Source organism: Haemaphysalis longicornis, unplaced genomic scaffold (genome assembly GCF_048455015.1).
Source record: "Haemaphysalis longicornis isolate Haplotype H1 unplaced genomic scaffold, Haemaphysalis longicornis Haplotype H1 scaffold_1, whole genome shotgun sequence".
Taxonomy (NCBI): Eukaryota; Metazoa; Arthropoda; class Arachnida; order Ixodida; family Ixodidae; genus Haemaphysalis; species Haemaphysalis longicornis.
In genome coordinates, this window is record NW_027526203.1 from 460,374,312 (window position 1) to 460,446,219 (window position 71,908).

General features: G+C 49.8%; 1 protein-coding gene across 1 annotated transcript; it reads left to right on the forward strand.

Annotated features, from left to right (window-relative positions):
• Positions 1 to 622: 622 nt before the first annotated feature.
• LOC144156135 (DNA topoisomerase 2-alpha-like) lies at positions 623 to 42,989 on the forward strand. The gene is made up of 11 exons (XM_077687966.1): positions 623 to 1,203; positions 9,481 to 9,738; positions 10,461 to 10,649; positions 21,661 to 21,909; positions 27,683 to 27,877; positions 29,983 to 30,330; positions 33,120 to 34,271; positions 35,353 to 35,735; positions 36,480 to 37,020; positions 39,191 to 39,505; positions 42,422 to 42,989. The coding sequence occupies exons 1-11, from the start codon at positions 886 to 888 to the stop codon at positions 42,767 to 42,769; spliced, it is 4,296 nt and encodes a 1,431-aa protein (XP_077544092.1). The 5' UTR covers positions 623 to 885; the 3' UTR covers positions 42,770 to 42,989.
• The last annotated feature ends 28,919 nt before the right edge of the window (positions 42,990 to 71,908 follow it).

Below are 71,908 nucleotides of genomic sequence, written 5' to 3' on the forward strand. Positions count from 1 at the left end.
TCTGCAGAATTGCATTGTGTACAGCAAATGAACGTTGTGACCTCTGTGACCTCTGCAGCAATTTTCGGTATACGATGAATTGTACGAAGATGTCTCTTATGTTTGTGTAACCGACACAGCATGCGGACATTTGTACTTACTATACGAGATACACAGCTCTGTGCTATTTAGGCATGTATTGAACTTCCTTTGCAATACGTTGCTAATAAAATCAGTGAATAAACCACATTTCCCGCCTACTACTTTTTCTGCCCCAAACAAAATTGTCACGCTTCAGGGCGTGCTGGCTCGCGCGTATTCAACTAAGAAAGATATCCAAACAAATGTTTTGTGCACGTGCTGAAAGTCCAAGAAATTAGCAACTGAAAGTTGTGCAGCAGCAACACAATCTGAAAAGCAAAATGCAAGCGGTGTTTGTACACGCTTGCGGCACACAAAGACAGTCGCGCTAGCCCACAGCAGACGATAAGCGGCACGGCGTTTCCTCCTCGCGCATCAACGAAAGCGTTGCATCAGTGATTTTTTTTTTGTTTTTTTGTTTGACAATTTGGCCTACCAAACACCAGGGGACAAATTGGCGCTAGTGGCGCAATTATCGGTTACCTGGGGGGTATACCAGCTGACCTAGCCGTGTGGATACCGCCCACCCAGGTCACGCGTGTTTCCTCGCCGATTCGCATACATCCGCCCCGACACGCATTCGACGCCATGAACTGGTCGGTGGTGGTGCCGCAGCTTACCAACAGTGCGCATACTGAAGGCCGCTTCGCTGTCGTCGGCGCCCAAACGAGGCGCTGGTAACGTCATCCCCGCTTCCACCTGCAGCACCGTGTTCGTAAATCGGTCTCATCGCGCCGGCTCCTCGGTTACTGGCCTCACCTGGACATGGGCGACGACGGACCCCCTCCCACCGCGGCCGGCCAACATGACGATGCCGGGGGCGGCACGGCGGCCAACAAGAGGCTTTCTGTGGAACGCATCTACCAGAAGATGAGCCAGCTGGAGCACATTTTGCTGCGACCAGACACGTATGTGGGCTCTGTGGAACCGGTCACCCAGACGATGTGGGTCGTTGAGGGCGACAGCGGAGGCATGAAGCAGCGCAGCGTCACGTTCGTGCCAGGCCTCTACAAGATCTTCGACGAGATTCTGGTCAACGCGGCCGACAACAAGCAGCGAGACGCCAGCATGGACTGCATCAAGGTGAGCGTCAAGCGGGGCTCCATACATGCGCACTAAGACCGTCTGTCTATGTTCAATGCAGTACTGCTAGAACACGAAATCTGTGGGTACCGGAGTGCCATACGAAGTAACTAAAAGACCAGGCATATCAGCACCTAAAATCCGTATACCTCACAACCCATTTTTGTTAACACGGCTCCAAGCGTTATTTGTAGCATTTGGAACGGTATGCTGGTGGCAGCGATGTCGTTGGTAGCACACACATTTTTGACAATCTCCCACGCGCTTCCAGCGTACGCGAACAGCTGAAAAGGCTGCGTAAGAGTGGTACTTACTGGAAGTGAGGCCATTATTTACTTTGGTTCTTCTATTCTACAATATAGGGCGACCATTGGTGTAAGCAATGTGATTATGTAATTGTACACCAGCCCCAATCTTTATCAATATCACGGGCGCACCATTCTATTAATCCGCGCCGCATAACGGTGCGATGCCGCAAACTCGGCGAGAGTTGCGCATGCGCACTAAGGACTGGCAGCTTTGGCCGTCGTCTGCTAGGCTGTTCCAACAGCAGAACGCCGCCCCAGATTATTTCCTTCGCTTATCAGACTGCCTACGTAACAGCCGCTAACGGTGCAAAGAGGGCAAATGAAAGTGACTAATAGCAGCAGCCTAAGCATTCCACGAGCAAATCTCAAAATGTGCGTTAATTAGCGATTTTGTGAAGTATTGGCGCAACGGGCTTTCTCGTGAACAAAGACGGGGATCTGTGTGATAATCGAAGGAAACGATTCGGGGTTGCACTCAGCTTTCAGAAGAACCTTGCAGACGACGACCGTCACAGCCAGTGTTTAGTGCGCATGCGGCAACTCTCGTCGTGTTTTCCGTGTTACTCCGTCATACGGCGCTGATCAACCAAATGGTCGACGCTCCTGTGATATTGACAAAAAAATGGGCGGGTGTACAGTCGGCGAAAGGCTTGTCTATAACGCTCGAGCAGCGTGCTCCGGACTGCGTGGGAGACACCTAGTGATAACGCCTGGTTTGAGATAGGTAGAATATGAGCATGCGCGGCCCGTATCAGCGCAATGGCTGTGTCCTTCCTCGCTGTGCCGGTCGCCTTGGCTTCCACACCTTCTTTGACCGTAATAAGCGCTGCATGCCTGCGCTGCCGGGCCGGGAAACAAAAGCGTATATTACCCGCCTTAGCGCACGCTGTGAGAGTTTTTCGTCTGCATTAGCTTTAGTGCGCAGCTGTTCGTTGCGTCATCGCTCTGCGAATACGCTGCGTTAGTACCGCGTGCACCACTATCCGGTTTCTGCGCTCGGCTTTGTGCGTCACTGCTGACGGGCTAACGGCACAATACTTAATGCCCTGTGCAAGCGATCACGGACCGATATCGAGTCACTCTAGAACACAGGACAGTGATGCGTTTTCATCGATTGTTCGTTTTCTCGCACACACAAAGAAAACTCCGGTTTAAATTGCGTAGGGCGCCACGAAAATTAAGCGTTGCACGTAATTAAACACAGCCAACGTTGTACCAACAATCTCTAATCTCCGCTTTTGTTTCCCGTCCCGGCAGCGCTTCTCACGGCGAAAGAAGGTACGGAAGCCAAGGCGACGGGCACAGCGACAAGGGGATCAGACATCGCGCTGGTGCGGGTCGCGCATGCTCACATTCTACCGGTCTCAAACCAGGCGTTATCACTAGATGTCTCCCGCGCAGTCCGGCGCACGCCGCTCGCACGTTATAGACAAGCCTTTTGCCGACTGTACGTACCCCCACTCATGCCGATAAAGCGTGTGAATTAGCTCTAATGCATTGCGACCAACCATTTATTCTTCTAGCAGAAATGCGAACCGTTACTATCCCTTCACGAACTGATATTCAGTCTCGACTTGTCATCGAATTCGCTATTACGCAGTTTTTTTTTTGTAGAATTTTTTCTTTGGAATCCACAAGCAGCAAGGAAGGAGACATAAATGTGCGTCTACTTTCAAAATTTGCCCATCTACCCTCTCTGTTGATTTGGGCTTGTAATTATTTGCAGGTCCTTCTGATTAATGGGTGGCGCAGAAATTGGCCCGTCGGATACTGCCTAAAAATGAGTCTCAGCCGCCTGCATCTCGTGATCACCAGCTTACCTTCCAGAATAGCAACGAAAATTGTTCTGGTCTACAGGGCCAAGTATTGCGATAACTAGCAGAAGGGGCCTCGCGACCCGAGAGAGAGAGAGAGAGAGAATGCTCTTTAATGTGAACTGGTGAGGTCAGCCCTGCTAGGGACAAGGCTTGCTACACCAGATGGGGGGTGACTACGTTGATGAGTGGTGCATATCAGACATCAGGGTTACAGTAGGAAGAAGACAAACATGAAGCGTTAAAAAAAATGAAAAAAAAAAAGGACAAGAAAAACAAGAGATTGCTGCTAACAGAGTCCGGACAAAAAAAATACAATTGAAAAGAAAATCGTTAATGGAAACGCTCAAACAAAATGAAAAGTAAACGACGGGAAAAAAAGTAACAACACCAACCCAAGAAAAATAAATAGATGAACGCCACAGTGCGAAAGAGAAGATATCGTGACACACTTGCTCTGTCTCTGATCTAGAGAGATTTGTCCAGTTCAGTCTCTCGTAGGAACTGGAGCAGTACTTTTGTACCTAAGGTACTGTCAGCACTATTGGCCCAAGGCCCAAGAAAAGGAAAAAGTTTGAGGCTGCCTCCATGACGTACACGAGAGAGGGAGCTCGCTGCAGTTTTTCGCGCAGCAGCGTATCGAGGGCAGACGCAGAGCAAGTGATTTACAGTCTCGCGCACACCGCAAGTCCGGCACAGGGGGGAATCTTCCCAACCAATCTTAAACTTAAAACTCCGAGTAAACGCCACATTCAGGCGCAGTCGGTGCAGAACTCCTTCACACCGCTTGTTGAGGCCGCGTGGAAATCGGAAGTCACAATGCGGGTCAATAGCGTGCAGTGGCAGATACCTGCGGTGAGGGTCCTGCCACTCCGACCTTTGTGCAGCCCATCCACTTGCGAGGATAAGGGCGTTGCTGTCCTCTCGGGAGAAAGGAAGCTGGGTTGTGTTGCTCAGCAAGTGGCCTGCGCTGGCGGCTGCGTCGGATCTAATGTTGCCTTGTATGTCCGAGTGACCAGGTGCCCACTGAAGAGTGATTTCATGGCCTTCGCGCACTGCCATTGTGTGAATTTCGATCACATTCCTATGGGACTTGCGAATTCTCGACCCACGTATCAGAAGCATCGTGTACCGATACAAGTTTACGAACCCATATAAATCATCCTAATGGCCTAGTTTGCTATTTTTTTAAGTTGTATCCCTTTTTAAATAAAACAAAAAAACAATAATGTACACATTTGTTTATCTAGCATTCACAAGATGGCGCTAGCTGTCTAGCAAGCGAGAGTTTCGTCTTTATTTCAGTACAGTAGGGTCACATTTCTCAAATAAGCAAACTAGGCCGTTGTGGACATTTCTATGTATTTGCAAAACTTTTCTGATTAGTGGCCGATTATTAAGCCAGTGGGTCATGTAGTAAGTCCATAGAAATGTTGACATGTGAGTCCCCCTTAATCTGCCCGGGAGTCGCCCATATGGTCAGCATATACAGTCGAACCTCGGTATAGCGAACACTGATATAGCGAATTATCGGATATAGCGAACTAAATACGAAGTTTGTCTGGTCATGCTTAATTTCAATGACACCCTATTCCTTTTATAACGAAACCGAAACATCGAGAGCCGCGCGGTATCTGCTATAACGAAGAAATATTTGGTTACCTCGGGGCTGAAAGCTCGGCAGCTAGAATATTATAAGCACAATTTTTAAAAAGTGACACAAAACGACCGTTTTTTAGTAGCTCAAGGCCCTTTATTGCGTGGACACTGAAAAACTTCATTCCGCTCAGACACTGAGAAGCCACCAGGCGAAGGCCACATTCTCCATCAAGTTAATAAGATGGACGGCCTGTTCTGCCGAACGAACTTTATTCTGTTGTAATTTCACGTTCTCACGTTCTGGCCTGTTTAGTTTGAAATTCCGCAAGGAGACCGATAAGGCTTACCTCGTTTATAGTGGGTTCGAAGCCTAGAACAATGCGTTCTTTATGTAGGATTGTTGCGCGAGCCGGGTTGCCGATTTATTAAAGCCGATTTTTACCTCTATGGCTGTATCGAATATCGAATATAACGAACTAATTTAGTGCCCCGATACTTCCTCGTTATTACGAGATTCGAGTCTATGGGCAAGGAAGCGCGAAACTAAACTGTATAACAAAAAAAGAAAGCAATTTAACACTCGCTGCGGCGATGGAATGTGATGGGTCCAATTGAACTGCTTATCGCACATGCTAGATGGAGCCACTACAGCACGGGAGCACATTTCTTACAGCATTATTGAACGATCCCTCTATATCGTTGACATAACGTTTTTAGAATCCCTGAGCCTAGCTTTTTAAAGGGTTCCTGAAATACCTTCCGCCGATGCGTGGATGTACATGTAAACAAATAAAGCAATGTATTAGCAATCTCCTCCCGCAAGAATTTTGTTGAAGCGATCAGTATTAGCTTAAAAATCGTAAATAAAAAACCGCGCATTATCGTCGCGCCGCGTTTCCTCCTTCTTTCAATTTACTCTCCGCTGTATACGGCGAGCGAGCCTTCCCTCCCATGATGCTGCGCTCCTCGGCGGTGACGTACTTCCGCTATTGCGCTGCTCACGCAGCCGTCTGCTACGGGCAAGCTTTGTTGACACCATCCGCACTCCGCTCAAGGCTGGAAAAGCGAACGAAAAATCTGGCCCCATGTGTGCGGCGGCCTGGCCTTGCCCTTTCGCGGTGTACGTTGCTGCAGAACTTTGCTATCGGCGGCACGCGACTTTTTATCGGCGGCGAACTCTCAGCCGCACGGGGAGGATCCTGCGCTCGCTCCCTTGGATGCACAGCGCACTGTTTATCCAAAAAGCACCGTATCAGATGTAGCCCCGCTGGTGCCGGGTCTTATTTTGTGGCGGTGGTAATTCCTGCCGGCGGCATGTGAAAAAGACATTTAAACCGATACAGAACCCGAGCACAAAACGCCAGTTCAGCTTGGGGCGACGCGTGGTGGAGAGCGGCAACGTTCGCAAAACATGCTCCGGCGCGGCTCTGAGCTTTCTAGCGCTGGAGCGAGCGCCATTTCTTTGACAATCTCAAACATCGGTTGCCTTGGCAACAAGGCACAAACCGCCCTAGAAGTCAGTTACGGTTGCGTGATCCCGGTTCAGCTCGGGGTCCCACCTCGCGACATGTGGGCACTGCAGGCGTACCACTCACTCCCATTGGGAAGTGTGAGATGGGTTTGGCATTACAGGAGGCGATGGTGTGTGTGTTGTGGACGCCTTTGTTTCGCGATGAAATGCGACGTTGTGCTTCTGCGGGTGGATAGTGCTTCCCATGGTCTGGATTATCTTTCTCGAGCGACGTACGACTCAACCTCAAATGGGGTATGTGCAGTGTGCGTGGCTAAAAGCCATCTCGGCTTGCGCGTTAGAGTTAAGTGACTTGCTGTTCGTCCCCGCAACAGCGCGCGAGGTGAGTGCCGAATTTACGACGGGCAGGAGGAGGCAACCCATCGTCTGTCAATCGCGGTTCAGACTTGCAACGCATGTTGTGACGTTGTGTTCGTTCGAAACGCATCTCTGGATTGTTTTGAAGTGGAATAAAATGTATCCGTCAAACCCGGGCATTCGGCTCAGGGCGTTCTATGCGATTGCACGAAAGAAGTGCCACGGACTTCAACGCTTTCTTTACGGAACGTACTCAGGTAAGAGAATATCCATGTCGTGTTATGGCCGTGTTGCATTCAATACGAACGGTTAAGCGTTTGTTTACACTTGTTTCGTTTGTCGTAAAATGCCCAAGCACTCCGGCACTCCGCTGGCAGATCAGCCGGCGAGCCGACGCTGAGCAGACGACTCATCTCTTTGCCGGAAGTGCGTGAAAAAGCCGCCCAATAGCAGGATGTCTAGCTCATGACGAACATCTGGGAATCGATGATGTAGACATGTGAAGATGGCGGCGTCCGAAAACACGAAGGAAAGGGTGAGAAAAAAAGCGACAAACTTTGCAACAAAAGTGTGAGCTTTCCGCTGCGCGCAAAAGAGTAATACTTGGCACAGGTGATGTTGACGACCCAATCTAACGATTGCGCTAGTCAATTTAGTGTGCTCAAAACGCCTTTCAGGGCCCCTTTAAGGTTTGAAGTGGTGCGCTGGAGGCGTGTTTGCGTCAGTGATTGTGTTGTAAACGGGCCTCTGGTATACACTAAAATTTTTTACACCCGGATCACCTAAAAAAGGTGTACAGGTGTAGTAAGAGTGGTAGGTCATTACCCCCTTCTGGGGTTCCAACACCCTGGTTCGTAGTTTTACACCCATTTTGTGTGGCAAAAAGGGTGGTGACCGACAGCAACACCCTCGGTTTTCTGTAGGATATTGAAAGGCTGTGGAATTAGTGTTTTTTTATTACAGCGATGATTATTAAGGCTGTATACCTAGTTCTAAACACTCCCGCCTCCCCGATCCTGGAATATGTTCATATCCATCGCCGTAGCTTCTCGTTTCGAAGCAGTAGTATCCGCAGTAGTAAACTTGTATACGCGCTGGGTCCCTGTGATCGGGCTTTCCAGGCAGAGACCCCCCCTCTGCTCGCAAGAGGGGAAAGTGAGTGAGTGTGGGAGTTGTCTACAAACGGGCGAGGGTTGGAAGGTCAGTCTGGGGTTTCTTGGCGCTCCCATACCTGATGGTATGCGGTGCCGGGTAGAGTGCAGAAGGCGGATAGAAGGGCGGCGCGATGGGTGTGAGTTGGTTTGCAATCTTTGAAGGCAGTAGCCTTTTGTCTCGATCACTGCGGACGTGGCGTCTGCAGTACACCTCTGCCTTGGCAGTAGTGAGACACGATGTCTCAACAGCGGTTCCGTCTTGGGGGCGGAAGGCGTTGGTTGTCCCTTGTAAAGAATGGACAGCGGCGTCAACCGCCTCATTGCCGGCGGGGAATGTGTGTCCGGGCACCCAGGCGATCCGCATGTCGGGCAGCTTGGCTATGGTTTTTAGGATGTGGAGGGCTGTTTTGAAGATGTGTCCCCGTAGGTAACTGCAGCATGGGGCTTGCGAATCGAAAATGCATCCCCTTGCACGAATATAGGACATCGAAGCACGACCACCACATTTCTTCGGCGGCACTCCATGGAAGGATCAGGCGCACGGTACAAGTTTTTCTACGCGACTGAGGTTATGTATGGGGCGAGGGAAGGAATATACGGCAGCAGGAAACAGGCCCATGTGTGCATACACGTACTGCTTTCATGGTGTTATAATTAAGAAAAACTAAATAATGCTGCAAATAACTCGTATGCAAGAGGAATTTATGCACTCAATCTAAATATTTTTACCGGAGCTGTTTTCAAAGAAACTTCTATTTTTCGGATGGGCTCGTATCAGAGGATGAGGGGGATAGTTGCACTGCGACCATGCGCAACCTTCTGGAACAAAAATAAGTAATCTGTCGTTTCTCGCACTGCATTCAGTGTTCTTGGACAAGACGCTGTCCATTATTGGCCTGCCGTGCATGATATATTTATACGCATGTGTTAGTGCACGTCAAATCTGTTTCTAGCCAGCGAAAAATCTGCCTGTGTCAGTTATTCGCGGTTTGTTTCCTATAGAACGGCAGACTTGCGTGAACGGAGCTAAAGGGGGAGACAGCTGACAAAGGCCGATTCTTCCTCTGAAACACGCTGTCGGCATCTAATCGGAAACAGAAAAAAACGTCTAGCGGATAGAACGTGTAAATGCAGCCCCGACTCCAGGGCTGCACTTTGCGTTATAGGTTTGTGCTGTCTGCCTCAAACGTCACTTCATCGTGTCATTTCCTCAAGCATTACTTCGCGTATATATGGGCTGCGAAACTTGCAGGCATGTTTCAGAGAGGTGAATGAAAAAAAGAAACACAGGACGGAGCTACCAAAATAAATGAACCTTGGCGTTGTTTTCGCCCACTATTAGGTCGTCTCTAAAAGCCATTCGCGCATGTCCATTATCGCAGTCTTCGTCCGGATGTACGAAAGCGCCACTGCAGTGTTGTGGGTTCCGTCCCCTGGTGGCACTGCACATCGCGCTGGAGGGACACTATAGACTTACCTACCCTATGATGTGTTTTCCAGCTTTCCGCTTGAGCACGCACGATTTTTGTTCTTTCAGACCACCATATTTGGGTCACTTTCAATCTCCTTTCCAGATCGACATCGTGCCTGAGGAGAACCGAATCTCGGTATGGAACAACGGCCAGGGAATTCCCGTGGTCGAGCACCGCGTGGAAAAGATGTTTGTGCCGACGCTTATCTTCGGCCACCTGCTCACTTCTTCGAACTACAATGACGAAGAGAAGAAAGTCACTGGCGGTCGCAACGGTTACGGCGCCAAGCTTGCAAACATCTTCAGCACCCGCTTTGTCGTCGAGACCTACTCGCGCACAGAGAAAAAACATTTCACACAGGTGCGTACCTCCGATACCGCCACGCAGATGTCGTGCATCCGGTTGGATGGGCGCGAAGAGGGCTTAATCAAACTTGGCAAGGAATTGGCACCCTACGAGTGCTTGTAATGTGTCTGGTTGACTGATAACGTCGGCTCCGAAAATTTTTTTAGACTACAAGATCCTCGCCGTTGTTTGAACTTATCGAATGGCTTCAGGCACGTAGTCGGTATAGTATTGCACTATCAAATAGATATACACGCGAAATATAAGGTTTGAACAGGAAATCGGGAGATTAGCGAGCGGTGCTTACACGGCCTTATGGGTTAACACGTCCTTTTGCAACACGGTTTAAAGCTAGGAACGGAAATAAAATGGCGAAGTGCTATGTGAATACTCCGGTCAATTTCTATGTCTCACTGATGGCGTTCGAGGTCGCGCTAAAACTCACTGCAGGAAAGACAACGTTACACAGTGGATTTCACAAAACGATAAGCGAAGGCACATCAAGCGCCTCAAAAGGAAAAAAAGAACGCTTCCTGCGGTCGAAATTGATTTTGGGTCCTTCGAAATATGAAGCCGATGTCTATCTGAATGCGCCATTCCGATACGGTCTAAGTAGCTTCTCGTTTTAACCATCTTTTTCTTAAGAAAGGGGCATTGATTTTTCGTGAGCTTTATGGAATGATACAGTTCAGTGCAAGGAATATGTGGCCACTGGTCTCTTCCATGTTATGCTGCAGGTCTGGGAGGACAACATGAGGAAGACAACGCCGCCCAAGATTCGCACAGAATCCAAAAGTGAAGATTTCACGAAGATAACATTCCACCCGGACTTGTCCAAGTTCATGATGGAGAGGCTTGACGACGACACGGTGGCATTGCTCTCTCGTAGGGCTTACGACGTTGCCGGATGCGCACGTGGCGTCAAGGTGAGCTTACGTACCGCGGCATGCACTTGAAGCAGGCCTCAGTTCACTAGCTTTCACCGTACCTTACTTCCCTACATTTCCTACTGTCCTTCAAACTCGCCCTCATCTCCACCTCACAGTTGGGGTTTGAAGAGAGAATAAACTTTATTTGAACACTAGTTGGACTAACGACGAGTGGTTGCCAGCGCTTGGAGGGTGCCGGTGACCTGAGCTGCTTATTCAGCAAGCCCTCGCTGGACTTGAGGATCCGAGCTGCCTAACGCCGCCTCCCAGTGCTCCTCAGAAGAGAGGAGGGAATGAGTTGGGGGGGCATTGCCAATGATATGAGACTTTTTCGGGGGTTCAGCAGTCGGGGCACTGGGGAGAAGGAAATATTAAAGGATGAATTGCGTGTAGTCTGGCGCGATCAGGGAGGGTATTGGTTTGGAGAAGTCGCCAGTATCGTTCCTGTGATAGACAGCGACCAGTGGGGTGGAGGGTACCACTGGCGAGAGAGGCGGTGGTGGCAGGTAATTTCCTGGAAAGTTAAAAGGCTGTCGCGGGTTGGTTGGGCTCCATGGGAAGCGGTGCGACTTGACCCAGCTCGGACGGCTAGCTCTCGAGTTGCAAGGTTAGCCGCTTCCTTTCATTCCAGCCCCGCATGGGCTGGAGTCCAAATCATCCCCGCGTGAGAGGTGGGAGGATTTCGAAGAATTGTGAGAGCCTGCGGGGAAATGTTACCCCGGGCAAAATTTCGAATGGCCGTTTTCGTATCAGACATAACAATTGTTGGGGTTGTGGGGTTCTACATTTCACACACTAGTGATTTCCCACCCCGCAGCCATCCGCGCTCGGCAAACATGCCTTGCGAGCGCCGGCTGCGGACGGGTCCGTTGTTTGCGGAGACAGACAAAGGCAGGAGGCGGCGAGGGCAAAACATCAATGGCAGCATTTATTGCAAAGTGCAAATCAAACAGAACATTACGACGGCCACGCGAGGCTCGAGAACGTCGATATGGTTCGCATATGCCACATTAGGTGAAAGAGTTTCTATTGTTTGACAAACTGTTATTTTAGCATCGCGTCGATACATTGCTAGGGGAGGGGAGGTAATGTCACGTTTATACCTATACCTTTGTTGCTATACTTCGTGATTTGTTTTGTTTATTAGCAACGCGTGAATGTGGCCAGTTACCTTACCCGATGATTCAAACAGATCTCCTCCCGCTTGCTCCAACTCGCATTCACGTTGTCATTTCGTGCTCCGCGAGGACCGGCAAGTCACACAGATTACGAGGACACCAACATCGTGGCCGTGGATCATCGCAACGGTCAGTTACAGCCATTTGTGAATTTGCCACGCTACCAGCTCCGCTAGGCCTTACAGGCCTAGTGAAGCCGCTGTCGTCGCCGGCGCAACATCTGCAAGCGGCCGCGCCAGCTCCGGCGCATCGCCGCTCAGCGTAATACCCGTCATGGAAAACATCGTGGAAGGAGACGACATCGACCCCGAAGAACTCGAGCAGCACGGGTGGGCTACGATCCGCCACCGGCAACACGCCTTACGAGACCAAGCACGTGCGTCTACTGCAGCCATGAACACCTCGAGCGCCGCGCGTGCACCCAAGCAAGACAAAAAATCAAAACATCCCCCTCGCGAGGGGCACGATCAAATGCAGAGCATTTCCGCGGGGGGCGTGCCTGCCAGTCTTATGGATTACGTATTGGTTGTTGTTGTTGTAATTGTTGTCTTCCAGCGTAGATATTGTCGATGAAGTGGATGGTGAAACGTGAAACGTGCCGTGAACCCCCTGCCGCGGCTATTACGCAACGTGGAGAGGCTACGACGCAACGTGGCGCGGCTATGACGCAACACAATCCAAGCCAAGCCAAGCCAAGCCAAGCCAAGCCAAGCCAAGCCAATCCAATCGAATCCAATCCAATGCCCTTCGCGAGAGAGTGTTATAGCGCCGAAATCGCGCCACCACATGAACGCGAACCGAACGCGGCGAGAGAGGGTGTTGCGAGCGGAGAGAAGGCGAGGAGGACGCGGGGGAGCGGGCGCACCTGTGGCCGACGGTTGAATGAGTCAAGGATATAAGGCGCGTGCGTAACCTCCCATTCTGTGTCGGCTCCGTGGAGCAGTCGGTAAAGCGGGATTCACACGACGGAGGAACCCTCTCACGGAGGCGGACGGATATGTGACGTCAACAGCACGTGACCGGATTATCCGGCCTGGCGGCGCATCCACACGTGCGGAGCTACGCGGAGTGAGTAGCAGACGACAGCGCCGAGGAACAGGTTTTATTCCCCGCCGAGGGCCACCGCCGTCGAGCGAAAACACGCGGAGGCATTTTCTTTCGCGGAGCCACCGCGTGCTATCCCCACCGAGGGGCGGAGCCTAAAACCGGTCACGTGAGCGGGTCCCGCGGGCCAAAAAGAGAGGGTTTCTCCGTCGTGTGAATCCCGCTTAAAGTGCCGTGTACCTTGCGTTCCGCCCGCAGAGTCGTGGGATCGAAACCTGGCGCCGGAAGGCATTATTTCTTTATATAGTGTAGGGTGCGGACTACGTAGTGATGCGGACTACGGACGCCAACGCGGGTGACATCGTGAGTTACTAAAATGCTCTGCATTTAATACACTGCATACAGACTAATCGTAGGCCATAACGGTAACACTGGGAGCGAGGCATTAAACAACGCTAGAGATCGAGATGGTTCGACTCACCCATGGCATACCGGAGGAGCGGAGCGCTACGCAGTGCGAGCGCGGTTGCAGTCTCCCAGCTCGCCGGACGCGTCCCATTGTGGCGCGTTCCCCAGGTCAGGACCAGCGCGCCGAAACGTCCGCGTGCTAGCGCGTCCCCAAGACAAGAGAGCGTCCCCTCGTCATGCTACGTCCCACTAGACTTCGCCTTACGGTGGCGCTAGTATCGAGGAAGAACTGGTTCTCGGGTAAGGCAGAGGGGAAAAGGGTCAACGCCTCCACCTGGGCGACAACAAACCGTCCGGTCGCTGGCGCCCTCCCGTATGGTTCCCGTCGCGTGTGCACGCCGGCCGCAATGGGAAGCTAGCCAGAAAAGGGGTTCGCGTGAAAGTCGCGATCCCCACAGGGTAGGCCGGTGAGTGAGCGCAAGTGCAATGGGCGCCGCCTCTTGCGCAGTGGCAGGGAAGCGCGTTAGGATAGTTAGTGATTGGCAAGGGAATACTTCAGGGTCGAAGAGTGCGGTGACTGCATATGTGCTGTGGTGGCAATACCTAGCGGCGTCCACGTACGTGGTGGTCGGGCCCGTGGGGCGTTTGCGGTTTGAAGTGCACTTAGCCAAGCACGGCTCCTCTTAGCCAGGTTGAATACTATTTGCAGCACCTCAAGCTGCGAAAGTTAACACATACTTCAAACAAAAGAGCACTGGGCAAGGGAGAAGCATATGGTCAACAGCGCTGTTTGCCATTTTAGACAGTCTGTGCTGCCGAGCCCAAGGACACGGGTTAGATCCTTGTCACGGGGGCCATTTTCCTTGTAGAGTCGAAAATCGAAAGCGCTCGTGTTTATATTTCGACGCACGTTGAAGATCCCCAGTTCTAAATTATATGGCCCTACAATACAGCGCACCGGATTGATTGCGGGGTTTAACGCGCCGAAGCAATGCAGGCGATAAGGCGCGCCGTAGTGGAGGGCTCCGCATTAATTTTGACAATCTGGTGATCTTTACCGTGCTTTAACGATCTTTAACGCCCCGCACGGGGCACCTTGAGCAATCTTGGTGACGGTACTGGCGATACCGCGGACCCCGAGCCCCCAAACATAAGCTGGATCCAACCGTGGCGATGTGTTTATAGGTGGAGGGTTAAAAACCACGAACGGTGGCCGTCGGAGCCCAGGTCAAGCTCCGGCGGATGGGCTCCCTGTCTGTTTATCAGGCAGGGAGCTCCGGGACCTCCTCAGCTATCAGGGTAAGGTTGTGGAAGAAAGTACCCCCGTCCCCTGCTTCTATACATACTGTATGGCATTTTCAAAACACCCCCCCAAACGTGATCGGTCCCTGAAAAGGGGCCGCACCGAAGTATCTTTTCCTTCATTGCCATCTTTGACATTTCCTGAACCAGATCATTACTCTCGATTTCTTGTCATGGAGTCCCTCAATCCAACCCACCCTCTTGCATCTCAGTCAGTCTTCTTGATCGCAAAATATCTTGAAGCCATAATAGGAAAATCATATAAGTGCAAGAAACAAAGGTCTGGTGAACTACTAATCGAGGTAAATGACAAGCAGCAGTCCACGAAGCTTCTAGCTCAGACTAGACTGGCTGATCTAGACATCAGGGTCACACCCCATCGGAGCCTCAACAGCTAGCAAGGTGTGATATCCGCGACGGATCTCTTGAACGAAACGGATGCGGATCTCCTTGCCGGCTTGAAGGATCAGGGCGTCACTGCCGTGAGACGCATCACCATCCGCAGAGACAAGGAGATTCCCACCAAACACCTTATCGTGACTTTCGACCGCGCAGTTCTTCCACAATACATAAATGCAGGTTTTATCCGTTGCTCCATCCGTCCTTACATCCCGAACCCGCGGCGCTGTTTTAAGTGCCAGCGGTTCGGGCATGGTACGAACTCTTGCCGTGGCCGAACGACGTGCGCAAAGTGCGCGGCGCACGATCATCCGAGCGAGAACTGCTCAGCCGAAACTCTCACTTGTGTAAACTGCGGGGGGCCGCATGCGGCATACTCCCGCAAGTGCGAAAAATCTCAACTAGAAAAAAAGATCATAAACATTAAGGTAACCGAGAACATCACCTTTCCAGAGGCGCGGAAGAGGTTCGCCTCTTTCCCCCTGGGGAGGTACGCCGACGCAGCTCGCCGGGGGGCGGAGCGGCGTCTCGTTTCCACAGGGACCCAGTTCAGCGAGTATGACCTGGTCCCTCGCCCGCCCCCCCCCCCCCCCCTGGGTTGCCTCTGGCAGCCCAACCCGCCACCACGCCGCTTGCTGAGGCAGCAGCGGTTGTGTGGCAACCTCTTCCGTCGGGACCGGTGCCGCTCCCGCCTCTGTCTCCCCGCCCTCCAGTGCGTTGGAGGGTACAGAAGTGATGGACACCACGGGCCCCGCACCGGTTCCCACCGCCACCGCACCGCCCGTGCCACCTCTGGCGCCCCGGACGCCCTCGGCGGCGGCGGCTCAAACGAAGGGCTCCCGAGGGGGGGCCAAGTCCAGGGGGCCCGGTCCGTCGGGCACCCCTCGGACATCCGACGACGAGATGGATGTTGGGCCGTTCCTGCCTGCAACGCAGCGCAAGGAACGCGTCCCGACGCCAAAGCCTCCCGACAAGCCAAAAAAGGCGAAAGTCACAGCCCCGAAAGACGACACATAAACAAACACACACACTCCAGTAGCTCTCACACTAAATAATGGGAAGAGAAAACATAATTCAATGGAACTGTAGAGGCCTTAAAAATCTTGACGATGTATACGAAATACTGCATGCTAATCAGCCAAGTGTGATGTGACTTCAGGAGACGCATTTGAATTCCAAGCACACAAATTTCTTAAATAGGTACATGGTCTTCAGAAAGGACAGGGATGGCTGCACACACTCTTCGGGCGGTGTAGCCATAATAGCCCGGAAATCCCTAGCATGCCACCCTGTCGCTCTCAACACCGTCCTTGAGGCTGTAGCAATATGCACAATAATTTTTAATAGGTTGATAACGGTATGCTCCATTTACATTCGTCCTGATTATGCACTTCTGAGCTCTGACTTCGAGGCGCTGGTCGACCAGCTGCCCGAGCCATACATCATAACAGGCGACCTTAATGCACACAACTCTCTTTGGGGCTCCTCTAGAACGGATGCCCGAGGTCGCCTGATAGAGAAGTTTCTTACATCTTCAGGAGCATGCCTTTTCAACAAAAAACAGCCTACATACCATAACTTAGGACACAATACATACTCGCATCTTGACTTGGCTATTGGTTCCGCAGTTCTCTTTCCATGTCTTGAGTGGGGTGTGGGCACGGACCCATATGGTAGTGACCACTTCCCCACTTCATTAACGTATATAGGTATAGGCCCGAGCAGTCCATCTTCCCATAAAAGGTTTAATGAATCAAAAGCAAACTGGAGCACATTCACACAAACATCTCAACTACACCACACATCCATAAAACACCTACACGTGGAGGAAGCCGCCCAACTCGTCACGGCGCACATCCTCGACGCTGCCGAAAAGTCCATTCCCCGGGCCTCCAGTGGGTCCCGCACCCCAAGGAGGCCCTGGTGGAACGAGGACTGCAGGCGGGCGCGAGAGGCCCAGAACAAGGCGTGGGGTGTCCTTCGCCGGTTCCCCACGTCACATAACCTCATTTCTTTTAAACGGGCAAAGGCTTTTGGGAAGCGAGTGCGTCGTGAGGCGAAAAGGGAGAGTTGGCGCACCTTCCTCACTTCCATCAACTCATACACTGACCCGCGAAAAGTCTGGACACGAATACGAAAACTAAAAGGACAAGACACACAGCCTGCCCCTGGTTAGTACAACAGGGGACACACTGGAAGACCAGGCTAACACACTTGCACAACACTTCGAACACGTGTCCAGTTCAGCACACTACACCAACACTTTCATTAAACACAAAGCATCATGTGAGAAGAAGTCCTTGCGAGACACTAATAAGTCGAACTCATCCTATAACACCCCCTTTTCACTTCATGAGCTGAAGGTCGCACTCGGTACTTGTAAACCTTCAGCTCCAGGTGCAGACAGGATTTCATACACAATGATACAACACTTACATGCAGACACACTTGAAACACTTCTTCACCTCTACAATAAAATATTTCCTTCGGGGCACTTCCCACGCTCTTGGAGGGAGGCCATAGTAGTGGCTTTCCTAAAGGAAGGGAAGGACCCTTCCTCTCCCGCCAGTTATCGCCCCATTGCCCTGACAAGCTGCCTGTGCAAGCTCTTCGAGAAGATGATAAACAGGAGACTCGTGTACTTAGAGTACAACGGTCTTCTCGAGAGCTGTCAGGCAGGCTTTAGGGCGGGGCGATCTACGAACGATCAACTCGTTGCGTTAGAGTCATATATTAAAGATGCTTACCTCCAGAAGCAGTACTGTATGACAGTATTCTTTGATCTTGAAAAGGCGTACGACACTGCTTGGCGGTACGGCATCCTCAGCGATTTGAAGTCCTTTGGTATGTCGGGTAACATGTGGAACACGCTTGCCAGTTACTTCTCTGAAAGAACGTTTCGCGTGCGAGTTGGAACTGCACTCTCTAGAGTTAATGTGCAGGAAAACGGTGTTCCGCAAGGTGGAGTTTTGAGTTGCACGTTGTTTATTGTAAAAATGAACTCTCTTCGGAAGGCTCTGCCACCAACCATTTCCTGCTCAATCTATGTAGACGACGTGCAATTATCCTTTAAGTCTTGTAACCTGTCTATCTGCGAGCGCCAAGTCCAGCTTGGTGTTAACAAGCTAGCTGGCTGGGCAGATAGCAACGGTTTTAAATTTAATCCAGTGAAGTGTACTTGTGTTTTGTTTTCGAAAAGGCGCGGCATTCGGCCGGATCCAGACATCAAACTCAATGGTGTCTCAATTCCAGTCAGAAATGAACACAAGTTTTTAGGTGTAGTCCTTGACGAAAAGCTCTCGCTCATTCCACACATTAAACAACTTAAACATAAATGCTTAAAGGCCATGAATATACTCAAGGTTCTCTCCCACTCTTCATATGGGGCTGACAAACAACTTCTTTTACGTGTTTTTACCAGCCTGATAGGTTCACGATTAGACTATGGAAGCGTTGTTTATGGGTCAGCAAGTAAGACATCCCTGAAAATGCTGGACCCAGTGCTTCATCTGGGGCTGCGGTTGGCATGTGGCGCCTTCCGGACTAGCCCGGTCGAAAGCCTCTATGTGGAGTGTAATAAGTGGAACCTACAACGTCAGCGAGCATACGCAGATCTTCTTTTTGCTTTTAAAATTTCATCTATGCCACACCATCCTTTTAAATCGGCTTTTTATGATACGTCTCAGACTGTACTACTCCTAAACCGACCATCGTTCTCTGCGCCCTTACAGAGTTAGAGAGGAAGCGTCAGAGCTTTCTGTCTCCTTTTTAGACACCATACAAAGTTCTCAAACAGATTTTATAGCACCATGGCATCTCCGCCCTGTATCATGCGACACATCCTTCACACATGTAGATAAAAACCGAGCTCCCACATGTGCAATTCTGCAGCACTTCTTGTATTTGCAGCAGAAGTATCAATTTTCTGAATTTTATACGGACGCCTCTAAAACTGCCACCTCTGTGTCCTGTGCGGCGCATGGGCCCGGCCTTAATGTCACAAAAATTCTTAACAGTAATACGAGTATCTTTACGGCAGAGGCTCATGGTGTACTTCTTGTTGTTAATCATATCCTTCAAAGTCACATCCCACAATCCATTATATATACAGACTCCCTCAGTGTCGTGCGGGCGTTGGCGTCAACAAAGTCTTCAAAAAATCACGTTGTAAATCTAATAGTCAAGGGTATTATGTCGGTGTATGTACGCAAATTTGAACTGGTTCTTTGCTGGGTCCCTGGCCACAGTGGTATAGCCGGGAACGAAGCAGCGGACCGAATGGCTGCTGCTGCTACACTCTCGAATACAGTAGACATAACCACATTACCCTACACCGACGTGAAACCACACATCAGACAACAACTTCGCAAAACATGGCAAACACACTGGAGTGAACAAACAGACAACAAGTTACACGTAATAAAACCACACTTGGGACCATACACCACCGACACACGTAATAGATACACTGAAGTCGCCTTGGCTAGATTACGGATAGGGCACACTCATGCAACGCACTCGCACCTTCTCACGGGGTCTCCAAGACCTCTGTGCAGCAGGTGCGGAGAGGCCCTATCCGTGATCCACATCCTCATACAATGTAAGGCACTCGACATTACACGACGAAAACACTTCCCACAACTACACACACGACATATTCCACCACACCCGTCATACTTCTTAGGAGATGAAGCCATGTTCTCTGTTCAGCGAACCTTAAGGTTCCTATCTGAAGTTCATTTCTTACAACTCATCTCCTATCACCCATAGTTTTACCCCTGGTCCTATACACCAGCCACCGTATTTATGTTTTAACCACTCACGTTCTTCACCCTGGCCCTTTACACCAGACGTGCTATAGTATTTAACTGACTTTATCCGATTTCCCTCCTTATCTAATAACTTTGTATTTGGCGCTCTTTGCCCATGTCGGCCTTGCGCCATTAAACTTAAACCATCATCATCAACGATCTTTAACGATCTGGTGATCAGAAAAGCGACCGCCGCGGCCGGGAATAGAACCCGCGTCCTCGTGCTCAGCAGCAGAACGCTTTAGCCACTGAGCCACCGCGGCGGGTCAATACAACGCACCTTAGCCCAGGTGTAGGGCCGATGCGTAAAATTGCAATTCGAATTCATTCATTTTTTTGTCCGTTGCTACTGTCTCTTGTGCGCCACAATAGTTGAGGCTCAAGTTTATGGTTTTCGGGGATGAGGCGCGCAGTTTAAACGCAAGTGTTAAGACTGTCTACTCCTAGCGGGCCGTCCGACGGTACTGTAAGCACTCCACTACATCGGTGTACACCAGCGTGTCTTAACAAAATGCCGCGCCTGGCACTACACAGCTCTACCTAACGTAGTCAAGTAATCCAACCTAACCTAACATAACATGACGTAACGATCACAAAATAATTAAAAACACCAGAAACTAACTTAGCCATAAAAATTATAATTCAATGTAAAGGTGAAAAAATAATTGAGGCAACAGCCGGTCTCAAACCACCGTCTTTGGCATATGGCTATGACCAAACCCCTACACCGCAAGACTCATCTGGCGATGCTATAGCCTAGTCCTAAACATTCGAATGACGCCGGACGGCACTCTAGACACTGCGAAAGGTTAATTAAAAATATTGTGATTGAAGAAATTCCCCACTAAATTTGTGAACCTTCAAACGTTGGCCAAAATTAGAGGGAATTCGCTTTGTCTGCCGGATCGCTGATCCGCCTGATAAGTCGTCCCGTTCGTGTAACAATGTGTGATGTCATTAGGTGCCATAAAAGTCGCCAGAGGAAAACGTTCTGAACGAGAGTGCGAAGCTGAGCGAGTCGGTAGGAATCCCTTAATAAAAACAGCGCAAAGGACGGGACACGAGTGAAAACAGACAGGGACGAAGTTTAATGAAAGAAAAAGACATAAAGGGAAATACAATGCATGTAGAAAACAAGAATGACAACATCATGAAAACGGAAATTTCGGCGGCGTTTAAGCATGCCATCAATCGCTCTGCATGCAAAGAGATTAACTTTTAGGTGGTGTGACTGTAGTGTGTGATACCACGGAACAGCAATCTGTTTTTCATGATGTTGTCAGTCTTGTTTTCCACATGCATTGTATTTCCCTTTATATGTCTGTTTTTTTGTTTTTTTTTCATTAAGCCTCAGTCGTCAGTCAGCGCCCGTTTCTGTCTGTTTTCACTCGTGTCCCGTCCTTTGCGCTGTTTTTATTAGAGGAAAACGGTTCGACTCGAAAAAGCGTGCTCCTTATAGACTTACCGGTTTAGCCTCAACGCCGCCCGTATACTCGTCCACAGAGGTTGACCTCACTCCATCGCAGGTCTGCGTTTTTTTTTTTAAGTTCAGCTCGAGTGATGCGCTCAACCACAGAAGGTTGGCCATCATAGCCTGTAGTGGGAAAAGTTCCATTTCCCTGGGTGGTGCTCAGGTGATGCGAAGCCTATATTTGCTCCGTCTTTGAAAGGCGCTCGCCGGGTCTGATCGTTAGTATCGTTTAATAAAACGAACCTCGTGTGTGGAAGCAGGCTCCACATACCAGGTACCAAAGTAAAGTTACTGAAATAGTGGTAGCCTATAGCTGTCCGTCTTTCCTTCATGCGTTATCTTGGCAACCTCCCCGCTCAGCTGGTGCAGCTGATCAGAACCCTTCTCTATCGCAGGTGTACCTAAACGGCAAGCGGCTGCCAGTGAAGGGCTTCAAAGAGTACGTGCAGCTGTTCCTGAAGGACCAAGAGGACGAGCTGGGCAACCCGCTGACTGTCACCCACGAGGTGGTGAGCAGTCGTTGGGAGGTGGCCGTCACACTCAGCGCCACGGCAGAGTTCAGGCAGATGAGTTTCGTCAACGGCATCGCCACGACCAAAGGAGGCAGCCACGTCGACTACGTTGCCGAACAGATGGTCAAGAAGGTATTTGTCCGAAACGCTCCCTCTGTAACCACTCTTGCATTTTACTAACAGTTCACCGTTCGGCAGTAGACGTACTCCTGGTTTAGCATCGTTAGGAGCCTTTCACTCGTTTCTTCAACATTCCACTTATGTATACGGCCGCGAACCATGTATGGGTTTGTTTATTTATTGTTTGTTTTTACTGCCGGGCCACGCCCGGTTGTGTTATCTGCGTTCCAAGCAAAGCGCGTCTTGCATTCTTTATTTTTATGCCGCACGGGCTATCACATTCAGATAAGCAGACTGTTTCGCCCTAACGTCGCTAGTAGCCCAGAATAATCTTCTGTGATCTACAATGTTCTGTATGTGAATCGACGGTTCTAGAAACACTCGCACCGAAAGATAAAAGCCTGCAGAGCAGACGCCACGGCATTCGGTTCGACAACACTCGCCTGCGCAAGTCACTTTGATGATCATGTCACACTGCTACCCCGCACCTCACCAGATGTCACGAAGCCAAGGACGACGCAGTTGTCTTGCAGGAGAAACAAGTTTATTGGAGCGAACTTGTGCTCCCCTAACAACTCAAAACAATACAGAGGCGGCGAAGCAGCGGTCAACAAAGTGACTTGCGCAGGTGAGTGTCGTCGAACCGAATGCCGCGGCGTCTGCTCTGCAGGCTTTTATCTTTCGGTGCGAGTGTTTCTAGAACCGTCGAAAAAGTAATCGCCTATGCCAGCCGTGGTCTGTCCAAGGAAGGGAGAAATTACTCCGCCTCTGAGAAAGAGTGCCTCGCGATTATGTGGGCCATTTCGAAATTTCGCCCATACGTGTATGGAAGACCATTCAAGGTTGTGACAGACCACCATGCGCTGTGTTGGCTCACAAATTTGAAGGATCCCTCTGGTCGTCTAGGTAGGTGGTGCTTGCGCCTGCAAGAATTCGACGTTACAGTAGTCTATAAATCCGGGAGGAAACACTCCGACGCCGACTGCCTGCCCCGCGCCCCCGTCGACACGCCCCCGTCGACACACCACCACAAGACTCCGATGAAGACAGCGCGTTCTTCGGAGTCGTGACTGAGAGCAATCTAGCCGCCCAACAGCGTGCCGACCCAGAGTTACGCGCGTCAATATCGACTACCTGGAAGTATGCAACGTCGCCGCGCCCAGGGCTTTTAAACGCAACTTACCTGCATTCAGCCTGAAAAACTCCGTCCTCGTGAAGAATTTCAGCCCCTCAACGAGAGCGAATACCTTCTGGTCATCCCGACAGATCTTCGTGACGAAATTTTGGAAGCGTGCCACGACGACCCGTCTTCCGGACATCTCGGCGCAGCTCGCACAATTGAGAAAATCAAGATGAAGTACTACTGGTCCCGCCTCGCATCCGACGTCATCCACTACGTCCGGAGCTGCCGTGACTGCCAGCGACGAAAAACGCCGCCGACAAGACCCGCCGGCTTTCTGCAACAGATCGTCGTCCCGTCGAGGCCCTTTCAACAGATTGGAATGGACCTTCTGGGCCCGTTCCCTAAGTCACAATCACAGAACAAGTGGATTGTTGTAGCGACAGACTACATGACGCGCTACGCAGAGACCGCCGCTCTTCCGAGGGGGACTGCACAAGCAAAGTTCTTCATAAACCAACTTGTGCTGCGACATGGAGCCCCTGAAGTCTTAATCACGGACCGCGGAACGGCCTTCACTGCGGAGCTTATGCAAGGAATCTTACGCTACAGCAACACGGATCACCGAAGAACGATACCACCCCCAAACGAACGGACTAACGGAACGTCTGTACAAGACGATCGCGGATATGCTGTCAATGTACGTCAACGTTAAACATAAGACTTGGGACGAAGTACTCCCGTATGTCACGTTTGCGTACAACACGTCTATCCAGGAAACTACGCAAATGACACCGTTCGAGCTTGTCTACGGAAGACTGCCGACTACGATGCTTGACGCCATGCTTCCGCATGTAGAAGACGACCTCAACCCCGACGTCCAAGCTTACCTTCAGCGTGCGGAGGAGGCCCGCCAGCTCGCTCGGGTTCGTACAACGGACCAGCAGCTGGTGGATGCCGGGCGCTACAACCTCCAACGCCGAGACGTCGAGTACCACCCAGGGGACCGAGTTTGGGTTTGGACTCCCATCCGACGACGCGGACTCAGTGAGAAGCTTCTGCGACGGTATTTCGGACCCTACCAGATTCTACGACGTGTCGGCCAACTTACCTATGAGGTGATCCCCCATGGTGATTCCGGAACATCACGACGACGCACGCGGCCCGAAGTCGTCCACGTGGTTCGCTTGAAACCTTACTTTGCAAGATGACGGACTTTTTTGTTTGTTCGGAGTGTCTTTTATTTTAGCATCGGGTCGATGTACTCTTAGAGGGGGGGTAATGCCGCGAACCATGTATGGGTTTGTTTATTTATTGTTTGTTTTTACTGCCTGGCCACGCCCGGCTGTGTTATCTGCGTTCCAAGCAAAGCGCGTCTTGCATTCTTTATTTTTATGCCGCACGTGCTATCACATTCAGATAAGCAGACTGTTTCTCCCTAACGTCGCTAGCCCAGAATAATCTTCTGTGATCTACAATGTTCTGGATGTGAATCAACGGTTCTAGAAACACTGGTACCGAAAGATAAAAGCAGATAAAAGCCTGCAGAGCAGACGCCGCGGCATTCGGTTCGACAACACTCGCCTGCGCAAGTCACTTTGTTGACCGCTGCTTCGCCGCCTCTGTATTCTTTTGAGTTGTTAGGGGAGCACAAGTTCGCTCCAATAAACTTGTTTCTCCTGCAAGACAACTGCGTCGTCCTTGGCTTCGTGAGAATACACTCGGGGCTCGTATAATACAAGTGCGCGGCAATAGTAGCATTGTTCAATTTCGTGGTGGTGTACGTTCGAGTAGTTTCCATCTTGTGCAACCGACTTCGCGGAACCTACCTGTACTACGTTTGTGCCGCGGACGGATCCTTTTTTGCAAATGCGGCATGGGGGAGCAGATCTCGTATACGAGAAAGGCGGTAGCTGGGAAAACTGAGCCACGGAATAAAGCTATTTACGTACTAAGGTGTTGTGCTGCTCAGTGCAAGGTAACAAAATAGTTTCGTGGTATTGGCGGCTGTTTTCCTGATGCAAGACAAATGCAAAGCACGCGTATGCACGTTCACATGCTCGTTGAGGTAGACCGGGTGGACAGGAGCAGCCCTCCGCCATGGCGCACCTGACAGCCCGGGAGTAGCTCCAGTATGAAAACCCCTACAAAAAAAACGCTAAGAACAAAATACGGGTTTATAAATATCGGGACAAATATGGGTAACTCCTCGAGACAGGCGAAAGGCTGCAACCGTGCCACTTGAAGATTCTAGAATCTGCTATGCCCATGATCCACTTCAGGAGAAGAGAAAAAAAGGTGGCTAGTCACCACTAGAAGTAAAACACATTCACGTTTCAAGCGATTGGAACCATAATAACGTCTAGGTATACCTTTACGTCAAGGCGGAAAGAAGCGGAGTGCACAAAAGGAAAAAGGAATATACAAAAGGACGGGCACAGGACAACACAGGAATTATCTATTAGCTTGTCGTGATGGAAAAATGAGAGCCAAAATTAGGAGGAAAGAAAAGGCGATAGTTGGTAGCGAGTTTCCTTTCCGATAATGACGTTAAACTTTTCGCTTAAGCAGCATCTTTAGAACAAGTCCAGTTGTCGGTGGCCTCGGGCTGCAGCTGAATTCGAGCATTCTTTTATTTATCTTTGTAGCTGACGTCTAGATCGTTCGTTAATTTTGAAATTTGAAGCAGAAGTGGGCTCATAATCTCACTAGCCTCGACCTTACTTTTGATATCACCTCAATCAAAATTGTTTGTCGACCTAGTCTAAACATTAACTTCACCATTCAAGTTGAGGTTACCCGCGTGTAAGCTAAACGAACATTTCTTCAACTTAGCGTCGTTCTAAGCCTCGGCTCCTACTACAGCATGCCTGGACATCAAAAACATACGCCAGTTTGCTTTGAACAACAATTGGAATTGACTTGAGATTCTCAAAGCAAAGGCCTAATTGCCTGTATGTATGCAAAAGGGACACTAATGATTACGCGGTAAGATTCCCCAAGGACAACTAGCATTAACTGAGGCTTAGTGTGTTGCATAAAAACTGTGACTAAATGTTCCTTGTGCCGTGCTAACCATTCCGAAAGTTTCACACCTTGAACAATATCTGCCAAAGCGCTAAGTAGCAACTCTGAAAAAATATTTACACGCGGGATAAAATTATTCGGTACTTATTTGTGTGGTTATGACGCTGTCCCTCTTGTAGGGCCCCTGCTGCCCTTCAACTTGAACATCCATGAGTGAAACTTACGTGCAAACTGACACAGGGACGAGAAAGGGAAACGACACCAGCGCTTACTATCAACTGAAAGATTTATTAAAATCGAGAGCACATATACACCAAGCCAGGACCCAACAATCAGGCACGTGTGACCGTCGCACATGCGTACGGCGGTACATGAGGACAACCGCCCCCTTTCCTTCTGTTCACCAACTAGGTCGTCTCTCCATTTTGGAGAGACGAGCTAAATGGAGCGAGACAGTGCTCTTTCGATAATACAGGAGGGCTGAGCTACCGCATCTGAAGTAACATAGGTTTTGCCAGCGACAGTGCTTGCTATTTATGTTCAGAGCGAGAGTGGTTAACATGACAAATGATAGTAAGGAAACTCTTAGCAAATGATGGAATGATACAATGTGTAAGAAAATTAGAGGCGCAGCAGCTAATTAGCAGGCGGTAGACGACTTCGCCACACGACTTCGGCACTTCCCTCTGTTAGAAAAAAGAAAGAGCAAAGGGCACGGAGGACCTAATAAAGCTGAAATTGCAGTTTGAAATCTCCTTGTGAAGTTAAGGGCCTGTATTTTTGGTCTCGGCATCTGGCCTAATCTACTTTTTGAGTATGTATTACTTAACAGACAGGAAAATTAATATGCTCTTTCTGTTTGGTATTTCTATAGAGGTTACATTTCACTTGATGAAACTGGATGAACTTCCTCCCCGAAAACTTATCCCGGTCAAAAATTCACCGAATTATAACCCCGTGCGCTGTAGTGAGCCTTCTTCAGAAAAACATTCCGGTCTTTTGACCAATTTAAGAACCTCAAAATTTGCTGGAAACGGTGTAGGTCTAGCACTATAGCGAAATTCATGACTCAATAGGACGAGCAAAAGGGGTAAATGTGGAGGTAACACGCATATTCCTCTGATATGGACCATGGTAACAAACGCTACTCAGGAATACCCGGAAGGATGCCAGAATAAGAACTCCTGACCCTATTAACTCTAACATCAGACGTTTTTCGTCCTGTTAAGTAATACATGTAATACATTTAGGTATTTCATATATCCTGTTATTTGCTGTTCCGTTCTTTCAAAGTTCATTCAAAGTTTGATGTTCCCTTACAGTTCTGTCACGACACTCACCCTTTGTTACCCCCCTTACACAATGCCCTGCAACAAGGGCCTGTAAGGTATTTTTAAATAAATAAATAAAAACATGTACTCGAAATGTAGATTAGGCCTGAGGAATGGTTTTCTGAACTTTACGTCAACCCGAGAGGCACGAATCACGGCCACCAGGTGAATACCTCGGCCTTGTATGATCTTGGGTCACCCGAGGCTGGAAAATTCCAGCCTGCTATAGCGTTTGCTATCTTATTAATTCAACAGGAGTGGTGCTGTTCGTCTGAATTCATCGCTCTTATTGGTTTGACGTCCTTAGGTCCTCGACGCCGTGAAGAAGAAAAACAAGGCCGGCGTGAAGATACAGAGCAAGCAAGTCAAGGACTACTTGTGGATATTCGTGAACTGCCTCATCGAAAATCCAACCTTTGATTCCCAAACAAAAGAGAACATGACGCTGCCGGCGAAGAAGTTCGGCTCCAAGTGCGAACTCAGCGACAAGTTCTGCACCCAGGTTTGTGGCTCTATACAGGGGAGCACCGCTACCAATGCTAAGCGATAAAAATTCCAAGCGTGGTAAGGGAGTGCGAGTGAGTGCGAAAAGCTGCATTCGCATATACTTAACCGATGAATACTTCCCCCAGACTGGAGAAGGGTTTGAGATGGGCAACGATTACAACCGGAGCTTTATTTTGTAGACGCTTGCTTTCTTCCTATTTGAGGTGACGAAGTTGGAGTTGCCAATCTGCTTGGAGAGGTAGGGCGGACGTGGTGGGCACCGTGGGAGTTCTACCTCTTCTACGAGGCCGTGTGTGTTCGAAATGTGCCGAGATCCATTCAATTCCGGTCGGCCTGTCGATGCCCAGGTCACCGTCATTCCATTCAAAGAAGCGTCGGTGTAGATGTCAGCTTGGTCACCTGCTTTGTCATCAGCGAGAATGTGAACGTACTGTTCGTTTACCACGTCGTATCGGGCGCCGATGTGAAATTCCGATGCAGGGGCGCTCTCACGGAGGAATTGCTGGCGGCGAATCGGAGCTGTCAGTCACCATTTAGGTATTTCTATTTCTGGAGTGTTTTTCCTGGTGGCAAGTGGTCCAGATGGTATTGGAAGCGTAGTTTCGTCTCTTCCTTGAGGTTAGGGATGGGTGGAAGGGCAACTGCTTCGTGGAGAGTACCTCCCCTTGTCAAGCACGGGAGGCCACTGGTCTCACGGAGAAGGTGCCGATTCATCTTGTGCAGAGCATCAGCGTGTGACTGCCGTAGCTCATAAACCGGAGGCTGTAGGGGAAGTGCCCATGTGTCACGGCACGGGCGAGCGGGGTAAAGGCTGCTTGGTGCACCGCGCCATGTTTAGTTGACATCCAGATAACTAGGTATATGATGGGACTCCACGTTTTCCTGAGCCGTAATATCCCTGTTGGGATCCTATAGCTGCTGACGGGAACACTCGGCAGTCGAATCAATCGTGTGAATCAAGTGGCGAGTCCCCTCATCTGAAGGGAGACAATTTGTTCTTTCTTTGTGCCACGCTCCATGTATAGAGCTGTACTTTGGGTGCCCTTGCCCTGAAACACTATTGCACTGAATGTGGCATCGGCAGTCCATTTGTACCGTGTGAACCTGTATGCAGATAACAAAATACAATATCCAGCTACAAGAGTTTGCCTAGTTGCACATATTGAAATGGGAACAGCGTGCTCCGGAATAGCGGAGTCGTTTATTTATGCCGTTTGAGATGTGCGGTGATAAACTCGCTCACTTTACAGTTAGTTCCGCTAACAATTCTGTAGCCCTTGACTAAAGCGTGGCCCATGGCCAATGCGCGGCTTGTAAAAACCCCGATTGGAACATTGGAAAATAACTAAATATCGTCTATTGTTACAACCACGGTAGGTAATAAGGACTTGTTTGTTTACGTGTTTCTTTTGGGATCCATAATTTTGAATTGAAAGTTTCAGAAGTTTCCCGACAATCCCAACAATCTTCTACTCTGTAAGCCCAGTATAGCAGGTGATTTATTGCTGGCTTTTGGTGCACGCATTCCTTTAAATTGTCAATTACCAGCTTTCAAATTCTGTGAATTTAAGCATGTGCACAAAGTGAACCGCTAGCGCTCCTCGTCTTTCGAAAACACTCCCGAGCTCGACCCAGAAAAGTGGTACATGGAACCGTGGTAGTTATCTGCAAGGCGTGACCGCCAGTGACGGACAGTTCGTGGCAGTAAAAGGCTCCGCTGAATTTCCCGTTCACACCCCGTGAAGGGGATCTAAACTCTGTTGTTTTCTCTCTCTATTCCATCCTATACTTTTCTGGGAACGCGGCCCACTGTTGCCCCCGCCCGGGCCTCCCCTTCTCGGCAGCTCGGAGCCACTTCTTGCACCCGGTTGGCGTTTCAATTACACAAGCATGGGGCTTTCCTTTTGCCTCCACTGGTCAGCGAAATTACCACCTCTATAATTGTTTTTTTTTTTCGGTAGAACTTTAGGGCTTCGGTGAGAGTCGAGCTCTTCTGCCAAACATTCGTAAAGTGCTGCTCGGTCTCCCCACTGCAACCTTGCTTGATGTTGGGGCGGCGTACGGCCGCCACCTTGACCCAGTCGGGTTGCCTTTGCGCAGATGCTCAAGAGCGGCGTGGTGGAATCCGTCATGTCGTGGGTGACCTTCAAGGCCGAGAAGCAGCTGGGGCAGAAGTGCTCCGCCAAGAAGCACTCCAAGCTGCGAGGGATCCCCAAGCTGGAGGACGCGAACGACGCGGGCACGCGCAATTCCGTCGACTGCACGCTCATACTCACCGAGGGGGACTCGGCCAAAAGTCTGGCCGTCTCTGGCCTCTCGGTGGTGGGCCGCGACAAGTTCGGGGTCTTCCCGCTCAAGGGCAAGATCCTGAACGTTCGTGAGGCAACGCACAAGCAGATCCTCGAGAACGCCGAAATCAACAACGTCATCAAGATAATGGGCCTCCAGGTGGGGACCGAACTTTTCTTCTTGGTTTTCTCGAATTGCTCGGCCATTTCCCAGTTCTCCCTCGACAGCATGGCTGGTGTTAGAGAACGCCGTAGTATGACTTTCTTGGCGCTATGCCATATCGCACACTCCGATTTGCAACCACAAGAACGTGAAACGAAGATTTTCCTTTTTGCACTTGCTTGAACTCGGGTTAGTGACGTGTGTAGCTGAGGGGTTTTAATTTTTCCGCTGAGGTTCAGATCTATTGACTCCCAATTTATTCAATAGACCCTAGTTTTCTTCTTTGCGTTTCAGACAAAACGTTGATGGCTGACTGTGTTTTTCTAATGTAAGAATGAGGTTAATTTAAGTCCAGTACGAAGCTACAAACTGGGCCAATGTTCTAATGCCAAAATTTGTGTTGCCGAGACGCCATGAAAGCTGTTAACTGGAACAATGAAAATGGATACATTTTAAGCGAGAAAAAATTGTGTGCTTCGTAAGGCTCTTCAGGGCCTGGAAATTCATGCATTAGGCAGGCCGTTACACACGCAAGGCCTGATTGAGCTCATATTTTCTTCGCGCTTGCTGATGCCGCTTTGTCGGTGCTTAAGAAACACCTTGTGCACGTCGAGTTCGGTTCGATTTACAGTGTGAGCGCTAAACGCGTTTTATTGCTTGGAGCGCTGAATGACGTCACCATTGGGCGTTAAAATCAAAGTAATCACAACCAGCGTAAACGTCAAAGAACGATTCGTATGCTTGTTCGAGACTAGCAGACGACGAAGAACAGTCAGGGCCATTCATTGTCATTTCCGCTAGTAACGATGGTCACAATGGCTTTGTTGTCGCTATGGTGATATAAACTTAGCGGTAACAAAGCCATTGTGACCACCGATCGTTACTAGCCGAAAATGACTGTCAATGAATGGCCCTGAATCTTTTTGTTCTTCGTCGTCTGCTAGTCTCGAACAAGCATACGAATCGTTCTTTGGTGTTTACGCTGGTTGTCACTACTTTGACCCCGATGATGATATAAACTCATACTCGGAAATGCAGGCATATAATTCCGTAGTGTAAATAGATGCGCGTACGCCGCTGAGTGGTCGATTGGGGAAAATCGGTGTGACATCGCGAGCTTCCAACAATAAATGCGTGAGCCACTTCTTTTCGGCACCGACACATCCACGTTGGAATCAAACTGCGACCAAGGCGGTAGTGTCATGTCAACTAACCGATGTCCAGAGGACACCTAAGCAACTTCTTAACTGTTTTGAATGGGAAAGCCCTAATGTCTAATTGAACACTAGACGCGCTTTACTTCCACCCGGCGTTCTCGTAGGGCTTTGTTCTTTCGTCGCTTGACACGATTTGCTTTGCTATCAGCTTCCACCGCGCATTTTCGAATAGCTTCGATCTGTCTTCTACGCGTTGCGTCGCTGCTCGTTACCTTTCGCTACTGCTAAGTTAATACGCGTGTAATAGAACTCCCCGAACTCCTAGGTATACCTTTGATGTGGGGACATCGAAAATTGTATGGAAATATAAACTAATACAGTTCCGCTCTAAAAAAGACCGTGTGCTGCTGCCTCCGCAGCAGCAGGTGCTAAGAAACTGCGCCATTGTCATCATGTAGCACTGTGTTCGATTACTTTAAAAGGCTCGGTCGGATGTCTCATGGCTTCGCTTCTCTGGTGACGCTGCCTTCACGAGTTGGGAGTTCCGCAACCACATTAACGCTGATACCCACATGGCGTGATATCCGATGTTTTTTTCAGTTGAATGTTTTACGGCTACGCTATTTTAGTAGACCCCCGTCCTCACCTTCCCCCCCTCCCCACCGAGTACATTGTCTTCTTGCCTTATATCAATTTGATTTAAGCTACAAGTTCTACGATGTATATAATGGTCCTTTTTAGTACCGCTGCGTGCCTAACAGTCGAAAGTTGCTGTTTGTGTTCCGCTACCTTTCAGTACTAATGATAAAATGCGCAGCTGGGCTTGCAAACGATTGTCGAAGTGGTATGTGGCCATTAATTCAAATACGGGAAAGTCGAACGCATTCGCATACAGCTTAATGTTTGAATGGCGGCCGTTGAATGATTCCTGTCCGATAGCCATCCGCTGCCCCAGTGATCAAAAAATCATGACTGTTGGGTCCTCCTTTAATTCGGCGAGGCTTTACAGTGTAGAGCGTTTACCAATTGGTGACTGCTATCAAGCGTGTAGTATTTCACCTGCACAGCCCAAAGTATGCAGGGCCGAATAGGATACTGAAATGGATTTGGAGGTGCATTGTAAATTTCAACCCATGGAGTTATTTGACTATTCACTGCCAATCTAGAGTTCTAATTTATATGCTACAGGTGGCGGGGAAAAAACGCTGCAGCTTTAGCATGCCGTGCCAACGTAATACTGGTTGGCAGCGGGTTTTTATGCTGTGTCCACATTCTAAATTTCGACTTTGTCCCATTTGTCAGTTAATACTGGTTTTTCATTTGTTAGCACGGTCGGTGCAGATTAAACACACCAGCAATTTGTTAAATTTAGCTCTGTGGTCTTACCAGTTATCGCATAACCGACGTCGGCAATGCTGCGGGGAAGAGGGTGCGAGGAAAACTGCACTTCAAAACGAGCTTTTCTCTATGAAAATATGTGTAAGTGCACCGAAAAACCAAAAAAATGCCCTACGTATTATAGGTTTCAACCTGGTAATGCTTACAGTGACCCCAACTCCCGTCAGTGTTCCTTTACCTAAAAGTTTTCAAGTGAGTGGAGAATGCAATAACGTTCCGTTTTTTCCGCAGTACAAAAAGAAGTACGACAGCGTGGATGATCTGAAAAGTCTGCGTTATGGGCGGCTCATGATCATGACCGACCAGGACCAGGACGGCTCGCACATCAAGGGCCTGCTGGTGAACTTTATCCACCACAACTGGCCCTCTCTACTCCGACTTCCCTTCCTCGAGGAGTTTATCACGCCCATCGTGAAGGCCAGCCGGGGCAGCAGCGAGCTTTCCTTCTACTCCCTGCCGGAGTTCGAAGAGTGGAAAGCCGACACCGACAACTGGCAGCGCTGGAAGGTCAAGTACTACAAGGGTCTCGGCACCAGCACGGCCAAGGAGGCCAAGGAGTACTTCACGGACATGCTTCGCCACCGCATCCTGTTCCGGTACCAGGGCGTCGACGATGACCACGCCATCCAGCTTGCCTTCAGCAAGAAAATGATCGAGCAGCGGAAGGACTGGCTCAGGCGCGGCATGGAAGAGCGCAAACAGCGCCGCGAAATGGGACTCTCCGAGCTGTACCTCTACGGGAAAGACACTCGGAACGTCACGTTCGAAGACTTCGTCAACAAGGAGCTCATTCTGTTCAGCAATATGGACAATGAGCGCTCCATACCATCTCTCGTAGACGGTCTGAAGCCGGGCCAGCGCAAGGTCCTTTTCACCTGCTTCAAACGCAATGACAAGCGTGAAATCAAGGTCGCCCAGCTCGCCGGTTCTGTGGCCGAGCACTCGGCCTACCACCACGGCGAGGTTTCACTCATGTCCACCATCATCAACCTGGCGCAGAACTTTGTCGGCAGCAATAACATCAACCTGCTGCAACCCATTGGCCAGTTCGGCACGCGTCTCCAGGGCGGCAAGGACGCTGCCAGTCCCCGATACATCTTCACCATGCTGTCCCCGCTTGCCCGGCTCGTCATGCCCGCATCCGACGATCCTGTGCTCAAGTACCTGTTCGACGACAACCAGCAGATCGAGCCCGAGTACTACGTCCCGGTGTTGCCCATGGTGCTCGTGAACGGGGCCGAAGGAATCGGCACCGGCTGGAGCACCAAAATTCCAAACTACAACCCGCGTGAGATCGTTGCAAATCTGCGCACGATGATCGCTGGTGGCGAACCCGCGCCACTGAAGCCCTGGTTCAAGAACTTCCGTGGCTCAATCGATCAGGTGAGCCAAGGGTGCCTAAGCCATTGAATAGTTTGTAACTTGGTTACTTTCGGGCTTCGCAGCAGCTTGTGGCAAAGAGGCGTGGCCGGTGGGCACGAAAGTCAGCACGAAAGTCCTTATAAGCAATAATGTTTTACATTACACTAAATTCGCGTTCAAATCAATAGTTAAATGCATCGGTGTTGCTATTACAGTAATAATTTATGGCTGCTTATTTATCTTTACTCCCTTTCCAAGTTTTTATGGCGGCTCTTCTGAGGAAACAAAATATTCTTCTCAACGCCGCTGGCTGAGAACAACAATCGGTCTACGAGTCAAGCCTCCACTTTCTCCGGACGGTTAAACACGTAGACGATTGGGGTACGTTTTCTGTTGAACGAAGAGAAAACATAATGGGCAAACCTACCGTTAAACTGGTGACGCAATGATGAAGATAAACGTTTTCAGTTTTACATTCATGCCTGGAAGAGCCGCGAAAGCGGCAGTTATCGCCAGCACAGAACGGAACTCCGTCATTTGATCGTCCCGGCAGAAACCTCTCAGCCTTACATTTGCAACGATTTCCTCAAGAGCGGCTAGCGAACTTTCATTGCTGCAATGAAAGGACGACGACCAACCGGAGTGAAATTTTGTGACGTCACTTATGCGGATGAAGAATTTTCGGGACTTTAAAGAACGCCGGGAAGCAGAACCTTTTCAGCGAGTTTCTAAGTTATTTGATTGGACAAGAGCAATAATATTTGGCTCTGGTATTTTGTGGCAGCCTAACCCAATTGGATTGAACGCGTTTGTTGAACGCGCGTTCTAGACGAGTGTTAGATGTTCGGAAAGTGTCCCAGTGAGAAGCCGATTTGTCCCAGGGACAAAGCGTGAGTTTACTCAGTGAGGCCATATGCGCATGCAGTGGAGTGTTTGAGGGCCAAATTTCAAGGGTTAAAGATAGCTAGCGGCTATCGTAAGGTAACGCTTTGTGCAACGGCACTAAATTTTTGTTAGCAGTTTTCAGGTTCTCGTTACCCCGACGCGACTGGTATGTTTTTATTAAAATAACTTAACTTAACGTTAAACTTCCTATCTGCAGGTTGAACCTCAGCGATTCATCGTCAGCGGCGAAGTTTCCCTCGTGAACTCTACGACTATTGAAATCACCGAACTTCCCATTCGTAGTTGGACTCAGTCGTACAAGGAAGCAGTTCTGGAGACAATGCTGCACGGTACCGAGAAGGTTCCTCCACTGATCGCGGACTACAAAGAGTACCACACGGATACCACTGTCCGATTTGTGGTCACCATGTCCGAGGGAAATCTGTCCAAGGCGCTCAGCGACGGACTTCACAAGGTGTTCAAGCTGCAGACCTCACTCACTACATCGTCTATGGTCCTTTTCGATGCAGACGGAGTCCTTAAAACGTATCGAACACCCGAAGACATTATGCGCGACTTCTTCACGACACGACTCCAAAGGTAAACTTTTTTGTCTGAAACGCTGGCACGTTGACACTCGGTGCGAAAGTTTCGATCTAATTGCACGGTAGGTTTGTTATTTCACATCAGGTGCAAATACACAATATTAGAGCGGAACGATGCTGTGCAGTTTGTTGTTAAGTCCCAGTTTCTTTAGCGCTGAACATTCACTGCAGACAAATAGCTGCTCGACCCGCGTCTCCACTTGTCCCCAGCATTCTGCCAACTGCGGAATATAGTGTCGCGCGTTTGACTCCCGGTCACAATATACCACTTCGTTTTAAATTCGGGAATTTCAGGCTCCAGACTAATCTAGAGCTTACCGCTTCATTGTACAGCAGTCACTACGGTGCTTTGTAGCACGAAATTGACATCGAACGGAGTTACAAACAGCGCAGGAACAGGACGATGGGAGGATCACACAAACACGGCGATGTCCTCCCATCGTCCTGTTCCGGCGCTGTTTGTAACTCAGTTATGTACCAACCATGGCCCGCCTACAATCTGTGTTGACATCGAAATTGCGAAAAATGGGCTGCAATCGTCGTTGTGTCTGATGGGATTCTTTTCGCGCATAGCGGCACGCTTCGTTATGAAGCTTAGTATACATCGACATACGTACAAATGTCTTATCTCTTGTTAACCCACAAAGGATTCTCATGTTTCAAATTTTCAGTGATGCAACCTCTTGCAATATCAGAAGTGCTGCTTCGTCCCCTACCATATCTTCGTTTATGTCCGTAGGTACGTGAAGCGGAAAGCTTACAAGATCGGTCTCCTGACGGCCGAAGCAAAGCGGCTAGAAAACCAGGCGCGCTTCATCCTGGAGAAGATTGACAACGTCATCAAGATCGAGAACCGGCGCCGCAAGGAGATGATGGAGACCCTCCGATCACGAGGCTACGATCCAGACCCCCTGGTCATCTGGAAGCAGCAGCAGCAACAACAATCTAACCCAGTGGACTCGCAGACGGGGTCGCAGGACGAGGAGGACGGGGACATGGCCGATGACGCCGACAAGGACGGCGGCAGCGTGCACTACAATTACCTTCTTGGCATGCCTCTGTGGAGCCTCACTCGTGAGCGCAAGGAGGACCTCTTGGCCAAAAGGGACAGTAAAAGACAAGAGCTCGAGATTTTGCAGCAGAAAACTCCCCAGGACCTGTGGGAAGAGGACCTGGACGTATTTTCGGCTAAGCTGGACGAGGTTGAGCAGGCGGAGCGCGACGAAGAGAGTTCGAGCAAGTCAAAAGCGGCGAAAGTTGGCAAGGCCGGTCGTGCGAAGGTACTTACCTCAATCTGACGCTGTTTTCTTTTGCCGCCCAAGACGGTAACTGCACGAAATAAGAGGTCAAAAAGACGAAGGTGCATAAAACTAGGCAGCCCCACTTTTGTTGTTTACACAATGAGTGAATGAGCTCTGCATGCTCTGCATTATTTTAAGAATCGGCTTCCAACAGAACCTCTACTGTTCCCTGTAAAATATTTTTTCTTTAGTGTTTTTCACTGTTCTGTCTTTACTTTTTACTCAGCGTTGTGCCTGCATGCAACCTTCATGAGTGGCGCCGTTTTGGGTTGGTTATTTTACTTGCATACCAACTCGCCCAATTTTCGATTTTATCAAGAACCTTTATGAATACTAATGTTCTGCGTACGTCACAAGACCCAGGGGTACGGGCTAATCATGCACTTATGTCCTGTGTGTATAACACGCTAGTAAGCTTCAATACTTGTATTAACGATATTTATAGCCGTCACTGGATGTTTAACGTTAATGATACAGGGGTGTCGGTGTCTCAGTTTGAACGATGACAGCTGGATGCAGCCATGTATAACACGTTATACGGTGCGGATTGTCTGCCGTAAACCGAGCCCTGAAACGTAGCGCGGGCGCCACCAATTGAAATCGTTATTTATTAGTGTCCTACAATAGCAATAGCACAATACGCATAGGTCGAGAATGTACCCTCTCAGCAAAAAAAAAAGAGGGGGGGGGGGGTGTCTGCCATGATACGCTTGAATCTCCGGCCGAACACATTATCCCCCATGTTGTGGGACGCCCGCTTTGTCACCAAACGCACCTGTAATAACTGATACGCTATCCTCTTAAGTACAGCGTAGGCAATCAAGGTTGGAGATCCTGATTACCGCAATGCCCATCGATGTCATTGAGGTCGTCGTCTGTGCGACGTAGGACCTGCAGTCTCCTGACCATGATCTCTGCTCTCGCTTGTACTACTCGATTCATCTATTGACTGGTGTTGCCTTCTGCCTTTTTTCGAGAAATTGTTCCTGTCTGACGCCTTCGTTTCCTGCGTGAAACTTTCGTCGAAGTGAACCAATGATTTTGCAGTGTATGCTTCTTTAAACGACTATAGAGCGTCATCGTGTTCGCGCTCAAACGTGGTCATCGTCTAGCGTAGTTCCGCAGGTAGGGATTTCCAGCTAGCTTCTGATTGGTTTCATTCACTGTGTCGGCGCTATGCTGGAGCCTGGCTAACAAAACAGCGCCCTCGACGTCTTTGTATCTGTCAAGAGTGAGAGCTAATTCAGCGATAAGCTTCTGATAAAAAATCAAAAAGGCTTTTCTGAGCAATGCGCAGCCGGTTCCTCTGCCTTGACATCTCCTCCCCGCTTCGGGGTGAGCAATGCGGGCGCATTTCCGCTCCATGGCTCACCTCGTCATGTCGCTTGACGTCCCGGGTTTCCGGCACCATGTGGAAGAACCTTCAGGGAGGGGCAAGGGAGGAGACCGTCGTCGGTGAAACGCCAATATATTTACAGTATGAAAAGGTCGTTATCAAAAGTTCCAATGGTAGTACGGTCTCTATTTCCGTTTGTCCGTATCACTTGAATGCAACGTGGGGTTGACACGCTGACATCTTTTTTTAGTACTGGCCTCTATTGCTTTAATACTGCCTATAGCATGTCACTGTAGCGCGAACTTTGAAGGCGTTTAAATATTTCCTGCGTTTTATAAGTTAGAAAACGGCTTTCCTGGCTAGAATGGAGCTGAGTGAGTTACTAAAAGCTAGTTCTTTCAAAAATTGAACCAAGTTTTATTTTGTCTTCATGGCCCCTTCAAGCGCAGAGCGAATTATAGCGTTCCTCAGTCCCGACACGTCATTCTGTTGCACTCGCCGGACACAACCGCGGTGCGGGAGTGGTGGCGTGTTAGTCTGCGACAGGACGTGCAGTAGCATAAGCTGCTGGTTTCCGAGAGGTAGCCCGAGCAATGAAACTGCAGTGGATATGACTACCGCTGACGCTAAAGATTGCTACACTACACGCAATCAACCTCCAATTACTTGGGACTGCTATTCTACAAGTTTTTGATTGCAGGAATGGCCTTGCTGTAGCGAACATCTAGATGCTGTAAATACTCTGTGGAATAGGGCAACTCTAAGCCGTAAAAAAGTGCATGTTTCATCTTCGCCTTACCACGTTGCTCCCAGGGGACATCCAAGAAGACTGAAGCAGAGCCTTCAGTGACTGGCGAGCGTATAATACCAAAGATCGAGTGGGAACCAAAGCCCGAGAAAGGTGCCAGCCGGAGGCCGGCAAAGAAGGCTACGCCCGATGGAGACAATGGGGAAGCTAAGGCGGAGCTCGATCCAGACGATGGAGAAACAGCCCAGGCGCCACCGAAAAAGCGGGTTGCAGCCGCAACGAAGGCATCAACAAGGGCGAAGCCTTCGAAACGAAGGGATAGCAGCAGCTCCGGGAGTGACAGCTCTCCTGTAATCGTGGAATCTAGTGATGATGAGGTGGTACGTACTGCTTTACGTTTCTTGGAAATATTTCCGCGTATACATGTCCGTTCAAGGGAGAACAGCCACCGTCTGTTTATCCCAATAAGTGGTCTCTTTAGAGACTTGAGTTTGTCCCGAAGTAGCGATATTTGAAGTTTTCTGTGAGGACTTGCAAAGCAAGTGTTGATGCCACTTCGATCAACACTTGCCTTGCAACTTCTGCAGCCCCGGGATATCCCCTCTTAAATTATCCCTGAAATAGTCTCCCTCCTCAGCAATGCATTTCTGTCTAGCAGTGAACCCGGCTTTAGGGGGCTTGATATGTGGCGTTTCCTGAGGGATAGACGGGGTTGTTCAAAGGCCAACTGCACTCAAATTTTCGACAACGTAAAATTAATGTCACCTAATGGTACATATAAAAATGGTATGAAATGCAAAATACTGCGCTTTTAACATCAACGCGCGCGACACAAACGGCTCGCGACATTTGCGTTTTCGGAACCGAAACTCAATAGAAAAGGCGGTCATATAGGCGGCCGGACGTGACTTACGTGATGGAACGGAAGCGGCCGCTCCAGGACCGGCGACCGCTCAGAGCAGTCTTCAAATGAGCGTGGTAGCGCCGCGTTTCTGTTATTTCCACAGAACTTCCAGTAACGTTTGCCCATGATAATGGAGTTAGGCACCAATTCCGGCATCCCGTTGCTATCAGTCGAGATGAAGTAGACAGCCGTAGTTTTTTTTTCATCATAATAACTGCCAGAGTAGCAATGTTTGGCATTGCAAGTAAAAAAGCGCACCCTTATTTACAAAGCTACTTGCCCGTACGATTTCGAAAAGCAGCTTTCGTTATAGCCGACGCCTCGGCTATCACGTCGCTCTTTGAAGGGAACAAACCGCACGCGGGCGGAGATCAATCACTATTTCTGCTATACATTACGTACAGACAGCTTCGAGAATAGAATTATAAAAGTGGTCTTAAACTATAAGCCAGCTTGCACAGCTAAATGATTTACTAAAACCCGAAAACATTTCCTATCTACCGCTTTTTTGTACTTTAACCAGAGACATGTGCTGTTCAAAACATTTTACTTTGAAATAAACTAAATCTAACGCTCAAAGTAAATACTTCACTTCGGAATTTAAAAAAAATATAGTCTATTATTTAGGAGAGGAGCAGTTTCGTTAGTTTTCGCACTTCGCGAAGACGACGGCCGATATTTGTGCGGATGAATTTGTTGCTACGAGAAAGGCTGATTTTGGTTCACTTAGCGAGTGAGGCAAAAGTCGCACAATTGTTTATAGCCGCGTGTACAACAACTCTATTTAGGTCGTCACTTTTGGAAAGGTCTAAAGGATGGAGGTGGCGTTGGGCCAGCCCAAATATGGCCAATACTGGACGCGGAAGTGCAAGTGGTCAAGGATTTATGAAATATCTTTTTTTCTGTGGTAAATGCAATAGGAATGACAAATGTAAGGCAAGTGCTCGTTTCGCGGAATTTTTTTTTACTTAAAATTTTTCAAGTAAAAAGTTTTGCTAACTCCAAGACGTTCGCAAGCGCGTGAATAGTTTGCAGGATTTTTTTTTTTCATCGAAGAAAAAGGGGGATATTACTGCCTATGCGTTTAGTTTAACGTGTGGTGGCGACGGCGACTAGCAGAGAAACCCCGGGCGAACGCATCCCTGCGCGAGCTTTACGCGAGCTTTACAGGTCCTAGGGCATTCCAACATATGACTGCTTATGACGCCTCGAGTAGTAGTCCTAAAAATGCGTGTATGGAAAGTAGTGAAGCCGACTTTAAACGCTGCATAGCGGAGGGGCTTAAGCATTTGACAATCCCCATTCGGGAGTTTCTGCAAATTTTTAGATTTCCGCATACTGTTTGCCGGGAGGCCGTTACAGGGGTGACGTACGGCACCAGAAAGTGAAAATAACAATGTGCCTTACATAAATTATACATAAAATATTGTCTCATTGAACCTATGTACAGTCATCAAAAGTGTCAACAAAGAACGAGGTGCAAGCGTGTGCCCAGAGCGGCAGCTTGCTATAGCGTCCTAGGTAGTCGGAGAGGCTGTGCGCATGCGCTGGAGCTTTCAAGTGCAGCAAGTCAGCCTGGTGAGCACCGGTTATCATCCGCCGAAGATGCGCCGGTGGCTATCGGAATCGGCCGGTCCGTGCATAGGCAGCCACCCCCTTCTTCGTTATCAACTTTTGACGACTGTGCATAAGACACAGGATATGTAGTAGTAACAATACCTACATAACAGCAATTTACAGTAATAAACATCTTCTGTAATGCAGAGAATTTCGTTCTGCACGCGATTCGCTTCAGCTTGTTTTCAAATTGTGTAACTATCTTTGAATAACTGTTGTTGGTAATACACTTCATTGTTTTATTCTTCTGGGGGGGAAATATATGTACCTTAACGTGTGCTTGAGAGATTACGTAATTTGTATAGCTTTTAGTGTTTGTTGCAGTTTTTGCGTTAGGAAGCAAGAAGGGGAACCGTAGTCTGGCTAGGCGGCACCGTTCGTGTAAGGAAGGCGAATTAAGTACATGCAACATTTTTGTTCCGGCATCAGTTCGCGAGTAACGCGACTAATTCCTCACGTGGCTTCTCACCAACGTGAGAATCTGATGATCCGTCCCTGTTATGAAGCAATCACTCTCGTCATCCACCTCCTCGTGGTGCGGGTCCCGACCATACAGCATGAACTAATGCGGACAGTTTTTTGGTCGGAGCCAAGCGTACTTCATACTCTGTGACACACGCCGGCATCTCTTTACGAACGTAGAAGAGTAATGACGGAAATGCTCTCACGGCTACGCGTCATCATGTACGCAGTGTCAATCAAGGTATTTTCCCATATCTGCGTGCTAGATGCCCTCCTACTGAAGTGCGCTTACTTTTCATTGCGAATCCCGCAGGCGCATCCCAAGAAGCGACCCCTTCAGGTGAAAGTGCCCCAGCGGCGGAAGATCGGCGAAGGTGACGCCAAACCTGGCGGCAGCGGAGCCTCTGGACAGAACAAAGGGGCGGAACCCAAGAAGCGCGCCAAGCGGGCGGCTGCTGCGCCTGCTGCTGCTGGTGCTAGCCCTGACACGGACGCCTCCGTCGCGCCTAAAAAACGGCGCGCACGGCCGCGTGTGCTGTCTTCGGACGAAGAGGACGACGTGTTGGAAAGCGAAGCACCTCCACCGCGTTCGATGGCGAGTCGATCCACCGGAACCGCGGTCAACTACCATTTCGGGAGCGACAGCAGCGACGATTTCTGAACATCTGTGATGTGTTCGCCCAGGCCACTTCCGCATTTCCCGGTCACTCACCGCGCGGAGAGCTTTCTCTTCCCTGCCGTTTGCAGCATTTTTAGCTAGACTTTTAGTTCAGAGACATCATATTTACTATGACCTTGCTTTTATAATTAAAAACTTCAACACCTGTGTCTCTTTTGCCACCCTCTCTGGTCTTGAAAGAATGAATGCTTGGAATGCCTTTTATCGAGCGTCATTGTTTTCTGTGCTGTTCACAAGCATTTGCGTCTCTTGGTTGCTATTCTTTCTTAATTTTTTCTCATCGTATATATTTTTGCTTACTCACGGCTGCTGTTGTCACTCATGTCACCGAGCGATCCCGGTATCACGGAGACTGTGTGTTGACGTGAACCTTCCTTCCAGAGCCCAGCGCGCGATTTTAGTCCGAGATCAACTAACCTTAACCTGCGATTTCAGCGGTGTAATCGAAATGAAAGTATGACCTGATACACGTTAAACTGCAGCAATTCGTTTGGAGAAGGGTGTGGCGAAAGGAGCGGCCGCACCAGGCGTTCGGCTACCGTGATGCGAACCAACCGACTGCCTGAACCACGCACCAATCGAGCGAGCTCCTTTGGCCGCCCTCGCGGCGGGCCGCGATACAATGTCTTTACTCAACACAGGCTACCAACTGCTGCTGGTTATTCAGAATTCTTCGCAAACAGCGAGAGAGAGAGAGAGAGAGAGAGAGAGAGAGAGAGAGAGAGAGAGAGAGAGAGAGAGAGAGAGAGAGAGAGAGAGAGAGAGAGAGAGAGAGAGTTGCCGCAACGGCCAATTCGGGGGAGGGGTGGTGACCGAGGGAGGAAGGTCCCCGGTGACTTTGGCAGCCCGGGCGACGATGGCATCTTGCACCGCCGAATCTAGCTGCCCAACGCCCTCGCCCAGTGCTCACAGTCTCGATATGGGGGGAATGGGTTGTGGGGGCATTGCCAGAGGTGATCCATGGTTTGGACCACCCCACAAGCGGGGCAGTGGGGTGAGGAGTACAGAGTGGGGTACATGCGGTGCAGGCGGGAGAGGCAAGGAAGGGTGTACGTTTGCACTAAGCCCCATAGGCGTTCTTCGGTGTGAGAAAGCGCCGGGTGTGCAGGGGGCAGTAGACGGCGGGAGAGGCGGTAATGCGACGTAATCTCATTTAAGGAAAGGAGCCGATCTCGAGCTGACAGGGCTCCATGGAAGGGTTCAAGGCTAAGACCCGCTCGGAAGGTGAGCTCTCGAGCGGCTCTATGTGCTGCCTCGTTCCCTCCCACACCCGTGTGGGCTGGGGTCCATACCAGCTCGGTGGGGGAGTCAGGGGGATTTTGAAGGATTTTGAGTGCCAGGGCAGAAATGCGGCCCCGGGCGAAATTTCGAATGGCTGTCTTCGAATCGGAGATTATGATCGCAGGGGAAGGCCGTAGTGTTAATGCAAGACCAATAGCCGCCTCTTCCGCAATCGCGGGGGAAGAAGTGCGAAGGGTGAGGGTGGTAAGAGGGGGACTGTTGATGATTGCGACCGCGTAGGCGTCGTGGTGCCTGTAGCTAGCCGCGTCAACATAAACAGTTGCTGGATGCACTGGGTATCGCTTCGTAAGGGCCCGCGCACGCTGCCCCTGCGGGCTCGATTGTGCATCGGGTGCATGTTACGGGGAATGGGCCGAACGATGAACAGTTCATGGATAGTGCTAGGAATGGCAAGAGGATTCTGTATCGAAAGGGAAGTTTATTGGAAGTCGCCGAAGGAGAGATTGACCTGTTGATGTTGTTGCAAGGCGGGCTGGCTCACAAGATGAGCTTCGAGGAGCTCAGATGCGGTGTTGTAGACACCAAACTATTCTACACGAGCGGTGGCAGCGCTCTGCGGAATCCTGAGCGCCGTCTTGAACACTTTTCGAATTAGACAATCCGCCTTTTTGAGTTCCTTAGAGAGAGAGAGAGAGAGAGAGAAACTTTATTGCGTGTCCGGCAGAGTGAATTAGGCCGTGGGGGTCGGCCCCGATCCCGGGCGGGTCGAGCCCGTAATGGTTTGCGCCACCGCAGGTCCTTCCCGCTGTCGGGTCAGGGCTTCCTCCACCTGCCGGACGGCCTGGAGTTGTGTGTTGTAGTCTGAGGAGGTGATGGCCTCACGCACTTTTGGTGGCAATTCTTGTGCTTCAGAGTGTGTTTGTAGGCGAGTGCAATCGTTGAGGATGTGCGCTGTCGTAGCGGGGGCGGTCTTGCAGATGATGCAACGGTCGGTGTTGTATAGCGTTGGGCAGATGTATCTGGCGAGCACGGGTGTCAGGATTGAGTCCGTCTGTAGCTGGCGGTATAGCACGCCTTCGCGGCGCGTTAGTTGCGGGTGTGGGGCAGGGAGTCGCTGCCTGTTGTGGCGGTACCATCTCAGGATGTCTCCGTACGTCTCCAGTGGTACTGGTTCGCTCTCTTCGGGTCGCAGTTGGCTGTTCCGATTGCGGTCCGAGTGTTGGCTGGTGTGCGTCGCACGGTACGTAAGTCCTCGCGCTGCGCGGTCAGCCTCCTCGTTCCGGTTACGGATCCGTCCCTCCGGGTCGAGCGGTCCCACGTGTGCAGGATACCAACTGATAAAGATCGGGTGCTGGCGCGTTTGGCCCGTCCTGTGGAGGAAGCGGGCCGTACTGGTGCTTGTTGTGTTGTTCGCAAAGCGGAGGATCGCTGTTCGTGAGTCGCTAAGTATCGTTCTACATCGAGGGTCGGTCGCGGCGAGGGCGATCGCGAGCTCTTCTGCGTGATGCGAGTCCGTGGCCTTGAAGCTGCCGGCCGTGCGGATTGTTCCATCGGATGCTGCGATTGCGACTGCCGTGTAGTAGTTGGGCCGGGCGCGGTCTTCCGCCGCGTCGACGTAGTATGCGGTGTTATCCGCGGCGTACGTGGAGGCTAGCGATCGGGCTCTAGCCAGCCGGCGTTCTGGATGGTGTTCCGGGTTCGTATTCTTGGGAAGTGGGCGGACTCGGAGGAGTCTGAGCATGGGTTCGGATAGGGTGGTCGTGCCCTCGGCGGGCTGGTTGCGGGGCCTGATATTCACTTGTTGCAGGATGTGTCGTCCAGAGCGTGTGGTCGACAGCCGGGCTATCTGGGACGTGTTTTGGGCTTCTGCTATTTCTGCCAGAGTGTTGTGGACGCCGAGGTCGAGAAGCCGGTCTGTGCGTGAGTGCTGGTAGAGGCCGATCGCTGTTCGGTAGGCTTTGCGTATTGCCGCGTCAATTTTCTCACGCTCGGCCTTGCTCCAGTTGTGGTACGGGGCTATGTAGGCGACGTGGCTGATAGCGAAAGACTGCAGGAGTCTCAGTACATGTGCTTCTTTCATGCCGGCGTGTCTCGATGAGACCCGGCGGATCAGCTGCGTGGCCGCGGTGATCTTGGTGAGGAGCTTGTTGACTGTGAATCCGTTGCGTCTGTGCGCTTCGATGTGCATGCCGAGGACGCGGATTTTAGGGACTTGGGGTATGCTTCCGCCGTCGCGTGTATGTAGTGCTATGTTGGCTGCGGCGTTGCCATCTTTCCGGTTTGGTCCTGGTGGTAGGATAAGCAGCTCAGACTTCGCAGGAGAGCACTTGAGTCCTGTGCCCTCGAGGCTGAACTCGACCGCCTCTATTGCTTGCTGAAGTGCATTTTCGGTCTGACCGTCGCTGCCGCCTCTTGTCCAAATGGTGATGTCATCGGCATATATGGTGTGCCGGATGTCGGGAACAGTGTGCAGGGCCGTGGCTACCCGTATCATGACCAAGTTGAACAAGAGCGGCGAGATAACCGAGCCTTGGGGAGTGCCTTCAGAGCCGAGGGTCTTGGGGGCGAGCTCGATGTCGCCGGCGTGGATGGTAACGGTGCGTTCTGTTAGGAAGTTCTTTACGTAGGCGAATGCTCGCGTTCCCATGTGGAGTGCCGATACTTGCTCCAGGATGGCCTTGTGGTGTATCTTGTCGAATGCGCTTTGGAGATCTAGGCCCAGCACAGCGCAGGTGTCCCGGCACCCCGGCGGGCGATCCAAAATGTCTCGCTTCAGGAGGAGCATGGCGTCTTGTGTACTCAGCTTTTCCCGGAATCCGATCATGGTGTGGGGATAGAGCTCGTTGTCCTCTAGGTATCTCTTCCATCGGTTCATCAGCACGTGCTCGAGTACTTTGCCGACGCATGACGTGAGCGAGATGGGTCGGAGGTTGTCGGTGTGTGGGGGCTTGCCGGGCTTAGGTATGAGGACTGTTTTCGCTGTCTTCCAGGCCTTAGGTAAGGTGCCTGCGCGCCAGCAGGCATTGTAGTGCTTGGCGAGGGCTGCGATTGTCGTGTCCGGCAGGTTGCGGAGTTCCTTGTTGGTGACGCGGTCTGGGCCGGCTGCAGAGCTGCAGTTGAGCGTTTGTAATACGGATCTGATTTCCCATTCCTCGATGTCGGCGTCGAGTTGGGGGTTGTCCGCACCGGTGTAGTCAGTGAGTGGGGTCCGTGGCGTGGACGGCAGGTATCTGGCGTCAAGGCTTTTACGCAACTCGGCCTCACCCTGATCTTTGATTGCTTTGTGCAGTGTTCTGTGGAGCGAGTGTCGCTGCGTCCCCTTGCTCTTGGACTCGTCTAGTAGGTGGCGTAAGAGGTTCCAGGTGCGGCCTTTGTGTAGCTGCCCGTCCGCCTGTTGGCACACTGCATTCCACTGCTGGCGTGAGAGAGCGGCGCTGTGGCGGTCGATGGCGATGTTGAGTAGGGCGATGCGTTTGCGTAGCTTACGGTTGTGCTTCTGGGCCCTCCATCGCCGTTGCAGGGACTGCTTTGCCTCGAGCATGTGTGCGAGGTGACTGTCGACTTGGGGGAGGTGTTCGTCGGTTTCGATCGACGTGGTTGCGCCCTTCCTCGCTTCGATGATTCTCTGGGTCCACGTTTCGATGTCGTTCTCTGCCGTGTCTTCCTCGCCGTATTCTTCGAGCTTGGCTCTGAACTCGCTCCATTCCGTGACGGCGTGTGTGTTCTGAGGAGCGTAGGGGCGGCGCCCCCCGTAGCGGAGCGGCACCAGAATTTCTAGGATGCAGTGGTCGCTGCCCAGTGTTTCCTCAGTGTTGCGCCATTGTGCGGGTGGAAGGTTGGGCGTCGGCTTATGGAAGGTGAGGTCTGGGTTGGTGTCCCTCTGCGCCGACGTTCCGATTCGTGTGCACGCCGTGGGGTCGTTGAGCAGGTAGAAGCCAGCGTCTGTTGCCTCGTCGAGGAGCTGCCGGCCTTTAGTGCTTGTCTTGGGGTATCCCCAGTTCTGATGCTGGGCGTTGAAGTCTCCGCATAGGAGCGCCGCGTCGGTTTGGGCTAGCTGGCAGGTCTTGTGGATGAGTGTTCGGAATTTCTGCTGGTAGTGTTTGGGGTTGCTGTATACGTTGACCAGGTAGACGCTCTCCTTCTTCTTCTTTCCGATGATCACCTCCACAACGCAGTGTTCGATGGCGCAGTTGGGAAGGGCGGCGTGGTCAAGTTCCTTAGAGGACGGTGCCAGATAAGGAAGAGAGTAAGTGATGCGACTTATTACAACAGCCTGTATCAGCCGCAATCGCTCTGCCTCTGTGAGCCCTTCGTGGCGGGTGGTGATGCGGCGGAGGAGGTTGATAGTCTGATTGACTTGGGTTGTTAGGTTGGCGAGGAATGTGGTATTGGCGCGGTTCTGTTGGATATTGAGGCCTCGGATTTTAAGGCAGGGCACTCGGGCAACGGTGTGATCATCCAGCCGGATGGTAATGTTCGGAGCTGCGCGGGCACGTTTCGGACTGTTGGGCAAGAGAAGCAGCAGCTCTGCCTTCTCGGGCGAACAAGTAAAACCAACATCACGAGCATAGGCAGCAACACAATCTGCCCCCTGCTGGAGGGTGGTTTCAATGTGTGCGTCACTGTCGCCTGGAACCCACATCGTGACGTCGTCGGCATACAAACTGTGGCGAAGCGAGGGATATTAGCAAGAGGAGGAGGGAGGTCTATCATAGCGATGTTGAATAGCAGTGGAGAGAGAACTGCTCCTTGTGGGGTGCCTACGGAGGGGAGCGGAATGACGTCAAAGCGTAGATGATTAATCTGAATGACGGCCGTGCGATTCAGATTAATGGGTCGCATTATTAAAGCCCGCACGTTGGTGTAGGTACGGGCTCCAGGAGACAGAGCAGCCAAATGGCGCAGAATAGCGTGGTGGGAGACCCGATCAAAAGCCTTTTGGAGGTCTAGCGCTAGAACAGCTGACGAGACGACAGTAGGGGGAGCAAGAAGAATATCGTGCTTGAGCTGCAATGAGACTTCTTGGGTGGAAAGGCCGGCTCGAAATCCGAACATTGTGTGCGGTTACTGTTGCTTACTCTCCAGATATTGGGTGAAACGGGCATGTACGATTTTCTCGAGGACCTTACCTGCACACGATGTGAGGGAAATGGGCCTAAGCTGTTCAAGAGCGAGCGGTTTACCCGGCTTGGGAACGAAAGACTTCAGCATGCTTCCATTCAGGTGGGAGCTCCCCAGACTCCCATAACTGATATAATATTTTGTTAGAACCTCTACGGACTGATCGTCTAGATTTCGAAGGAGCTTGTTGGTTGTTCCATCCTCTCCTGGCGTTGAGTTTGGGCAAATTTTAAGAAGTACTGCGCGAACTTCATCTGTGGAAATGGGACGATCCATTGTCCCATTGGGCTGGCCGGTGTATGGTGAAAGGGGCTCCTGCGGGCCCTGGGCAAGGTAAAGCACCATGAGGCGGGCGAGAAGCTGATCGCTTGTGCCGCGAAATTTATTTAAGAGGGTGGTAAGACGATTGCGGCTGGTTGATTTCGAATGAGAAGGATCAATCATGTGGCGAAGAATGGCCCAGGTGCGTCGCATGCTAAGGTTTCCACGCATGCTGTCGCAAAACTGACCCCATTGCGCACGTGCCAGTTCAGCCGCATAGTTCTCAATAGTGGTGCGGAGATGAGCAATGCGCTGTCGAAGACGACGATTGTGCTTTTGACGGCGCCAGCGTTTCTGAAGGCCCTGATCCGCTGCCCAAAGATGCTGAAGGCGAGTGTCAACAGTTTCCGAAGGAATGTCGGGGTCTAGGGATGAATCGTGGGCCTTCTTAATCTCGAGTAGGTATTTGAGCCAATCCTGAACCGGAGTATCATCGGTAGGGGGTGCTTGTTCTTGACACGAGAGCCGAAAGGCTGGCCAATTTGTGATGCGAGACTGCCGCAGTTTTGGAGTAAATGCTGAATGCAGTTGCAAAGTGGACTCAATAATGAAGTGATCGCTTCCGAGGTTGTGGGTTTGCAGCGACGCTCCAAGCCACTTCGCCTTCGTGGCCACGCTACTGCGACCGGCCCCCCATTGGAGTTCTCCGACAGGCCGCAACGCGGAGCCTCCACGTATACGGTGCGAAAGTGCTAAATAAGTGTGCCGCTTAGCTGTGGCGGAGTACCCTCAAAGTGCTCCATTACAGACAAACTAAAAGCGGTACTCCCCATCAACCTGTCAAGTCTTAATGAATGAAAAAGATGGCTACTCGTCCCCCACTTAGGCCGAGCCTCCATCCTTGCGTTTATAAAGTTACTTCATGAATTCATTTATTGCAGGATGACTGTTTGACTAACTAGAGGGAAAGGGGTTCGGGAAGGAAAAGAAACCATTTATGCGCATAGCATATCATGTCCCTCCAATTGATTCTACGATAGTCTACACGGATGCATCACGGACGCATGTCGGAGCAGCCGCATATTCCATCGCAAGTGGCAATGAAGTAGTGACACACACCCTTGATCCTTTCACTAATCCCCCACCTACAGGGACTCTAGAGACCCTCCCAATAATCACCAGCATTCAGGACCTCTCATTACGGCCCCCTAAACCCTCAGGATATACCATATACACTGATTCAATGCAAGCTATTCGCGCCATTCACATGGGTAGGATTCCTGAAGAACTGCAGTATGATCTACGCAAAGCCTTAACAAAGCTACGTTCCCACACTGTCACACTGAGGTGGATTCCTGGTCACGCTGAAATCCCAGGCAATGAGGTAGTGCATAGCCTCGCCCGCGAACTTCTGCACCGGGCGCCTGGGATTCCCTGGCCTTATCCACCGACGTGGGACACTACTCTCCACTACAAACAAGGAATAAAGCTGCACTACAAGAACATCAGAGAAACTCTTCGTACACTTCCTATTCCAGACAAATCTCTAACAACCACGCAACTACGCATTCTTCGACGCATACACGTTCCTTCCTCTACCGTATCCGACACTCACCAGCATGTCCCAATTGTCCCGAACCATACGCTAATTTAGAACACTGCATTTTCGCCTGCCAATTGCAATTCAATACCCACATTTTCCCCACCCACCTCCTTCAACGTGGCGGACTTGGCTAGCCTCGGACCAGCTCTCGGACCAGTTGGCGTTGGTGAACCTGGCCCGGGACATTCTCGACGCTTAAGCGGGATTCACACGACGGAGAACCCCTCTCTTTTTGGCCCGCAGGAGCCGCTCACGTGACCGGTTTTAGGCTCCGCCCCTCGGTGGGGATCGCCCGCGGATGCTCCGGGAAAGAAAATAGAGAGTTTTAGTTTGGCGTTTTTACGCTCCGCTCAGCAGCTAAAGGGGTATTCACACGAGAGAGAAATCCGCCGTTTCGCTCCTAGGAGTGCGCACCACGTGACCCCTACGTCACGGTTTCTCTCCGGTGCACCGCCTCCGATGGGAGATCGGAGCTTCTGCTCGCGAGCTACAAACCCTCCGACGCTCCGCGGCGGAGGCGGCGGGATTTCGTCTGCTCGTCGGGCAGCTGGCCGCGACTGAAGTTCTAGAGCGGTTGCAGGCACTTTATTTTTATCGCTTCTTAATACATTGGACGCGAAAATGCGTGGCGCACATGACAGGCGCACTGAGGGAGCCGCGTATACCACCAGCACGGGCGCTTGGCGAGCGGCGGCCGCGGCTGCGAAGTGGCGCAGGCCGGCGCCGGTAGCTCGAGCTACAGCTTGTTATTGCTCCCCAAGGCGCAAACAAAGCTGCGTATACGAGAAATGGGGTAATGATGTGATGGAAAGTTGCTTTAAAAATCGTCACCTGAGCCGCTTGCCAGAGCGGCGATCGAATATTCGCCGCAGTGTTAAGCCTAACATCAGTATGCGGGCCTGTAGGTGGGCCGGTCGGCTGCTACTACGTCGCGCGCCGTTCTCTCCGCGCGGCAGCACCTGCATCGCGTCGACGACCAATTTTTGGTCGGTTGACAAGATCAGTACGTATGCGCTTAACAGAAATTGCCGCCGTCGCGGAATCGGCGGTGCTACGGCAGCTATGCTTTCGAGATAGGCGGCTGCAAACAGTGATGTCCGTCCGAAAGTCGCATCCTCCGTGTGAGCGAAGGAGCTAGCCGAGCGGAGGTCCGCCTGCGGTGACGTCACGACCTCCCTCGGATTTCTCCGCTGAAACGCTCCGTCGTGTGAATACCCCTTAAGCGGAGCGGGAGTGCGACTGCGCATGCGCTAAGCGGGCTAGCGGAGTGAGAAGCACGGTCCGCTAAAACGCAGCTTGAGCGGACCGTCGCGGCCCTCTCCGCTAGCGCGGCGGGGCGATGCGGGCGCCCTCTCGCGCGCGTGCGACGACTTTGCTTATTCTAAGCGCGGCCTCCGTGATCGGCTGCGGGCGGCGCGTCCTTGCTCCGGCCGTCCCAATCGCCCGGAGAGAGCGTAAGTTGAAAAGGGGGCGTGGCCGCGTCTTCCGCCGCACCGCGGCGCGCGCAGCCGATGGTTGGAACGAAAGCCGTGTATGCTGGAACGCTCCTCGAAATGGCTTTTCGTCAACTTTCGCCTTTCGTATCGCAATAAAAGAAAGCATAGCTGGTGTTATGGATGCAAAGTGGCTCATAGAACCTGGTAATGCATTTGTTTTAGCTGCGATTGCAGCTATGCGACTTATTTAACATGAGCTGTGCCGCTTTTCGCTCTCGACGCACGGGCAATATTCGCCACCACCGGTGGGAAATTTCTGGCGTCGAAAGAACGTTCGGTTCGCTAAAATGTCATTATTTGTCAGGCATTTCTTATCCCGGCCTACGCATTTTATATAGTCTGCATGGACAGTGCAGTTCAGTAGAGAATGGGGTGCGATCGCGTCATGCCCACGATGGATGGCTGTACTCTTATCTAGCCTTCGAATTATTTCTTGTTGGGCGGAAGCAACCGTCTTATTTTTAGAATTAACGCGTTTAAGGAGGATTACGTTGCGCGATAGCCTCAAGGATGCGGCAATCTGCTCTACACATGCGCAACGTTAAGCAAGTTACGGTTTCAATTTCCGTCGCAACAAAAATAAAAAACTTAGGTGCACTCCGATTTCATTGTATTCTTAAACGTATTTCGGTGGCCACAGGCAAGCCCATGTTTCCGATTTTGGATTGAGTACCGGAGACATTTAAATGTTCAAGTACTGATTTCAAAACATATCTATGAGCTAAGCAATGATGACAGTTTCTATGTTTGCTTTGGACATAGCCACTTATGTACACACTAAAAGTTGGAAACCAAATGTGTAGTGAACACTCGTCCAGAAGCTGCATAATTTATTTACATTTAATTTATTTACATAATTTATTTATTGATTTACAAACTATATTGCACTTATATTCACAAATGTACACTTAAATTTCAAGGCATCTGCATGTCTTCACAAACGGAACATTTCACACACGAAGCACTTTGCGATGCAGGGGCTTGGACACCAGTTTTTTGCGGTACGCGGCCTTGCCCGTGACAGTTGCACCAACATTGGAAAGCAGTGGCTGAAAAAAAAAGTGTAGAAGTCAAACGGTGGTTTATGCCGAGATTTCGGCAAAAAAATTCCACATATTGCACCAACGCCAGTTGCATTGAATCCATTAATTAAAGTCGGATGCGGCGCTTCAATGAATGCTATTCGGGATAGGTGGAAAGCGAAGCTTTTCCTCAGCCCATCGCTGTCGTTTTTCTAGATCACATAGACTCGTTGCTCGCAGGCTGGAGCGCCGAAAGCCTGACAATATTGCACGCCATTTCAGCAGTGTAACATTCAGGCCAGCCTTTAGAGCTGCTGACATGCGCGAATTCGTCAAATGAATTACAACACGCCGCTAATAGCTGCATGCCGCAAACAACGAATACAAAAAAAAAAATCTCGTCGTAAATTTAAAAAAGCATGTGTAAAACCATATAACCAATAGGCTGCATAACACGTGTTCTGTGAACGAGGCTTCAAACACAAAATATACAAAGGTTCAATTTCTAAAAATAACTGGAAAAACTCTGGTGGAAATAGCCAGGTGGTTTGCTATTGGTTTCAACTGGGAAGCAAGTAGTTCCCAATTGAAACCCAATCAAACATTGCACCTATATAAAAATACAATCACTGCGCTCAATTGCTGTCCATAACCCACCCTACCCGGAAATAAAAATATAACGAGTGTTCCAGCAGGCAAGCAGCCGATAATTCGGTCGCCGAAAAGTTACCGTCTCCAAGTGTCCCCGCACCGAAATGTCCTGCACCGATCACAGCGCGATCAACTTTTCACTGCAGAGTGACATACCTGGGTTTCAGTGCTGTTCCTCGAAGCCCCTTAAGCGGACTTCATGACCTGGTCGTTCGGTTGGTCAGCTCAACAAAAATAAAGCTGCAACACAGATCTGCGTAATCCGAGCAGCGAAGACACGCAGCAACAAGGGCTCCGCAAAGCCGTCCAGGGGAGCCGGCGCAAGCTTCCCAACCATCGGCTAACACCGCCATCTCGCGGCGCATTCCGGCGTTAGCCAAATTACATGTTTTTGCTGGGGGACGCGCCGAATGGGACGGCCGGAGCAACGGCGCGCCGCCGGACGCCGATCGCGGAGGCCGTGTTCTAAGCACGGCCTCCGCGATCGGCTGCCGGCGGCGCGCCGTTGCTCCGGCCGTCCCATTCGGCGCGTCCCCCAGCAAAAACATGTAATGCGGCTAACGCCTGAACGCGCCGCGAGATGGCGGTGTTAGCCGATGGTTGGGAAGCTTGCACCGGCTCCCCTGGACGGCTTTGCGGAGCCTTTGTTGCTGCGTTTCTTCGCTGCCGGGATCAGGCAGAACTGTGTTGCAGCTTTATTTTTGTTAAGCTGACCAACCGAACGACCAGGTCATGAAGTCCGCTTGTCTAGGAGCTTCGAGGAACAGCACTGAAACCCAGGTATGTCACTGTGCCGTGAAAAGTTAATCGCGCTGTGATTGTTGCGCTGTGATCAGTGCATGACATTTCGGTGCGGGGACATTTGGGGACGAGAACTTTTCGGCGAGCGAATTATCGGGTGCCTGCCTGCTGGAACAGCCGTTATATTTTTATTTCCGCGTAGGGTGGGTTATGGACAACAATCAAGCGCAGTGATTGCATTTTTATACAGGTGCCGTGTTTGATTTTCGGCAGTTATTTTTAGAAATTTAATTTTTGTATATTTCGTGTTTGAAGCCTCGTTCACGGAACACGTGTTATGCAGCCTATTGATTATATGATTTTGCCCATGCTTTTTTTTTATTTACGACAAGATATTTATATTCGTTGTTTGCGGCATGCAGCTATTTGTGGCGCGTTGTAAGTCATTTGAAGAACCCGCGCATGCAAGCAGCTGTAAAGGCTGGCCTGAATATTACACTGCTGAAATGGCGTGCAAAATATTGTGAAGCTTTCGGCGCTCCAGCCTGCGAGCACTCGTTGCTCGCAGGCTGGAGCGTGATCTAGATTTATGTGATCGAGAAAAACGACAGCGATGGGCTGAGAAAAAGCTTCGAATAGCTTTCGAATATCCCGAATAGCATTCATTGAAGCGCCGCATCCGACTTTAATTAAAGGATTCAATGCAACTGGCGTTGGTGCAAAATATGGATTTTTTTTTACCTAAATCTCGGCATAAACCATCGTTTCACTTTTACACTTTTTTTTCAGCCACTGCTTGCCAATGTTGGTGCAACTGTCACGGACAAAGCCGCGTACCGTAAAAAACTGGTGCCCAAGCCCCTGCATCGCAAAGTGCTTCGTGTGTGAACTGTTCCGTTTTTGAAGATATGCAGATGCCTTGAAAGTGTAGATTTGTGAATGTAAGTGGAATATAGTTTGTAAATAACTGTTTAATAAACTATGCAGCTCTTGAACGAGTGTGCAGTACACATTTGGTTTCCAACTTTTAGTGTGTACATAAGTGGCTAATGTCCAAAACAAACATGAAAGCTGTCATCATTGCTTAGCACATAGACGTGCTTTGAAATCAGTAATTGAAAATTTAAATGTGCCGGGTATTCATTCCAAAATAGGAAAAATGGGCTTGCCTGTGGCCACCGAAATACGTTTAAGAATACAATGAAATCAGAGTGCACCTGACTAAGTTTTTTAAATTTCTTGCGACTTAAATTGAAACCATTACTTGCTTAACGCTCATGTGTAGAGCAGATTGCCGCATCTTTGAGGCTATCGCTCAACGTAATCTCCTTAAACGCGTTAATTCTAAAAATAAGACGGGTGGGTGCTTTTCTGCCAAACAGGCATTAATTCGAAGGCTAGATAAGAGCACAGCCATCTGTCGTGGGTACGACGTGATCGCGCCCCACGCTCTACTGAACTGCATTATCCATGCAGACTATATAAAATACATAAGCCGGGATAAGAAATACCCGAAAAAATAATGACATTTTAGCGAACCGAACGTTATTTCGGCGCCAGAAATTTCCCATCGGTGGTAGCGAATATTGCCCGTGCGTCGAGGGCATAAAGCGGCACAGCCCATGTTAAATAAGTCGCATTGCTGCAATCGCAGCTAAAATAAATGCATTTTCAGGTTCTATGAGCCGCTTTGCACCCATAAAATCAGCTATGCTTTCTTTTTATTGTGATAGGAAGCGCGAAAGTTGACGAAAAGCCATTTCGATGAGCGTTCCAGCATACATGGCTTTCGTTCCAACCATCGGCTGCGCGCGCCGCGGTGCGGCCGCATACGCGGCCACGCCCCCTTTTCAACTTACGCTCTCTCCGGGCGATTGGGACGGCCGGAGCAACGGCGCGCCGCCGGACTAGAGTAAACTTCTAGTACACTCTAGCCGGACGCCGATCGCGGAGGCCGTGTTCTAAGATGGCTGCCACGCCTGCGACGAGCGTAGCGGGTTCAGGCTCTTGTTTGACGCGCAAACCGCGAAAGCGGTTCTGCATCGACGAGGGCTTGTGCTTGCTGCGAGAAGTGGCGACTGCGAACCGATTTAAAAACTATACAGACCTATTCAAGTTCACTGCAACGAAACGCCGCGTTTGATCGTTGCCGTCGAAAAGGATTCGAATGGATGTGGAACGCAAACTTGTTGGCTATTGTGTGGCTATCATCAAGTCGAAAATTTATTTCCATTGGTTGTAATTGACCACTAACGCAGTACGATTGCACGTGTCAATACTTAATAAACAAATAAGCTATACGTACTGGTTTTACTTTGTTAAAGTAGCCAAATGGTTTTCGGTTCTGTTTCATTACGCCAAACTTGGCCAGACGGCGCTGCTAGTCCGAAAGGTCCGGTCCGCTGCGCATTACGCGTAACTAAAACGAGAAAAGCGCTCGCCGCTCCGGTGCAGCTTAGCGAGCCTCGCCCTCGCTTCCTCCGCGCTGTCGTCTGCTAGTCACTCCGGGCAGCTCCGCACGTGTGGATGCGCCACCAAGACGGAAAATCCGGTCACGTGGTGTTGACGTCACATATCCGTCCGCCTCCGTGAGAGGGTTTCTCCGTCGTGTGAATCCCGCTTTAATGTTGCGTTGGAATAAAGTTTTTTCCTCCTCCTTCTCCTTACTTGCTGCATCATCACGTAGTCAAGACAAACCCAAGCAGCAGAGGTCGATTGCCGATGATTAGAAACCCCGTGGGTCCCCATTGGCTTCCGAGCTGTTGGCCACTCATCGGTAACTCGGCTGAAAGATTGACTCAGCGCCAAGCAAACGGCGACCAAAAGTGACGTCACACGAATGTCCATCGGAGGCCGAGGTTAAGCTGATGCATAAAAGCGCGTTTTGACCACGCGCTTGCCGTGCATGTAGCATGTTTAAACAAGACGGTTGGAGCGGTGTACAGGCCACAACGCAGAAAAACGTAGTTACTTAAAGAGCCACAGCACCGTGCAACAAAACAAAGCGTACTTAAACTAAAGTGCAGCGTATTCAAAAGAGCGTGAGATAGTGTTACACGTTCAGTAGGAATGGGTCGTTAGTGCGTACTAACGCAACGGTGTCCGTCGGACTACTTGAGCGTTGTGCCTTTGCGCGTTCTTTTTCTCCTCGGCGGGGCTGGCGGACGTACGCGTCGCTCTCACGTATCCGTGCCTTTTGTGGATTGAAACCGCCGTAGTACCCCTGTACGTGTCTGTGAGGTGCGTATTGTGTCGGTGGGTGTGTTTGAAGTATACCTGACTGGTCGAATAAAATCGTTTGCCTGCTGCGGCCGCTGCTGAAAACGTAAGTCACCATTTCAATTTTCCTTGCGCGGTACGGGAGAGCTCGCACTCGTTCCCGCCAAAACTTCAGCTGTCGTTTATAACAACTGGTCCTCGTGAGTGCTGCTTAGTGTTGTTGGTTCTCGCGAAGAATTAAGTGGTCACATACATGTGCTTCCGTTTGTGTGACGCCAGTTCTAGCTATCCTTTTTCCGGCTTTGTGTTTTCCGAACAAGCGGCCGTGCTCCCCCTTTAGGTTCACGACGTTCAGCATGCATTGAAGCAAGACCCGTCTGCAGTATAAGAATGCCGGATGTGTTAAAGGGACCCAGAAAAGCCTTCTGTAAAAGTTACAAAAGGCCTGTATTGTCACGTAGCACCAATATAGTGATGCAATGCCGTTGGAATTATTGACCTACATTCAGTATTAGCTGCGCCAGAAGCAATTAAATGCACCTCTCCCCACTTGCCGATCGACTCCTCCTCCCTCTCTGCCTCCTTCAAAGCAGCTAGCTACATTCCTGCGCCTAGGCTCGCGTCAATCACTGCGGACCCGCCTTTGCCGCCTTTGCCTCGGGATCGCGCAGGAAGGAGGAAGAGCAGCCGGAAGCCAATGGCAGTGACGCCGCCGGCGGCCGACCTTGCCGGTGATTGGGCGAATCAGGGGGCGCCTTCGCCGTTGCGTCAGCAGCGATCGCCGTTGCGTCACCCGCGGTCGCCGTTGCGTCACCCGCGGTCGGCTCGCTCCGGCGTCGCGCTCATCGGCTGATAAAGGCGATCTTCAAAAATTGTTTACAAATTATCTGTACAACGTATGGGGCTTAAACTTGGCTCAAAAATCCCCCGTTATGTGTTCTACCACCTGAATGCATTTGATTGCCACCTTCACAAAGCTTTTCGGGGTCCCTTTAAGCTTTATTAAACTCTAGCTATAAATGAAGCTTTCGTTTCATTATTTTCTTGAGCAACGTAGAGATATTGTCGAGCGACAAAGTAATTACACTGCCGCTGGGCTTCACCATCGGTTCCGTTCGCATCTGGCGCGTCTGACGAGGCAGAAGTGAGCGACAGCGACAGCAACACCGTCACCAGTTTAATTAATACCCGATCCGTTAGGTTTGTAGCGTCGCTTCAATTGTCGCTTTATTTGGTTACCCCTTAAAATGTAACGCATTCGAAGGCCACAAGGTTAATCTTTTCTACCTCCAAGTTGGCATAGATGTTTTGCAAAAAAAACGTAAACGTTCGTGCGTTCCGAACCCGTTGTGTAGTGCGTTGCCTTGTAGTCTCTGATCCCGCGTTGTTAGAAAACAAAACTTACGCTAATAAAACGTTTACGGCACGACATTTCAGTCGCGATAAATTGTTTATGTGGCTACAGTATGCACAACAAAATTTCACGGAACCGCTGGTGTGTTGCTTTGTCTATTGGACTTTTTTCATATTACCTTGCGCGACTGCAATAAGAGTGAAGCCCATTTTCGGTGACATTCCGGACTGTTTTCTCAAGAACGAGCCAAGTAACTGCTACCGTAAAACGCAGTATTGAAAAATGAATAGTGCAGTACTTTTCATGTTTCATAGCGAGTGTTAACAAGCTTGAAGTTTAGGCTGAATAATTCCACACGTACATGTGTTAGGGCTGGTACTAGGTGCTGTATTTAGTAAGCAGTGTGCATTTAGCATTATAGTGAACTATTACACTTTTAGTGAACTATTACACAGTGAACTATTTGTTCACTTATTACAGGCGCTACGAAAGAAAGGTGTTTCCCGTGGACAAGTGGCGGATGCAGCAGAGACAAGCCTTCCAAGCTGGGCTATACAGGGTGTCCCAGCTATCATGCACCAAGATTTAAAAAAAGAGCAATAGCGTAACTCGAAGAAAACCAAGTGCATAATGTTTGCAGTGCTGTGGAGAAGGGGACAGTAATTTTTTCATTAATGAGACTTAACATATTAATTGTAATTAATTATCTAACTCGAGAATTACTGCCCTAATCACTGAAGTGTCAATGAGGCACTTGTAGGTACACACGGGGCATCTAAGTGCAGTGTTTTCAGCGATGAACTAATTGCGTACTCATTTATTCTGTCATCTTAGCATCTTAGCAAAGACATCTTAGCAAAGATGACTTATCAACATCTCACGGAGCTCAAGACGTCGGCGATATTAATGCATGCACAGGTGTCCTGCAGATATCTCTCTGAAGACATCTTTGAGACAAAAAAAAAACACCCACCTCCCCTCGCGGGAACCCCTGTGTAGATGCGACGCATAGGGGGTTCACGTTGCAGCGTTGGACAGCGGAGGAACGGCGCTGGAACGATGGAGCGGAGCGGCGCGGGCACCGCGTTTTATAGCGCGCATAACGGTGAGGGGACGCGCCGGCGCCAGTGCGTCTGCCGCGGCTATGACGCAACACAATCCAACACAATCCACTTTAATCCAATCCAAGCCAAGCCAATCGAATCCAATCCAATGCCCCTCGCGAGAGAGGGGCATCGGAGAGGAGAGGGGGGGAGCGGCGGAGAGCGGCGGAGAGCGCAGCTCGCACGGCGAGGAGAATGGGGCAGGGGCGGACGACAAAAACGCCGACGACGCTGCATGGACAAGGCGAGTGAATGAGATGCAGTCGCTTCTAAAATAGACGTCTTATAACTAACTTCCATAGCGCAAGATGTCTAAGACCTTGCAAGACCATGGTAGACATCTATAAGACGTTTTGTGTTCAGTGGGGTGCCTGCAAAAAAAAACGAGAAGATCGGGACGCCAACATTGTTGTGCAACGGCAACTGTCCGTCCTACAGAATATTTGGAGCTTCATAACTGCTGAATTTTTGTGAATATTAGAGCTCTGACAGTAATTATCGCAGCCCACACAATGCTTCATTGCAGACGAATTCTGGTGGTATATTTCTTGTTCACTAAAAGCACCGAATCAGGTAAGTTACTCAGCCATTACTGAATCAAAGTCGTGTTTTTGGCGGCCATGGCTTGTGTTCAATTCCCGGGCCACTGCACACGAACGCAAAACAATGTAGTGTCATGCATTAGGCGACGTGCTTTTTTGTCTCTGTTTCTGTGCGCTGGTTTTCTTCAAGGAAGCAGGAGGTACTCAACAGTACGCCGACCGAGAGCGTGTACGCGTTTCCCGCGCAAGCACTCGCCGCAGCTGCAAGTTAGGCGCCGCATTTCTATCAGTACGACCAACACCATCAGCTGCCGCGGCGGTAGTAGTAGCACGTACTGCTCGCAGCGCTCTTGCGGAATGGCGACAAGGCAAGCATGCGAGCGTGCAGACATCGCAGTGGGGCGCGCACCCTCGCTCCCGACATCTCCACTGCGTATGTCCGTGTCTTTTCCACGGCCGCTGCCAGGTCACGGCACCGGTATCTTCGGCCGTGCGTTCCGTGGTTCGTATTTCAATTGTCCATGACTGTACCTAATGCGACACGAAGAAACGCGCGGCTGGAATTCTGTGCTCGTCCGTTGGAGAGAAAATTGGGCTTTGCTATGGCATTTTAACAGCGAAGCTGTTGTTTCTGGCCGTAATGTGTGCGGTGTGCGGCATCATAAAAACTGGGTCATATATAGTTACTCCCGCCGTTTTACCGCGCGCGTTAGCTTGCGTTTTACGAGGAGCGCCCTATGTCCAGGCTTGCACATGGCGCTCGCAAAAAAGTACCAAGAAAACAGTTCACGTGCGTCCACGCCTCAAGGGGGAGCACAAAAAAAAGCTCGCGTTACAGACGCCCAGTTCTCGAAGCCGGTTGCTGCCGGTTCTAGTACTTGCTGACGCGCTCCACTTTGGGAGAAAGTTAAAGCCTGGGTTTCGGGCCCACCAGCCATGCACGAGGAAGACGACGATATAGATGGATATGACGATGCCCTCTATAGGCACCGGACAGCGCCCATAGGGCGACACGGAGCCCGCGACACCCAGCGCCATCTTCGGCAGATATGCGCAACACTGAGTCGGTCCCCGCAAGCCGGTACGCTGCTGGCTCGGGGGCGCTCTTCTTTTTGCAGCGCGGATTAAGCATATTAGTCGCCCCTTTTGGGCTTAAAACGAAGTAAGTGATTGTAAAGTAATCCTGCCACATAGTGCATGGGAATGGAGAAGGATTTATTCGGTTAAACTCGCGTATAGGAAGACATATAAAGGCCGCATAGGAGTGATGCCCAGAAGAGAAACGCTTGTACAGCCTGCCTGCGGGGCAAAACCTTCCTTAAGATCAGCATGTTTCGCTTCAATAGAAGAAAAATTACGCCCACCTCCCCTCGCGGGAACCCTGGTGTGATGCGACGCTGAGGGGGGTTCAAGCGCAAGCGGGGAGCAACCGTCGACCGAAAGGCCGCCGGAGAGCGGCACACCGGTTATATGCGCAGCGCGCCCGAAGGAGAGGAGACCGCGGAAGAGAGAGTACTGCACATGCGCCGGCGCAAGTGTGTCTGCCGCGGTTATGACGCAACACAATACACTTCAATCCAATCCAATCCAAATCCAAGCCAAGCCAATCCATTCGAATCCAATCCAATGTCCCTCGCGAGAGAGGGGCATCGGAGAGGAGAGGGGTGAGCGGCGGAGAGCGCAGCTCCCGCGGCGAGGAGAATGGGGGAGGGGCGGACGACAACAACGCCGACGACGCTGCATGGACAAGGCGAGTGAATGAGATGCAGTCGCATCTAAAACGTAATTTATATTGTTCAATTCACAAAAGAGGAGGCTTTGTCTGCAAATATATCAGACGTTGCGCGATGTTCCCGCGCGGGGTATTCCATCTATGTGAGTGCACTTGCATGCGACCGCAGAACTACTGACTGGACCACATGGAAGTTACATATAGGTCTTTGATCCGAATGTGAGGCCCCATACATGTACAGTATGAAATTCACGTTTGTTGAGGTATAGCGAAAGTGCGGACGTTAATTCTCGGCAAAGCCCGTTTCGCCGAGAAACTTTTGGGCTTCTAGCTTCCAGAAACTCTTCACGAGAAGGCTATCACAAGAAATTCCTTTGGGCAGGGATGGGATGGGGAAGGGTTAAGCAGAACATCTAATAGGCGTATCATAATAAATTACGGAATATTCATATTCGGGTATTTTTTTCTCTCCACGCCAACGGATTCGGCAGGAGACCTCCGCAGGAAGGAATAGTAGCGCTTTTATTACCATCAACACCTTTACAACAAGTCACGGGAGAAAAATTTAGTTCCCTGAGTACACCTTTCACTGGTCCAGAGTGACCGCAATCACAACGGACGGGATAAATAAAGTTTGTCCTCCTCCTGCTCCTCCCAGAACGCAATTTTTTTTTTCCTGTGTGCATATTGTTCCAACTTTTATTGCGGCGCGTCTTAGCTCTATTTTTCTTTGCTTTTCAGTGGCTTAGACAACAATTTTATTGTTTCTTTTGCAAGAAGAGGCGGTGATTTTATGCTATCCAAAGGCTCGCGAAACATTTGGAAACATTAACGCCTATAAGTGTCCGCGCCCCATATGTGGTTATATGTATTTATTTCGGCGGTATAAGCACGTGGAATATTAGATGAAGCAGAGTAGAACCGCTGGGTGATAAAACTACAATGCTATAACTGTGCTTGGGGGCCCTCTTTGTTACCAAATTCAGAGCGCACTTATGTGTATTGACCGCCTGCTAACCAGCCTACTAACAAGCTGATCGTACACCACGGCAGCATGTAATCCGCTCGCTTTATGCGGGCCTTTCAAGATTCAGTAACCATGCTCGGTATCTGCGAGAAAAAAAAAACAGAGAAGAAGAATCTGCGGGAGATTGCAAAGCCTTGAACACATGCTTCCCAGTTGTGCTGGCCTACGGCTCGGCAGCGAGGGGACAGCATTTTATCAGTGCCCCGTTTTATTTGGAGGCTTCCCCCGACTACATAACATTTTGAATGACTTTGTTGCACTGTTTAGTACATACAGGCGCAAATAACGTTATAACAAACGTTTTTTCAAAGTTGCGTTCACTGGTGATGAAGGCGGTCGGCGTGGCGGGACCGACCCAGAGTTGCGCGGGTCTGTCGCGGCTGGCGCTGCGCTCGCGCGGCAAACTTCGCTGTCCGGAGCCTATGGGTCTATTCGATTCAGCCTGCACCTCTTGAACCAGTTCACAGCGGTGCAAAGTGGGTTCCGCCATCGGCGGAACCAGCCCTGCACTTTTTTCGTCTGCTTCTGCACCTCCTCGGCAGGGAGTGCAGGCAAAGCCGTGAACCCGTCCTGCACCCGTCGGCACCACCGGTGAATCGAACGGCGCGGTTCAGGTGCCGCGAGCTGCACCGCTGAAACGAACGGCGAAGTGCGGCACCGCCTGAACTGGTTCACGCGGTGCAGGTGAAACGAATAGACCCTATAGTTCATACCACAACCTACTGGCATCACTGTGGAGGCTATATTGTTGTCAACAGTCCGCCCTCTCTGGGCGCCTAACTCACCGCGAATGAATTAACAAAAGGCGCCGGGGCCTTGCGGTTCCACCTGCCAAGAGGGGAGAGGGAAATGTCGTTTCAGGGCCCCATTCATGGTGCGTCAGATGCTTTCAGTGGGCGTACTGTTGGCAACAATGTAGCCTCCAGAGTGCTGCACCACAGTGAACATGTAAATGAACAATTTAAAACCTAATGCAATGCATAGTGGTTTGTTCTTCGGGGCTTACATAGAAAGAAATCCTCCAGCTTCGCTATGGTTCAAGTTTCACGCGACTTAGTGCAAGCTTCGCCCATGTGTTTGGTGTCGTCATAACATTATTCCACGTTCAAAGGAATTTATCCGCAAGTTAATTTCTCGGATCATAATTTAGACAAAGCGCGTTCAAAATTTCATGAATACTTTACGGCAATTGTGCTGTAAAAGAAAACACCGATACTATCATATACTTTACCACCAAGTTTATGAATTGGGGTTAGCTGGGAATGACGTAAATCCCAGTAAACGGCAAAAAAAACAGCTTCAACTCTAAAGAACGTGCTTGCGGCTAGATTTCAATTCAATGTTATATACATTTAGAAAACCGAACGAAAATGAAATCAGTCCTTTACAAGCGCTTCTTTTTCAATGAATGAGAGCACCCTGGTGCTCTTACAAATTTGCTATGGAAATGTATACTGGCTTCACGTCCAAGCCGATTTTGTTGAACGACTGAAATTTCCCTGTAGCTCGAATATCAATGCCTATGGTTAAAAAGTATCGTTACAATATATGATGAAGGAACGACATTCTGATTATTTTTCTGCCGGAGCTCTAAATACATAGTGAAGCGTGCCCGTGCACAGCCTCCGTGCGCGTGAGACAATTAAGCTAAAAAGGGCCATACGCATACGAAGTTTGCATAATAAAAAAGTTTCACCGAATTAAAAATTTTCTTGCTTCTTTTTAGGTGTGATAGCCATGCAGTTCTCATTCATTTATCGCCTTACACAACCACGTCTGCGTGTCTGTCAGTGAGACGTAGCCACAGGGGTTCATCCAGAACTTCGATTTCTAGAGGGTGGCAAAATCCTTCGGGGGGGTTTGGGGGGGAGTGTATAAAACCCTGAGTAGCCAGAGGAAAAAAAAACAGTGTTCCAGTCAATCACACAACTGACGAGCTGTTTGCCACAAACACAAAGCGCGTCTCATGCATCAAATGGTCTCTTTAAGCATCTGGCGCAATCCACCTGGCGTTTTCTTTTCTTCTTCACCTGCCATCTCGAATTCACGACCAGTCCTCTTCCCTGAGTTTGACTCTTTCACGCTTGATTGGATTGGATTGGGAAGACTCTATTGGGGCCTGCGAATATATAGTCTTATTGCTAGGTCTTCATGACGTGGCTGGAGTCGTCCCCGCAGATGTAACCAGTTCGGCTAAGGGCCCCCCGCTCCACGCCACTGGGTCGCCAGGGTCCCCCTGCCTGCCAGCGCCACGATGATTTGCTGGACAGCCTGGAGTTGGAGATCTTAATCTTCAGTCCGCAGTGCCTCCTCGAAGGTAGGCGGCATCCTTGTTGTTTTTGATTCGCAAGATTTCCTGACCGCAAACTCTTGGACAGCTGGACTGACAACGTTTCAGGTTAAAACAATCCTCATGTCTGGATATAATCATGTTCCCTCAACTTCCGTGAAACGCGTCCAGTAGACACCATAAGAAATTAGTTCTCACGATAATTTGCACAATCTAACACCGAACTGAATGTATACGCGATCACGTTCTGTAAGCAGAGCCTTCTAGCTATATTGCAGCCTACGCCGTTTAGACGTAGTTACGGGCGCAAACAGGAGGTGCAAAAGGGGCGCTTGCCCCCCCCCCCCCCCCCCCCCCCCCATTGCCCCACCAGAAGAGTTGCCTACTTCCACCCGTTCTCTGCCCTCCCCTCAAAACGCAACAGGTTTTCCCCCTCAAGAAAAAAATTTCTGCAGACGACCGTAGCTCAACGACTTAATTAGCTCATCAACATGCTTAACGCAAAGAAAAGGATTTTTCTTACTAAGACGCCTACAAAACGTCTATTATGAGGTGACTATGGCACGTCTTGCGTAGATAGCTAGAAGGCTAGAAGAAGGTGCTTTTGATTCTAAGCTAAAAATGACGTGTGCACGACAATGATTGCAGTACAACTAGACGATATCGCATTATTGAAAACGTCTTCAACACCTTTTTAAAACGCCATCTTTTAGCTCTCTTGCAATCAACGTCATGTAGGCGTCTTCAATAGCTCGAAATCTGACACATCTATTGGTGATATCTTTCAGCTGTCTACACAAAACGTACCGTAGACTTCTCATGATAGACGTTTTGTAGGTGTCTTAAGAAACTTACAACATCAGTCAGCTAGGAAAAATGTCTTGTACACGTTGAGGTTCGTATGCCTTCTAGCCATCTTAGCAAAGATGACTTATCAACATCTCACGGAGCTCAAGACGTCGGAGATCTTGCACAGGTGCTCTGCAGCTATCTCTCTTAGGACAGCTTTAAGACACACGGAAATAGACGTCTTTTAGGTAACTTTCATGCCGCAAGATGTCTAAAGCCTTGGAAGACCGTGGTAGACATATCTAAGACGTTTTGCGTAGACATATCTAAGGCGATTAGACCGGACGATCGGGCAAGCCGGTTCATTGCAACAGATAAGGGAGCTCATGTCGTGCTTTTAGCGGTGATATTAGTAGAGCGTCAGCTTGTGCGCCTTCGCCATCTGTTGAGCGTTTCGTTTGCCCTCTTGGCTGGGCCATCGGGCGCACTCAACAAGTGATTGGCCCGTGTAATTGTCGGATATCTCTGGTTGAATAATTGAATTTTTTTCCCGTTAAGCACTTATAATACCGCACTATTCTCTGTGCATTATCGTTTTGTTTCAGCCGTCGCGGAACGGTCATTTTTCTCGCTTGATATCTTCGGAATCGTGTCTAGTTCATTCATCTTGTAGGAACCTATTCGGGTAAACACAAGTAGTGCATTACCGAAAAGTCGTCCACTAAATGCTGCTCAAAATTTCTAAACTCATTCTTCTCTAGCATATGCCTCTTTATTTCTGCCAAGTTTTTTCTCCTGAGCAGGTAAATTTGGTGTTGGCCATTTTGAGACAGCGGATCATTTTCACCATGTAAGGGGTTCCTTATTCTGATGTGCAAATATCTCTCGTTGATTTATTCGCTTGGAACGCAGGGCCAATGGCTGTGACCGTGATCCCAGTGTACAGTAATAAAGCTCCTTTAGGGGATGGTGGTATGTATGAGACAGCATGCAGGCTTCTGGATTGTTGTTTTCAGGTGACATAGAAATTGTGACGAATTTGTTTACAGGCTGGGCTGGCCAAGTTACTCTTAGACAGGGGCGAACATGGGTGCTGTGCCCTCATCGGTGCCTGGCTGATCGAAAAATGTGCTTTCATGTGAACACCTATGCTATGACTTATCAGCATTACTGTTTTTGTTGCAGACAGTGTTCCTTGAGCTGACAACCGAGTATTACACAAGTGGAAATGAAGTCTGATTTCAGTGGAAACAACGGTATGAAGATGCAAAAACTGGACCATATCTATTCAAATATTCTATGTAAAGATGGCAACCAGGCCTGCGCAGACAAAACGTAGCTTCAAATGATTCACCTTTGAAAATGCCACGTCTTTCTTTGAGTATTGTTATAGTGTTTTATACTTCCTACCTTATTTTGCCTCTGGCTTAGCGACTCTTTCTATCAGTTTGTTACTGCATGTAGATTATAAATTAACGTAACGATGTTCTAAGCATAGAGCTGTGTAGTTTTTCATCAACTGCAGCTAGTCTATTACATGGGTTGTTTTGCTGTCTACAACAGAATATTACAAAAAAAAAAGAGCTCTTTAATAAATCTCCACTTGTTAGTGAGTGCTCGTGTTGTGTTCTTCTCTTCGTCTTATCAAGTTTGTGGTGTTCTGTCATTATAAATGCATACCAACTGGCCCAGCAGTCAGCCCTTTTGTATTTTAACCTAAATAACCCTTCCGGCCATTACAGGTACAGAGAGTCTGTTTTGGACCTCCTGGAAATGATACTTGAAGATCAGTGCAAACTCTAGGTGTATCCACTCCCACAACACATCTCGATGGAAAAAAATTGTAAGTCTGCGGTTCCTTGTTACTTATGCAGAGAATCAAAACACTGACAAAAACACTTTACTGAAATTAGACTTTTCGGCTTCTACAGTGGGGCCTTGTTCAAAATAAAATTGTTAGTACCGGGAGGGGGGGGGGGGGGTATGACGTTCGCGGTGTTGCCTGCTGCACTATCAATGATTCCACTTGAAGGCGCGGAAGTGGTTGTTTTTTTCTATTTTGCAAATGTATGTGCAGCACCCAAGTTTTATCTCGTGGTCCAAAATTTCTGCCTGCTCTGGGTGAGTATGCAGAAACATCGGGCGAGATAAACTGAACACGGCACGATGAAAATTCGGACGGGTTGGCCGGTATGACTATACAGTAGCTTCGCTTGTTCTTAACTATGCTGCAAAATTACTCCGTGTAATGATGAACAAACTGCTGTGAAATTACTCGAAATTACGTAAATTACTGTACCTCTGGTGTGGCCTGGCCTCTCATTCCATTCTCTATTCTGCATCTTTATTTCATTGCAATGTAATTATAGTGCTTCACATGCCTGTGGTTTGGTATTGGGGTTCATGGTGGCACTGGATTTTGTTCTTTTTCTACTATTTTCTGTAGATGGCTTTGCAAGATGGGGAAATCCAAGTGACGGCCCCTCAAATATATACCTCCATCTACGGCAGCAGGGAACAAATTATTCAGATGACCTCTGGAAATCTTCAGTGTGTCCTGATTTCGTGCCTGTTTGTGTACTACATAAAATGCCAAACGTATGTGTTTCCATTTTCCCAAGTGCTTGTTCTCATGCAGCAAATTTATATGCCACGAGAACTTCGTCGAAAAGACAGGTTGCAATTCGCCAAAAAGCTTGTTAGTGCTTCAGAAAAACGATAACTTAGTGTGGGAATCTACAACTCAGATGTAATTGTAATTGCAAACCTAAGAACGAAGTCTGAAATGGATTCGTAAAGACGTATGAATTCCGAGTGCGAAGTTAGACTCTGGGTGACACGGAGAATGCAGCGAATATAGCCCTAAATACTGCTTTGTATGAAACAGTGATTTTATAATAAATGTTCTTTCTACTTCCTCGTCTGGTCCACAATTTTTCAGTAGCAGTATCCGAACAATCCGAATTTTTGGAATACTTTGCATACATCCGCGCAACTATTAGGGTGAAAAATCTGTATATTTGGCCGTGTTTGTGAAGTTGACCACGCAGCGTTTATTAAACAGGTACAATAAGGATATATGACTAAAGCGAATTCTACCTTGAAATATATAGAAATATAGGAAAAGCCTAATACTCGTTAAGGCACAATAATAAGATTAGGGCGGTTCGCAGTTTTGGTGCTTTTTAAGGAATAGTCCTCATGTGTTATTCTTTAAATATGGGTAGTATGTATGTTCTCAAATGCTCATGCCTAACTTTTGAAAATGTGCTCCTGCAATATGCGCATACATAAGTGCACGTATTGCACGATCTTTTTGATCATCATGAGCCACGTTGTAACACAAGAATCTTTGGCTTAAGGCTATGGTATCCCAGCTTTGGCGTCCTTTTGAAGTAAGCTATCAAGTGCATCTCATCTGGCTTATTTAGCGAAATGTGGTTTCACTAAAGCTTAACTTCATTCCCGCAATTTACTATAAGAGCTTTCATGCATGTGTGATGCTCGTTTCTTAAACGGCACAAAGCTGATGCCAACATCAAATTTAGTCATGCCTGTTCAAATGCCTCAAGCGTTGCCAATATTCTCGAAGATTTTTGAGTGACAACTTGGGTAATGACTATCGAACAGGTCATCTTATGCATATACTAATGGATGCATATAGGTATATTAAGGGAATATTTTCGAGCTTTATGGTGCCGCAATTTGAGTAATTATAAAAGTAACTTTTATTTTAGTATATCCTTATTGTAATGTTTGTACAGCCGCAATACTGGCCGCCAGTTCATTGAAGGAACGTACCAAAGACACTCGATGCTTTCCGAGTTCAGACTTCGCAATGGAGAGCGTTGTTGCACATATCGTCTTCCACTGACGCACCGTGCGTTCACCGCGCCCGAAAGGCGCCATCGGAGGCTCTCCACAGCGACGTCGGCGGAAACGCGCTGATATGCAGCATAACACCTTCCAGGTGTGTGGCCTAGCACGGCGGTAGATGTAACCTATATAAAGGTATACATGCTGAAAGCTAGAAAGTAACCTATAACTCAGCAGCCCTTACGTGTATACTTATATAAAGGTTACTGAGATATAGGTTACTTTTGTACCTTATATGGTGCAGCGATGGCGTAGAGGTAGAGCATCCGCCTCGCGTGCAGAAGGACCGAGGTTCGAATCCCGGTGCCGGACAATTCCCACCGGATTAAAAAAAAAATCCGCGTATCGATGGAATTCCACAAAGGGGCTTGGGGTGCGGCCTGACCTCGGCGACCATTGCCGGTAATGCACTCCCTCACCAGAGCAGGATTGGCCACCCTGGTGTAGTAACGGCCACAACCTCCCATGAATACGCCAATTAACCCTCGGCCCTCAGTCCCCAGCGGCTGCGAAGCAACTGACCACGGCGGCGGTCAGGCCTGTGACGCAGCAGAGGGTGCTAAGAATCCCTGGATCCGGACAGGCCGCCAATGGAATCTGAACCTGGCAACGTTTAACGCGCCAACCTTATCTAGCGAAGCGAGTCTAGAGGTGTTGTTCGAGGAATTAGAGGGCATTAAATGGGATGTAATAGGGCTTAGCGAGGTTAGGAGGGCAGGCGAGGCATTTACGGTGCTGAAAAATGGACACGTCCTACGTTACCGGGGTCTAGAGGACAGAAGAGAACTGGGAGTGGGACTTCTAGTCAATAGCTGGCAACATAGAAGAATACTATAGCATTAACGAAAGGGCAGCAGGTCTTGTAATTAGGCTCAATAAGAGGTACAAGCTCAAGGTGGTGCAGGGCTACGCGCCCACATCCAGCTACGACGACCAAGTAGTCGAACGCTTCTATGAAGATGTGGAGTCGGCAATGGCTAAAGTAAAAACACAGTATACCGTAGTTATGGGGGACTTCAATGCTAAAGTAGGCAAGAATCAGGCTGGAGACA

Excerpts from the sequence above, each read along its gene's own strand:
- LOC144156135 (XM_077687966.1), top strand. The coding sequence starts at position 886 with ATGGGCGACGACGGACCCCCTCCCACCGCGGCCGGCCAACATGACGAT. Across the intron at positions 34,272-35,352 it reads TCCGTGGCTCAATCGATCAG|GTTGAACCTCAGCGATTCAT; the intron begins GTGAGCCAAGGG and ends TCCTATCTGCAG. Across the intron at positions 39,506-42,421 it reads AATCTAGTGATGATGAGGTG|GCGCATCCCAAGAAGCGACC; the intron begins GTACGTACTGCT and ends CGAATCCCGCAG.